This window comes from Culex quinquefasciatus, chromosome 1 (genome assembly GCF_015732765.1).
Source record: "Culex quinquefasciatus strain JHB chromosome 1, VPISU_Cqui_1.0_pri_paternal, whole genome shotgun sequence".
Lineage (NCBI taxonomy): Eukaryota > Metazoa > Arthropoda > Insecta > Diptera > Culicidae > Culex > Culex quinquefasciatus.
The window spans coordinates 84,649,604-84,721,692 of record NC_051861.1 but is presented as its reverse complement, the minus strand read 5'-3'; the positions used below and the strand labels follow the sequence as shown (position 1 = coordinate 84,721,692).

The window sequence follows — 72,089 nt, the reverse complement described above, 5'->3', positions numbered from 1 at the left end:
TGGATTAACCATCCGTAACCAGCCCGGACATGAACCCAGCAGTGTGTCTGTAGTGTCCGTTTTGGCATAAAAGAAGAGCGAAAAAATAATAACATTTTCCACAGACAAAGTCCGAAAACTCCTCCCGGTAATTTATGATAGTTGGTCCTAATGTTCGCTACGAGTTTTTTTTTCTCCTGCTTATTCTCTGAGATTTGATTCGTTTTTTATTGACTGACCAGCAGCCGCCGAATCTTCATCGAAATTCAATTACAGGTCCCCCTCCAATGACCGAAAAAATCGTCAAATATTATTTTCCATGAATGTCGTCCCAGCGCAATAATAAGGAAATTTTCCTCCCACTCTGATTAAATTATTGTCAGCACTTGGTCGTGGACCAGAAGCAGTGCAGTCCAAGTGAAGTAGTTTGGGTTTTGCTGGTTATTTTATTGAGACCACCGGAATTAATTTACCATGTGGCACACACACAACTTTTTTTCCGGGATCGTGACAAAGAGACACGGTGTGTCCAACGTCGCTCCGGAAGGGTCCACTTGAAAAGGGATGATCTGTGTGGTTGGTAACGTTAGGGTGGTTTTTGGGTCTCTTTTGACTTGAATGATAGAAATCTGTCCAGTTCTCTTGTGTCGAGTTTTTTTTTAGCATGTAGCATTTAATTTTGGCTCAACTTTAAATTTTCAATCGAAGTGATTTTGTTTTCAAAATTAAAATATTAAGCAAAAAAAAAACAAAACAAAAGAATAATTACAAATTATAAACATTTCAAAATAGAGACTTTTATATTTCATTTACAGCAAATGCCTTATACTAGATCTTCATTCTTGTTACTGTTCCTTAATTTTAAAATCTGCAATTAACATATCCAGAGTTTTTTTTAAAAGGACCAATAAACTATTGTCTTTCATATGTTTATAGGACCTAATAAAAAAAACTCTAGATATTTATGGTTAATTTTGAACTTCAAAGCCCTACCAGATTTTGTCTATAAAGCTAAAATAATTGATATTTTCGTGTAGGTTTGCTGTATTTAGCCTTTCTTTCTAAAGAAAGGTATAGGTTTTACTTTATGGCTGGACGTCATTTCCATCTTCGTAAATATTACGATGCAGCATGAATTTTTATCGGAAAAATCGCCAAAAACTCACACTGCATCGATTTTCGACGCTTCGTCGACAAGTTGTCAAGTTGAGCTTCGAATACTGGCGCGAGAATGCTGGCACATATATTTTGTGGCCCGAGATATACTCGTTTTGTAGTAGCTTGTCTACCGATGTTTCCTACAACATGTAAGACATCGTAGCTTCTCGGTTTTTTTTACCTGTCCATTTTTGCATAACTGTCCATATTTATGCAAAAACTAGTGTGACATAGGACATTCATTCGGCTACAATTAATTTTTTTTCCGTGTGCTCCTTTAATCGCCTAAAAGTAGGCTTAATTTATTCGTGATTTCGTAAGTTTGAGTTCATTGAATTCCAATAGGAGCTTTCCAAGCTTTTCATCGTTTATATATTTTTCAAAGTTTTCAATGCTCGCTACGTCATGGCGCGCGCCAATAGAGGAAAAAAGCAAATCGCGACAAAATTTTGAGGCTCGGAATTTTGACAAGTATGATTTTTATAAAGTATTCGCCTCCTTTTCTCTCCCACAAAAAAACTGAGGACAAAGTAGCTGTCAAACAAGGCCAAACTGTTAAAGTCAATCACAAAATGAACTTTGAGTGATTTAAGTTCATTTCTGACGTCACGATTTTATCCTCTATGGCTTCTACCTAAGGTACTCGCGATTGAGTGTGTAGTGGTGCGGTTGTAAAATAAGCTATCTCTGACTCTCTCACTTGCGTAGAAGCTGAATGGCATGCTTCCCTGCACCGTGCAGCACACGCGGTTCACTTGTACCTCGGTTTTGCTTTGCGCCTGCTTTGTTCGGTTTCCACCATCTCGCCCGGAGAGAACCGACGAGCCGACGCGTGTCTTGGTGCGCTGGTACGATGAATCAAACTACCAACACACAAATGGGCTTGTACCGAAGCTAGAAAACCAAAACCACCGTATGCGTTGTCACTGGCGCATGGGATGCTTGCTATGCTCGCTTTTTCCTTAAAAGCTTGTTTGATTAAGAATATGTACGATTATGTATTGAACCTTGCACTGTAACTTGGATTTAGCCCGCACTTTTTTCTCGCACTTTTGACGACAAGAGTTCAATGAGCTAGGCAACCATGTTTTGTTTATTTAAATTTCCAGTCGCAGTTTCCACCAAAAAGAACTTTTAGCAATTTAAAAGTGCGATTGACAGGTGAAAACGGGCGAGCAACATCGGCTCGCTTTGATCGTTTTTGAGGAAAATTTAAGCAGTTTGACAAGTCGCAATAGTGCGAAGTCCAAGTTAGTGGGAAGTGCGCAATATATTCTTTTGGTGATAATTGCGTTTTTAATTTCTTTTGGAAACATATCATTTATAATACTTTGCTTTTATCATAAGGCTATCTTTTGTGCTGACGTTATAAATAAATAAAGTTGATGTTATGAATTGAAAGAAGTTCTACCATTGTTATATTCTTTAGTTAAAAAGGCTCTATCTCACCCCAGGTGGGATTAAATCGGGGTTTTTTTTATGATTATAGGAGACAAATTTGTGCTTTGTCTTCTTGATCTTTGCGATTTGGGATGTTGAGTTTTATTTTACAGGTTAGATTTGATGTTGAACAATACTTTTAAAAAAATTGAACCCTTTGAAATTTTTAGTCTAGTAAAATATTGTTAGAAATAATTAAAATATTGAAGTAAAGACCGTTTTTCAAAAATAGAGTATCCTATTCGCAATATTACGAACCTCTCAAACTTGAAAGTGCGGAAAAATCGACAAACACTTTGCTGGCGACACATGTTCCACTCTATCAACACACACCCACAAACAGAGGTGCTGGGTTTTGTTGGGTAGAATATGCGGGTGGTGTCGTTCACAAAGGATCAATTTTAACCCCTCCCCCCCCCTCTAAGGAATTTCTGTGTGGGTCCGAGAAAACGTTTGGAGCTGTTCTGGTGCTGTTTTTCTCGGAAAACAATAATATTGCCATTGATTTTAGATTATGATTAAGTGGTGGACCGTGTTCCAGAGACGAGTGCTGCATTGTCATATTTTATTTTACTTATTTTTTTTTGTGGGATTTTCCTGTGGAGAGCTTTGCAGATGTTTATAAAGTGCCGGTGAAGGTTAATCTACGGCAAGGACACACTTGAGTTTTGTTTGCTTTTGGTTGGTGATATTATGAGTGTATGTTTGGATAATAAAAGAGGAGATGTTTGCTGCTGGTGGGAAAGCTTCTTCTACAGCCTCTACTTGATTGGGATCCAGTTTGATAAATATTTGGGAATTTCTTGAATTAATTTTTGTTTAGTTTTTGAAATACATTTCTGAATTTTTTCAAGTTTTAAGCATAAGTCACATTTTTACTTAATAAAAATAAGATTTTTTTTTGATCAAATAATTGTATGAGTTCAAAATCATGAAATAAAATCGAAACACGTGTTTCTACAAATCAAACAGTTCCGGGAACCACAACCCCACCCCCTTGATTAACTGAAGTGGCCATCCAAGTGGACCCCGAATTGCAACCACTAGCTGGCACCTTCCTGAGGTTTGCGGTTTGTTTGATCAGCACTTTAGTCCGTCCTGTGTCAAGCAAAAATAAAAATCACCTTTGCATATTAATACTCTCTTTGTCATCACCGTCATGAATAATGACCATAATCTGGAGGCATGTCCTTATGCTCAAATGCAACAATGTCAACAAACACAGTTCTATTCAACAGTAGGAAGTTGATAGTTTGATCTGGACTGATTGGTTTGGTTGCCGTTTTTAACATTTTTATTTTCCTTTTATTAGAAAAATATTGATTGAGACGTGTCTAACAAAAAAAAAACAACATTGCATTGTTTGTGAAATTTCATGAAAACAAGTAAAACAGTGAAATTTGTTGAAATGTTGCCTTACCTGAACAAATTTAATTTATTTATAACAAGTGGGTATACAAGATTCTTGAATTTTACTTAGATGGGAGTAGTAAATTTCTTTCAACTATTAATAGTTTTATTTATTTGACATCAGCTCTCTTTACTTGAGAGAAATTTGTAAGATTTTCGTTAGATTGAACTGTGTCAAACCAGCAAAGTTCCACTGTAGTCATTTCGTGGCTGACCAATAATTGCTGATTAATGAGCCCGGTCCTAGATTTAGCATTCCACCCACGTGTACTCAAAACACACCCAAGCACGTGTTGTTTGTTTTCCCCTTAAAGTGATGAATGTCTTCCCAGCTCCCCAAAGTCCACTTTGTTCGATAAGGTGGCGAAATTTAATAAACGTTTTACTTCATTTTCCCCGAAATCTATATATGAATTATTGATGTGTGTGTGCGCGCGCGGACTGGACTCCCGGGACCGGCAATAGATCTTCGAACGGGACATTTTCCCGGGACAGCTTGATAATCCTTCCCCCGGTAAGACAGTCAACAGTGTATCGAAAGCGATTACCGAGCTATTAGAGCCAAACTGGACCGGACAATCGCCGAAAATAAAGAAATAGATCACCTTTTTTTTGCGGATGTCTTTGAGCATTCGAGAAAAAGGGAATTTATAGTCCTTTTGCTGGGTGATATATTTTTCCGCCGGGAATTCACCCTTAAGCATGCCGCAAAGGACACTGGCTGCATTTGCGGAGATGGACCTAAATATGTTTTATTCATTTGTACCTTTTTATGTGACTTTGATAAACCGCACCCTCGCTTTGACCAGCCAAAATTATGACAGATTTATTGCTTTTGATTGTCGCTGATTTATGGAAGGGATTTTTCTTTCAAAAATGCGAAATACTTTAAACTTCTAAAACGTGATTCCGCGCTATCTTTCTGCTTGAATCTATTTCGAATACTGCGCGTAAATCTAGCTTTTTTTTATTGGGAAAGCAAATTTGCTCAAATCAAGCGTAATAAATCTGTCCTTTTGTCACAACTGAATTGCAAAACCCTTTCGTCAAAATCACTCTCAAATAAGATAACGTACAAAAATTTAATTCAGAAAGCAATTTTGATCAAGAGTTTAAGCCTCGCCAAAAACGGGCTTGCATATCCTGACGACCCAGACAAAGAAGCCACCCGGTCTGTAATGGCACAGTTGGTGTGCTCCAAGGACGCTTTTTATGAGCCCTCGTTTCGAGCTTTTGCCTTGACTGCTGCGCCGGGATGCTATTTAGTGTAACGGAGTCGGGAGGGTGAATTGTAGATTGTGGGAGTCTCTTGTATTATTTTTTTTACAAAATGATTATTGTTTTTTTTCTGTCTTGTTTTGATCCCTGAGTAATTGAGAATAAAAACTTATTTGGTCGGGTCAGGAATAAAAATATTTGAACATTTTGAAAAATTCTTCATACATACAATACATAAAAAAATTACAGTTAAGGATTTAATAGGATTTAATAGGAATAGGATAGGATAAAAAAACCAAAATACTTCAGAATTAAGAAAAAAAATCAAAAAAACTTAATTTTAAGAATTTCAAGAATTTTAAGAATTATAAGAATTATAAGAATAATACGAATCATACGAATTGTAAGAATTTTAAGAATTTTATGAATTTTATGAATTTTAAGAATTTTAAGAATTATAAGAATTATAAGAATAATACGAATCATACGAATTTCAAGAATTTTAAGAATTTTAAGAATTTTAAGAATTTTAAGAATTTTAAGAATTTTAAGAATTTTAAGAATTTTAAGAATTTTAAGAATTTTAAGAATTTTAAGAATTTTAAGAATTTTAAGAATTTAAAAAATTTTAAGAATTTTAAGAATTTTAAGTATTTTAAAATTTTAAAATTTTAAAATTTTAAGAATTTTAAGAATTTTAAAATTTTAAGAATTTTAAAATTTTAAGAATTTAAAATTTAAAGAATTTAAAGAATTTTAAGAATTTTAAGAATTTTAAGAATTTTAAAATTTTAAAATTTTAAGAATTTTAAGAATTTTAAAATTTAAAGAATTTTAAAATTTTAAGAATTTTAAAATTTTAAAATTTTAAGAATTTTAAAATTTTAAGAATTTTAAAATTTTAAAATTTTAAGAATTTTAAAATTTTAAGTATTTTAAGAATTTTAAAATTTTAAAATTTTAAGAATTTTAAGAATTTTATGAATTTTAAAATTTTAAAATTTTAAGGATTTTAAAATTTTAAGAATTTTAAAATTTTAAGAATTTTAAGAATTTTAGAATTTTAAGAATTTTAAGAATTTTAAGAATTTTAAGAATTTTAAGAATTTTAAGAATTTTAAAATTTTAAAATTTTAAGAATTTTAAAATTTTAAGAATTTTAAGAATTTTAAAATTTTAAAATTTTAAGAATTTTAAGAATTTTAAGAATTTTAAGAATTTTAAAATTTTAAAATTTTAAAATTTTAAAATTTTAAAATTTTAAATTTTAAGAATTTTGAGAATTTTAAGAATTTTAAAATTTTAAAATTTTAAAATTTTAAGAATTTTAAAATTTTAAAATTATAAAATTTGAAGAATTTTAAAATTTTAAAATTTTAAAATTTTAAGAATTTTAAGAATTTTAAAATTTTAAGAATTTTAAAATTTTAAAATTTTAAGAATTTTAAGAATTTTAAAATTTTAAAATTTTAAAATTTTAAGAATTTTAAGAATTTTAAGAATTTTAAGAATTTTAAGAATTTTAAGAATTTTAAGAATTTTAAGAATTTTAAGAATTTTATGAATTTTAAGAATTTTAAGAATTTTAAGAATTTTAAGAATTTTAAGAATTTTAAGAATTTTAAGAATTTTAAGAATTTTAAGAATTTTAAAATTTTAAAATTATAAAATTTTAAGAATTTTAAGAATTTTAAGAATTTTAAGAATTTTAAGAATTTTAAGAATTTTAAGAATTTTAAGAATTTTAAGAATTTTAAGAATTTTAAGAATTTTAAGAATTTTAAGAATTTTAAGTATTTTTGAAATACCTTGTTGAAATATTCACATGATTTTATGTTTTTTTGTTCAAGTGTTGTCAAACAACCCCACTTATTCAAGGTTGCGAGGTGGGCGAGACTGACTGCTGTGGTGCATATGCTGATAAGGACGTGCTGTAGCTTTTGCGAGGAGAAAAGCGACCCAAAAAAGTTAACTGGAGAGCTTTTATGCTTCACCCTGAATTGGATGCATTTTGTTGATGTTTTCTCAGGGTTGGTGGGGGGAGGATTGTGGGCGGGCATGCTATGAATAATGAATGCCATATTTACATAATTTCTATGGGAGGAAACGCAACTGAACGAGATGAGAAAGGAATTATGATTTTTGTTGAGTGGAAATTAACTGTATTGATGTATTGAAGTAATTATAAATATCACAAACATTCTAAAATTGTTGGAATTATACTCTATGACATCCCCTAGTCAAAAAATTACATTGAATGTCTGAAGTTCCTCTGCCACAACCACAATTGACCCTCGTCGAAGCGTGAAATTTTTCCTTAACTTTTGTCCGTTCGATGTCATCGATCCCTGTTAAAGGAACACTCTACTTGAACAGCAAAACTGTACCTTTTCCGAAGGGGAACACCCGGCCCAAAATTATATAGAGCAAGTCGGTCCCTGTTCAGGAAAGAGGGTAGTCCCTCATCTCATCGAACACCCCGAAGTGATAATGATATGTAGATTAATAAATATAAATTTTGTTTTATCTACTGCGACTAATCGGAAAATTGTAATTTATTGATTTCCAGGCTGCGTTTGATCCTGCATTTCGGTATTGATTGACGCCGGACGCCGGATTGATGGGTAGCAGATTTTTGACGCGGTTTGATATGTTAATTTGGCCACGGTCCTTCGTGAGGGGTGCGCGCCGTTGTCCCGGCGACCTGCCCGACGTTTATGGTAACAGATGGTCCGCAATCCTAATTCGTAACGTTTTCGACAGTTTCACGTGCATAAATATGAAATTTCGGGCGAGTAATTTGTATTAATTGCAGCTCAAAAGTGCACACATGTCCTTCTCCAAACTTCCGCTGTCATCGTGAATAATTGGCCGGTGACTCGCGAAAATTTGGCGTCAACTTAAGTCACACACACGAAATTAACCTCACTTTTCCAGTGGATTTTGGGTCTGGCCAAACAAGTGTCGCATGACTGGACGGATCCCGGAGTATGGTCTGGTGGATTAAGTCGTGCCCAGGGAGGACATAAATCACCCCCCGGGAAGATGATTATTCATGATCGCACGCAGGTTGTGTCACATGTAGTGGGAAGTCTACTTTTGGGCGCATTTTTTGTCGGCGTTTCCTCTCTCTCCCTAAAGTTAGATAAGGATTTGAGGGAGGGCGAATAAATCATACAGGCAGGATTGTCACGGTCAGCGCAGTGAGTCAGGATGATGGTGGTTGTCCAAATCCGGCCAAATAATCCATTTATAATCGACGCTCAAATTTACATCTGAATGTGTTTGTGAGCGGTGAGTAGGTGGATTTCCGCAAAAAGGAGCATTATTGGAAGTATTATCTGTCAGGATAAGTGATTTATCGGAGCAAGTAGGGTGAGTTTTGGGGTTAGCCAATTTGTTTATTTGGATATTTTTGATAATTTTATTTTGCTATTTTCGGTAGGGTAAGAATAAACACAAATTAACATAACAATACAACTCACCAAGAAAGGATAAGTGCGAAAAGTACTTAAAAACTCGAGTTTTGCATCGAAATGCAAAAAACTTTTTTTTGCAAAAGCGAACTTTTTGTTAAGAAATTTCAGTGAAGCGTTTGTTTCTACGTTGAAATTTTTTGAAATTAAATTTGTCTTTATTGAACTTTCTTATAACAATTACATTTCAATTACATTCTAAGTGGTATGGCTAAATGCTCTTCATCTTTGTTATATTTTTCGTTTTATTATTAACTGTTCAAATTCATTTATTTACTTCAAATTGTTTGACATTTTTGCATTGAATCGAATACATTTGGGTAAAAAAGAAAAAAAAACACTCACTTTAACAACTAATCCTAACTTAAAACTAAAAAAAGTAAATTCATTGAAATATTTAAAATCATTAGAACGAGTAAACTACGAACTGTATTTTAAGATAAATCCTCCAAGCGTTCTTACTTGTTCCTGGCGAGTTTTGCAACCACGCAGTGTTGTTGACATCTCGATGAAAATGTTCAGAAGTTCTTGTGGTGAAAACAGGTCACTACTGCCTTCATCCGTTGATGCTGGTTGGTTTTCCCTCGGTTGCTGACTGAAGCCTGGAGGAGTTGTATGTTCTGCAACTCTTTGCCGCTGATTCAACGGCAATGGCTGCAGATTTGGAACCACTCGAGTAGATCCTGCTCCTGGTGACGCCAAAGCAGGAAAAACCACGTCCGTGTATGCTGGTGGTGTTTTGCGACGATTTGGTTGGTGCCTCGTCGTCGCTTGCTGCCGAATTGTTACAAACTCAGCTCGTTTTGTGCAGCTTCGATTCTTGGTAGAATGGTCGCCGCCGCAATTGAAGCATTTCGCTTCGATGTTCTCGTTGATTGTTTCGCAAGCTTGAGTTTTGTGCCCGCCTCCGCAGGTTGCACAACGACTCTTGATGAAACAGTTCCTTCCACCATGTCCAAACTGCAATCAATTTGAACATTGTGTCACGTCACGGTGCACTGGACGATAACGTTCCCAAGTCACGATGATGTTGAAAATTGCCCGAACTGCTTTTAGCTCAGACGGCGTTGTCGATCCTTTCTCGAGATGAACCAGGTACAGTTGATCACGATACTTGATGTCCTTGTTGTGTCTCGTCATCTTGAAGACTTCGATCACGTTCAACTTAAGAGTTTTGAGCTCTTCTTTCAGCACACTCACATCCATGTCGTACAGGCCTCGGAGGACCTGTTTCATGGGTCGTTTGGCTGGATCGTCATGACTATTCAATTTTTGTGTTGTTCAAGAAATCCCGAACGTAGTTGTAATCCTTTCTGGTAGGTAGCAGAATTTTGAGTCCATCAGCACACAGGCGAATGGGAGCTCGTAAAGCACCAGATTTGATAAACCCGGTCAGCCACTTTCGCACCGAGTCCGATGACGATGTTTTCACAAAAATGGGTGGCAACTTTTCCCGTAGTTCAAATTCTTCCTTCTCGCTCACGTCCACAGGGAGGGTAGCGAACTGGTTTCCAGACGGATTTTGAGCGTGCTTGCTCAAACTGCCTGTCTTTGAAGGTAGCGTTTCGGCATTCTATAACTTTTTCAAATCTGCCGATCCTGCTGGTGAGGACCGCCTCTTTTTCTTGCCGTGAGGCATTTTTCGCACTTTTTTTGGTGTGTGAGGGACGCACGTCTGACTCGCTTCTCTGCTAATCGCAGACTTTTGTTTCTACGTTGGTTGCATGCGTATGGTCAACTCGAAAACCAAAACAGTGTCGAAAATTATTACTTTTTGATGCATGTGCTGAAAACTTGAACTTTTCCTTTTTTTTTGTTGTTTGCAACTCGTTTCAGGAAAAATTACGTAGTTCCTCAACGGAATTGCGAATAGTAGTTTATGCAACAAGTTGCAAAAAAAGGATTTTTTCAGCACGAGTCGTACATTTATCCAACGAGGTTCGCCGAGTATAGTATAACTTTTCCTAACAAGTGTTGAAAAGTTCAACTTTTCAGCATCCATTTCAGTGGTGAAAATTAGAACTTTTAAGAGCGAGTCCACGAACAGGGCATACCCCTTTGTATGGGACGTCGTTTGGACCTAACCAATCTGCCGGAAATTTTCAGGGGTTGTTTGTACATATAAAACAAGCATCTGGCCAAAATATGAGCACTCTAGGTCAACGGGAAGTGGGGCAAATCGGGACACAAAGTTTAAAGGTTCAAAAACGTCAAAAATCTTAAAAAGGCTGAAACTTTGGCAAGACTTAACTTAATTTCTAAAATCAAAATGCATCCGAAAGAGATTAAAAAATTCAACAAAATGCAGGGAGAAGCATCCCAATTGGTTAAATCTAAAGGGAGTTATTGGCATTTTAGTGAAAAAATAGCATAATTTTCGAACGCAAATAAAAAAGTGTTCCATCCAGATATCAACTCGGTTCGACCTGCAGCTTGTAAGGGACATCTGGGACTACCATCTGACACTGAGAACGCTTTGAGTAAGGCAGTTTAACATATTAAATAGACACTTTTACTTTTAGTAAACTTTTTAGTTGTAAATTTTTGCTCGGGAGACCCCTTAGATCAAATTTTCTGGTGAAAATTTTATCATATTCGTGTTCCTGAGACAATTTCACAGAAGAAACATTCATCAAAATTAAAGATAAAAAAAATTAAGAAGCTGGTTTTTTTTCTGGTGTCATCTAGTATCCTTGGAAACGAACTCGATTTTCAATAAATGTGAATCGAAGATTTTTTCCAACTTTCATTTTTAAAAGGGTTAAAATGGATGAAAATAAACATTTTTATGCATGTTTCTATTGTGAAATTGTCTCAGGAACACGAATATGATAAATTTTTTACCAGTAAATGGGATCTTAGGGGTCCCCCAAGCAAAAATTTACAACTAAAAAATTCACCAAAAGTAAAAGTGTCTGTTTAATATGTTAAACTGCCTTACCCAAAGCGTTCTCAGTCTCAGATGGTAGTTCCAGATGTCCTCTACAAGCTGCAGGTCGAACCGAGTTGATACCTAGATGGAACTTTTTTTTATTTGAGTTTGAAAATTATGCTATTTTTTCACTAAAATGCCAATAACTCCCTTTAGATTTAACCAATTGGGATGCTTCTCCCTGCATTTTGTTGCATTTTGTAAGCTCTGAGTTTTGCCAAAGTTACAGCCTTTTTAAGATTTTTGACGTTTTTGAACCTTCAAACTTTGTGTCCCGATTTGCCCCACTTCCCGTTGACCTAGAGTGCTCATATTTTGGCCAAATGCTAGTTTTACATGTACAAACAACCCCTGAAAATTTCCGGCAGATTGAAGAGGTCGATGCGAGATGGGTTTGCTTTGCTCGTGGACTCGCTCTTAAGCATTTGTTTTGAGAAGGGTTACTATTCGATTCTGTGATTTTGTAAAGAAAAGTAGGCTGTTTCGTCGTTCAAGAATGGCAGGAAAAGGAAGTAGTTTCACGACGGAATTGAAAAAAATATATTTCAAAACGGGCTCGTGCATAAATCTCGTGACCTGAAAAAATCGGATAACTAGATGGAAATACCAAATCCTTAACCTGCTAAATATGAGATTTTTCTCTAGTTTATTAAAATACTTAAAAACAAACTTATACTCTGCCTAACTTAATAAATAAATGAAGTTCTGTAAATTCAATGTTTAAAATGTCAAACTACGATTGTGCATGTCATACCCAAACTCCAACCAACCATGATAATGATTTTATAGTGCCTGCCAAATTACCACAACCATTTGCCAGTAATTACTATAAATTAATTGACTGAGCCTGATGTGTCACACCATCATGCGATGCATTTCCAGTGCTGCCATCCCGGAGGGCACTTGTGTCTAATCACCTAAACCACAGTTATGGACGCGCCATCACCATGTGTTCAGTGAGTGAGTGATCATTACCATCACTTTTCCCTACTCCCCACCCACCCAAGAATTTCCCTTCTGAAATCTCTTGAAACGCCTAAACGGTCCAGGAAGTGCACAATTAAACATTAAATTTTATGTGTCAACATGACGGGCTCTTTCACTCTCGCACACACACAAACATAACGATAAATTTCAATTACCCAAATTCCTGCTCCCCAACCCTTTCAAAATTCAAACTGATTTATGCTAATTACTGCCATCGTTCGGCCGGAACGTGCGCGCATCCTGGAAGAGTCCTTTTTCGAAAATGTGAACTCTTTGTCCTTTGCACGCGTGCAGCGATTCAATTTCCAGTCGTTTCTTTAAAAAAAAAGACCGGAACTGGACACTGACCAGTTGTTGATTTTTCATTTGCAGTGCCACGTGACACGGGAAAATCTGGTGACAATTGACGCTAAAACGGGCACTAAAAAACGCACGAAATTCCCTCGAGAATCTGGCTCTATTTTGCAATGTTGAACTAAATTGACCAACGGTCAGTATGCAAATAAAGGGTGATTAGTGGAAGAAATCGGAGCCTGAAAAGTAAACATCATTAATTGTGATTGATAATAAGGAAGGATGTGGGCAATTTCCGGGAGAGACCGAGGAAAAAATTCGGATTTCCCACAACAGTCCTAATATGTCCTAATTTTCAAAAAATCTCCAAAAAGTCATATTTACAAAAAGTAATGACGTCAACGACTCGCCCTGCAAAACCACACGTGTGACTTGTGTCATCTGGCAAAATAGTGCTCCCCAAAAACTAAAAGGTAAAACAGACACCCACCAACCTTCAAGCAACCTCTTTCTCGCTACACACCTCTCCACACGCATGACTTGGCGCAAGAATTTTGAACGCCTCACCGAAAGTGCCAATAAAACCGATTACATTATTGACGCTGCCGTTAAAGTGGACAATTATTGCCGGCCTAAACCACGTGTAATTTGTGGCCAGATGTCAGCATGGGTTGTTTTTTTTGGAAGCATCTCAATTAGGTTTGGAAAAAGTGCGTTTTTCCATTTGGTCTGCTTTTTTTCGAGGGAGGGGTGCGTTATCGGAAAATGTTGTGGTCATCCAATGGTAGAATGACGCATGAAAATTTAATGGAAAAACTTATTCATAAGCAAAAGTCTAGTTTGGGATAGGGGTACTAATTATGTCGCTGAGTTTGAAAAACCAGGCATAATCAAGTTGTTTGTTGTCACGATTTAGATGATCGCAGCAATAAAAGAGATAAGTTAACAATTCCCGGATCAAAAATGAAAATATTTTAATTAGAATAACAGCAAGCGGAGGGGTGCTTTTGGAAAAATGTTGATTAAGTAATTAACAGACATGCACAATTTACCCAAGTCCATAAATAATTCTAAGCCAAGGCCGCAAAAAAATCTAACTGGCTGAATTTGAATCTGAATCAAAACTTACTACAAATGTTCACAAATTTTGGTACGCCCTTTCGAAAAATGATGTTTGCGGTATCAAGCAATGTTTGAGATATTTTCAAGTAAATTTTTCAATACGGTTTGGTGAATAATCAAGATACAATAACTTATTTTGCAGATCATGGCAGAGTTTTGGAGTTCCTTTTTTTCTTGTTGCATTATAATCCATTTTGGAACAATTAATTCTTTAACTATAGTAAAGCAAAAATCGCGATATTCACGATTTCATAGTACGATTTTCATGATTTCCGGAACATTTTTTTCCGTGTAAGGCACTAACAAGAGTAAGATTTTTTTTCAAAAAAAAAAAAAAAAAACAGATTATTTGCTCTACAGCATTGCCTTGGCGTTCTCGATTACGAGATTCCTACTCGAAACTAGGTGTCCGAAGGCTTGATTGTTGAGGCAATTGCAAACCTCTTTTTACACCTTAGCTTCCATCCACCCCGGGATTCGAACTGACGGCCATTGGATTGTGAGTCCAACTGCCTACCAGCGACTCCACCGAGGCAGGACCAGGGAGACGACTCCTACACCTGGACTGAGCTAACGACCTAACCCTCTTGGTTATACCGGGACCAACATTTACTTCCCTGTCCGACGGAAAGCGTGATCAGACAAATCTCGTCTCAAAATTTTCCCTTCTGGGATCAAACCCGGGACGACTGGGTAAGAGGCAACCACGCTTACCCCTACACCACGGTCCCGGCAAGTTTTTTTTTCAATGAAATCAAATTATTCGCTCTACAGCATTGCCTTGGCAGTCTCGATTGCGAGATTCCTACTCGAAACTAGGTGTCCGAAGGCTTGATTGTTGAGGCAATTGCAAACCTCTTTTTACACCTTAGCTTCCATCCACCCCGGGATTCGAACTGACGACCTTTGGATTGTTAGTCCAACTGCCTACCAGCGACTCCACCGAGACAGGACCCAGGGAGACGACTCCTACACCTGGACTGAGCTAACGACCTAACCTTTTTAGGTTAGTCCGGGACTAACATTTACTTCCCTGTCCGACGGAAGGCGTGATCAGACAAATCTCGTCTCAAAATTTTCCCTTCTGGGATCAAACCCGGGACGACTGGGTAAGAGGCAACCACGCTTACCCCTACACCACGGTCCCGGCAAGTTTTTTTTAAACTTCCTAAAATTGCACAGGAAAAAGGATAGAAAGAGTGAAAGCTTATAACTAAATCTCAGTTTTTTATCCTTTGTAGATGTTCTTGATCATCTGTTCTACAAGGGGCAGAAATTGCTCCACCTTGTTACTAAAATCTAAAATCTTTGTTTCTAATTACCGTAAACCATTCCTTGGTTTTCAATTTGTTTGTGAAATATTTTCCAACTGGTATGGTTTGTCTCAAGATTATTATTTTTAAAAGACGTACTGAAGTTGACCACACAATGTCCATGCACTTCGTTTGAAAAAATAATATTTCAGCAGTGTTTAAAAAAATAGTTGCGTTGAAAATTCTTGTTTTGAATTCCGGGCGACATTGATAGGATAGGATTTAAGGTGTTCAAATTTTATTTTTACGTTGGATGTACCACCACTAAAGATGCTTATATAGATTGTAAGAAAAAAATCAATATAGATATTTAGTTAGCTAAATTGCTAAGCATTCTAACAAAACATATTATAATTTCAGGAAAAATTGTTAAAATGACATAATTTTGCCTGGAATTTGTTAAAACTAGTTTTGTTTATAAAATTATCGTTTTATATTGCACTCCCTAGTAGGGCCGAAGATAATTTTTAACTAATTTTCAATATTTTAAGCACTTTTTCATAACCTTTTGAACAAAACAATGAAATCTGAAGTTTTTTGAACAATTTTGACTATTTGTTTCATCAGTTATTTGTTTTTGAGCAGAAAAATAGTCATTTGATAAAAAAAGTTATTTTTGCCTGTTTTGGAAAACCGTTATTATTATACCAAATTTAACAGATATTTGATGTTTTGATGCATGGTGTAGGTCTAATGAAAGATATAATGAATAAAATATGGATTTTGCTCACTATTTATCATAAACAAATATGTTTTGTTAACAAATTTGGCTTTAAACAACAACAAAAATCTAACAGACATTTATTTCCATATTAATTTCATAAATGGTTGACCGAAACTAAACAATAAATTTGTTTACAGTTGCTGATAAAACCGATAAAACCACACATGTTTATTAAAACAATAGTGTTGTTATTGGTTTATTATTATAAAATATCTTTGCAAACTGCAATTATGATGCTAAAGTTGAGTACAATTAATCATAGTTTTGTTTATTTATAAATTCTTACGGCTTCAGCATTTTTGGTACTTTTGAAATGAAAACAGCTAAATTTATACTCATAATTGAAAAAAAAAATGCGTTTAGGTTGATAACAATAAGCATTTATTGTATGTTTAAGAGAAACTTATGCTACACAGGTTCATTCCATGGCTGATTTCAGATGTCGAACTCAAAACACTTATTTTGGTGAAAAGGACAATTCGATGTTAGTCAACATTGTTTTAAATGATGCTGAACATGCCAAATAAAAGATTTGTAGACAAAACATGCTTGAAATTGTGATTTTATTGAATTTTTCATCAAAAACCCTTCAGAGGGTCCACTATAGAAAAGGGGTCCACTAATGGATAACGTACCCTATTGCCCAAGTAATACCAAAATTTGGTATTTCTATGATATTTACCCTTGCTCGGGATTCACTCGCCTATAAAAGATATCATAATTATATATGTTAGTTGTTATGTAAATTTATGTAATCATGTTTTATTTTATGTTCTGAAAGTATTACGAGACCAAGAATACCAAACAAATTTGGGTGTTGCCTAAATCCATTTTGCCATTCCACCAGTATTTGCAAAAAAAAAAGTCAATGTAGTTATGTCACAGACATAACCGGAATGGCGAAGGGCTACGTAAAGTTTTGATATGTAGACATCACTGCTGTTAAAAGTTTAAATTAACTACGTTTAACTTAACGGATACGTTAAACGTTAACCTAAACGTGAACGCGAACGGAGCCTACGTTGATCTTAACTTTAACGTGAACGGAGCACGTTGATTAACGTGTTAATCCTCGACTTTGAGGGCCTGTATCTTCCAAACGGTTACATCTAGCGGGTTACTTCCAGTTGCATTTTACGGGCATTAACTGTGACTATGAGTTCCCGGTGAGGTAATTTGTCCAAAGTGGCCACCGGTTCAGGCAACCCGGAACATCCGTCAAGCATGTTTTTTTAAAGCTTTTGTCATTCAATTGCCATTTGAGCCAATGTTATGAAACGTTGTTTGTAGTACATAGGTATACTGACAACATTGGGTCAGTTCAGGGTATCCGTGGCCACTCCGGAACCGATTCCATGGTACCACGCAAATGGTTCCGATGATTGTCATATTCAGAAGTCGACCTTATCAAACTTCGTAAAATTGAAATCATTAATCATCCTTTATTATGCCGGTGTTCTTTGACGCGATCGGACCACTCCGGAACCGGTTACCGGTTGCACCGGAGGAAGTGTACTGAGTATGTAAAAAGTCCTTTCATGTGGCATATCAAAATTAATGAAATTGAAAATTATGACCACTTAGATGAGTGTCGATGCCAGCTGAATTGTACAGGTTTGACACTCTCGCCGGTTACCATGGAAACACAATCAGATAGCCAGTAGTTGCTGTTAATTCTTCATAAGGCGTCGGCACTATGACATTCAGTGATCGATTCCGGAAGGATCAACTCTGATGCCGTCAGTTTGACCTTTCAATTTTATGAATTTTGATATGCCACATGAAAGGACTTTTTATATATTCAGTACACTTTCTCCGGTGCAACCGGTAACCGGTTCCGGAGTGGTCCGATCGGGTCAAAGAACACCGGCATAATAAAGGATGATTAATGATTTTAATTTTACGAAGTTTGATAAGGTCGACTTTTGAATATCATAATCATCGGAACCATTTGCGAGGTACCATGGAATCGGTTCCGGAGTGGCCACAGATACCCTGAACTGACCCAATGTAGTCAGTATACCTATGTACTACAAACAACGTTTCATAACAAAATTCGTATCGTTTACGAATTCCGTTTCAGATGCAACAACTGGTTCCGTTGACGTACCGGTTGCTGCGTTTGAAACGGAATTCATAAACGATTCAAATTGAATTTCGAGTGAGTTGACCGGGAAGACCCGTATCAAACAAAAATTTGGTTTACAGGCCCAGTGAAAAAATATAAAATCAAAATTTACTAATTCCTCGTCCTGATGCAAACAATGATCGAGCTTGAACTGTCCGACTCTCTGCTAAATATGTTGGCAGAAATAGGTCCCCAAAACCAAAGCTAAAAACTCAATTCGCCACCTACATTCGAGTAGGCGAACTTTGGTGCAAGGTTACGTTTACGTTTTTGCGCGATAAGTGCAAAGGGGAGTGAAAACTATTTTAAGATTTTTTGAAAGCAAATTGATTTTTTGGAATAAAATAAAGTTAACAGGAGGTAAGAAATAAAAAGTTCTATCGATTGACCTTTTGATTTTTTTTGCTTAGTTGCCTTTTTCATAGAAAATTCTGAGATTCGGATTGAAAACGCGAGAATGAGGTTAGATAGCTAATTTTGAAAATCATTCCAATTAACATTTTTCAAGCAGAGCGTTGCTTTTATGGTAGAAGTGACTTTAAAAATATTTATTAACTTCAATAATCTTCATTCTCAATTGATTAATTAGGTTTTGGTTGATAAAAACTTTTCCTTATTTTGAATCAGATAGTGAACAGGTTAAATCGGACATCACTAGAATATTTTCGTTTATAACAATTAAGCTACTTATTTCTTGCCTGAAAATTGTATAATTTGCTATCAATGTCGATTTTATGATGAAATAAAACAATTTCAAATTTCAAACCCATTTACCCGCTGTAGGTTATAATAAAAACATCACCCCAAGTTTCAGCGCCCTCTAGTGGGGGGTAATTTTGACGTTTGATTGCCTATATGGGGCGGCTGTCCAAAAAATCAGCAAGAAGTCACATGCCAATGAAAATATTGCTAGAAAGAGATAGCAAATCTGAAGGAAAAAAATTTCGCGGCCATGTGAACATACTTTGAATGTGTTGGTAAATGTCTGACTAGAAAGTCTTATTCAAAAACCAACACAAAAGAGAGAAAGGAAAGAGAAGAACAAAAAACAAGTTTTTGCTAAAAGAATCATTGGTAGCAAAATGGTGGCGGGGGAGGGGGAGTGGAATTGGAGGCAAGAGCAGCCTCGGAAAGCTGTGCTGTCCGTCGCCTCCGAAGACCAAAATTTGTTCCTGAAAGGCATCTCGCCGTCTCGTCCGGGTGGGACGAGGGACGGGGAGTGAGGGCAACTCCGAGGAATTGGGAGTCCTCATCCCCTTCCTCAGAAGATCTAAATGGTCCGGCCATCGAGAGGCAACTGGCTGACGACGAGAAGGCGATGCGCGCTTCTTTTGTAGCTCTGGTCCCTCTCTCTTCTGCTGCTCTGGTCTCCTCCTGCTGCTGTTCTGGTCTCTCTGCTCTGCTACTGCTGGTCTGGCCGGTCCGACGTCTGAGACGTGAATGCTGGTCTGAAAACTGGCGCACTTTCATTTATATTTTTTCGACCCGATACTTCCCCTCCTTTTACGCGACCGGTAGCGGTGCTCGGGTGATTTTCCCCTCAAAATAGGTACTTGACCTTCCCGTCCGTTTTTGTTTCTCTACATTTTGAAAACATTTAGAATCATTGAATTGTTCCAATAGTAAAATTATTGTGCGTTTGAAATCTTACAAGTTATTTCTGGGCCTGCAGCCCGGGTTTTCTGGAATGGCACCCCAGTACCTTCGAGTAAGACGTAAGTCCTACGTCAAAATCTACCCCATATCAATGTCACCCCGGCTATCAACGTCACCCCGGTTTACGATATCGATTAATACATATGGTTAAGTCAAGAAATATTTCCTTTTATACTGTTTTATGCTACATTCAATCGTCAACCAAATGGAAACATCAATCGAAATGCCTCGCGGCATTTGGTGCAGATTTACATTCCAAAAATTCCTTAAAGCGATTAAAGTTGGACCAGGTCAGTTTTCAACCCCATTTTGCATCGGCATGCCGTGTGCTGTGTCAAGGGTCGTTTTTTTTCCTTCTTCTACTGCTTGATTCCCCCCTTCGCACTTTGCCTCACAACATCCTGTGTGACACATAAATCCCACCCGGGCTAAATTGCAATAAATTACAGCCGATCAACGGCAGCTTGCATTTCCTTCTTATTTTTCTTGATTTTTCCCACTCTCCTCCTCTCTCAAAGAAGGTCCTTCCCACTCTAGTAAATGTCTTCAAGACTCACTCCAGAAGGGACTCGATATTTGCATTTGCACACATTGCACAATAAGAAGCGGAGGGTGCACGCACACACACCAGTAAGCCAAAAGCAAACAAAACTGCACTCTTTAAGATTCCGGTGCATTTGATTTGCCCCTTTCCCGTCTTTTTCCCCTTCTCGATGCACTGATTAAGGCCAAGCGGAAAGTGCAATCTATTGTATCCTGTGTTCGGTTTGGTCAAGGGGGGGCATGGCAGGACTTGCGGTGGAAGGGTGATCCTTATTTTTTTTTTCTTTCGTGAAGAATGCAAACTGAATGGATTAAGGTGACGAAGGAAACTGTAATGAGGCATTGGGATGAGAGTGGTTCTTCATATAAATTTAAAATAATTGCAGAATTAGGTATATTATTTTTATGGGTCCAATAAACCAAATTATATTTTAAATGGTTTCATTCGATCCATCTTAGGTTCCCAACATTCCCTAGCGAAATATAAAGAGATTTGAAGTACTTTAAACTTAAGATGAAATATATTGTATTGTACTACAATATAATCACCATTTCTTGAAATTCCAGGTCAAACGTGCGCTTTCCTGATACGGTCGTAAATGTCAAAATTCTTGAATGCATAAATTGCTTATTTCCTTTCCAAACATAGATGAGCACTTCAATAAAAGTAAATTGTGGTGACAGTTTTTTAACAAAAGATACTAACTAAATACAGGTAGAATAGTATGGATCTATTCTGAGCATGCTAAAGAAGTGTTAAAAAATACTTTTAGAAGCATACTTAAAACCTAAAATATTACTAGGGAATGTCTAGGAAGCGGTTTTAAAAATAGTTCAGTTAAGCAAATAAATAGTTAGTTCAAAGCTTGAATAAAATTAATTTAAAAAAAAATCATAAAAATATCAATTCTTCTTTTCACCCAAACCAAGTTTGTAGCATGATTCATATTATTTTTAAATATGCTAAGAAGCTTGCTTTTTTAATATTTTGCCCTTTTGAAATGTTAGGCTTGATTAACAAAATTTCAAAAATATTGTTTTCGATAAGATCGGAAAATTTCACGTATGTTTCATGTTTTAACATTGTAAATCGGACCATTAGTTGCTGAGATATCGACATTAGAAAATAGTGGGCTGTTAGGGTGAGACTTAGAAAACGTCAATTTTCCTGTTTTTAAACACTTGCATGGCAATATCTCAGCAACTAAGGGTCGTATCAATAAAGTTCAAAAAAGCAAATTATAGAGAATTTTCTCAGCTTTTCAACAATATTTTTTTCAAAAGTGAGCAAACATGTGCACTAATTTAAAAAATGAAAAACTGCGACTTTTTTTCAAAAAAGTCACCTAAAAATGGATTTAACTTGAAAACTGTGCACTTTATCAAAATTTTACTTCAGTACTTTTTGATTGCAAATTTGATTTTACATCGAAAAATGAAGTTGAAAATTTTTTGTGGTATGCCCAAAAAAGCCATTTTGCATCATTAGATTCTCTATATAATTTTCCATACAAATTTGGCAGCTGTCTATACAAAAGTGATGTATGAAAATTCAAAAATCTGTATCTTTTGAAGGATTTTTTTGATCGATTTGGTGTCTTCGGCAAAGTTGTAGGTATGGATATGGACTACACTGAAAAAAATAATACAAGGTAAAAAAAAATTGGGGATTTTTTATTTAACTTTTTGTCACTAAAACTTGATTTGCAAAAAAACACTATTTTTATTTTTTTTTTATTTTTGATATGATTTAGAGGACATCAAATGCCAACTTTTCAGAAATTTCCAAGTTGTGCAAAAAATCTTTGACCGAGTTATGATTTTTTTTAATCAATACTGACTTTTTCAAAAAATTGAAATATAGGTCGTAAAAATTTTTTAACTTCATTTTTCGATGTAAAATTAAATTTGCATCAAAAAGTTCTTCAGTGAAATTTTGATAAAGTGCACCGTTTTCAAGTTAAATTCGTTTTTAGGTGACTTTTTTGAAAATAATCACAGTTTTTCATTTTTTTAAATTAGTGCACATGTTTGCTCACTTTTGAAAAAAATATTTTGGAAAGCTGAGAAAATTCTCTATATTTTGCTTTTTTGAACTTTGTTGATACGACCCTTAGTTGCTGAGATATTGCCATGCAAGTGTTTAAAAACAGGAAAATTGATGTTTTCCAAGTCTCACCCAAACAACCCACCATTTTCTAATGTCGATATCTCAGCAACTAATAGTCCGATTTACAATGTTAAAATATGAAACATTCGTGAAATTTTCCGATCTTTTCGAAAAAAATACTTTCAAAAAATTTCAAATCAAGACTAACATTTTAAAAGGGCCAAACATTCAATATTCGCCTTTTTGAAATGTTTGTCTTGGTTTAAAAAATTTTAAAATATTTTTTTCGAAGAGAAGGTTCCAAAAAAGTTTCAGTCGGATTAAAAAATACATAAAAAAATGGAGTGACCGAAATCTGAGAGAACTGCTCACATATAAAAAAATAAATAAAATGAAAATAGCGTTTTTTTTTTTTGCAAATCAAGTTTTAGTGACAAAAAGTTAAATAAAAAATCACCATTTTTTTTTACCTTGTTTTATTTTTTTTAGTGTAGTCCATATCCATATGTTGGGGGAGTTTTGAGGTCGCCTCTTTTGAGCGGAGATTAAAACACCTGATGTTGATGGTCTCGCTAAAAGCTAAACAAATTGTTTAATTTCATTCTTTGTTTTAACAACTTGTTAGTACTTACATATTTAGTTTCCTCACTTAACCTTTCTCCCAACAACAATCTTCCCTTTCGCGAGCAAGAATCAACTGTAAGTATTTCAATAATTTTAAACTAACTAAACCTACTTTTTTCAACTCACTTTACTTACAATTCTTTCCTTTCCAAATGCGCGGCAAATTAGTAGAAGCCATCACCTACCGCACATTTCACAGTTTGTTTTGATTCTTCTTTCCCGCGTACACCGACTTAACAGTCGATATTGACGATTTCTTCCCGATGCCTAACCTATGTTTCGAATGTGAACATTTGGTAGTGTTCCCGAATATTACCCACTCGATGAGTACTTTTGCTTTCCCTCATCGGCGCGATCTGTACCAACATTCCCCGACCCGTAAGACAGGTTCGGCGAACTCGAATCTTTCTTACCGCAACCTCCTACTATCCGCCGATGTCTGACATTGCTGGCGCCGTCTGCGCAACTGGACCTAACGATCTCCAACGGTCTTTGACCGGAAAGCCACCTGCCGCCTCTTTCAGCCATCGACGCCTCACTCGGAGCACCATCCACCACGACGAAACGAAACTCGTTCAGATCGTGCTTCTCGATCCTCGACAGCTGCATGCCACGGTCTTTGTCGCTCCGCTCTGTCGGATAGTTTTCTTTCTCCATCATCTGCAGCAACCGATTGCCAACGATTGCGTAGCTCGCTACCGAACTGTAACCTGTAGCAGTCCACTCCGGTTCCGGCTGGGCACGCACGTGCTCGTGCACCTTTAGCTTACGGCACTGCACCGGATACGCTTTGTGTGCTCGAAACCTCGTCCTGGTCCAACGTCATCAGCGCCATCTCCGTGGAGTGCGCCCTGCAGAAACTCGCAACTTCTGCTTCGCACGTTGGTCGCGGTTGCGTTCGGCTCCACCAAATTGAGACACAAATTTTATTGATTGTTTCAACGCCATACGACCGCGCCTTCCTCCGATCGCTTCGACTAGCTTCTGGCGAGCGAGATCCCAAACAATTGTTGAGGTACTGCATCACCACTCCGTGTATGACCAGCGTGTCAGGCTGACCAAACTGGCACGCTGCTCCACGCATCATACACCACGGCTTCATCCGCAACAAACTCCTTCGGCGAACATCCGGTTGTGTAAACAGCTTCTCCTCCTCAGGATTCAGCCGGACCACCAACCTCTCTGCACCTGAATCTCTACACCTGGGACTGGTGTCGATAAGCGTGCTGACGAGCTGTGGCTGACCAAAAATCTTGAACAGCTCACTTGGCATCACTTTCCCGTTGACATGCTTCCACGATCCTTCCTCCGACGTCCTGGAATGGTCCAGCAGGGGTTCTTCTCGGGTTTCTGTCAATCCATCGCTATGGGACGGCTGATATGGCGGCCTTGGTGGGCGTGGCTCATCGTGATCACCAGCTTGCTGTTCTGGAGTTGACCTCTGTAGCTGCTGATCGCTTTGTTTCTGCACTACAGGATCTCGAAGCTCCCAGATTTGCTGTCCTTCTGATCTCGACGACCATGCAACGTCCACATCCTCCTTCTGTCTGTCCATTCTTGCATACGACCTCGCTGGAACCAAACCATGATTCTGCAGTGGCGTGTCCAGACAAACCTCATCGTTCGCAAATGACATCACGGAGATATTGTTCGGTAAATTCTGTATCTCAGGGGTTTGAGCGTTTGCAGGAGTTGCAAGACAGAGTTTGCTGACTGATCTTGTTTGTACAGTCGTTTCCACAACGCGAACTTCAAACGAGAGCTCCACAGTTGCGCTATCCGAAGAAAAACCTTCCAACGTACGATCGGCACCGGATTTGCCAGCTGTGCTATCCACACTAGCGCCTGATCCAAATGTCGCCACGCCAAGATTCCCCTGATCAACGTTTGTTGTCTCCGCTTGTTTCGCCATTGTACTCCCGACCTCGTACCGTCGTACCTGGTCACGCAACTCAACCTTCTTGCTCTCCTCTTCCTGCTCCTCTCCAGCCTTGATACTGTTTCCGGTTGCAACTTTGTCCCGCAATCGCAGGCTGGCCAAGCGCATCTCCCAATCCATCTGCAACTTTTTGCAATCATTTTGATAATCTTGCTCAATCCGTGCCTGCATTTCGTTCAGCTCCTGCCGCTTCTTCAGCAAAGCTTCATGCACAGCCAGTTTCTGCTGACGTAGTCTGGCGAGACGTCTGCCGGATCCTGTACTTGACGAGGTACGTACCGCCGTACCGTCAAGCAACATTTCAGGCCGATGTTGTCCGTTCGAGCCAGTTAGATTGTGTTTTGGTAGCGCTCTTCTGCAATCCCCGTCGTAGTTCAACCCCGACCAGTAGAGGAGGGCTCAAACTTTCCTTCCGGATCTCGTGCAACGTCGCTCCGGCTCGGGGCACTCGATGGAATAAATATCTTTTAGATTTGTTGGGGGAGTTTTGAGGTCGCCTCTTTTGAGCGGAGATTAAAACACCTGATGTTGATGGTCTCGCTAAAAGCTAAACAAATTGTTTAATTTCATTCTTTGTTTTAACAACTTGTTAGTACTTACATATTTAGTTTCCTCACTTAACCTTTCTCCCAACAACAATCTTCCCTTTCGCGAGCAAGAATCAACTGTAAGTATTTCAATAATTTTAAACTAACTAAACCTACTTTTTCAACTCACTTTACTTACAATTCTTTCCTTTCCAAATGCGCGGCAAATTAGTAGAAGCCATCACCTACCGCACATTTCACAGTTTGTTTTGATTCTTCTTTCCCGCGTACACCGACTTAACAGTCGATATTGACGATTTCTTCCCGATGCCTAACCTATGTTTCGAATGTGAACATTTGGTAGTGTTCCCGAATATTACCCACTCGATGAGTACTTTTGCTTTCCCTCATCGGCGCGATCTGTACCAACACCATACCTACAACTTTGCCGAAGACACCAAATCGATAAAAAAATACTTCTTAAAGATACAGATTTTTGAATTGTCATACATCATTTTCGTATGGACAGCTGCCAAATTTGTATGGAAAATTATATGGATAAACTAATGATTCAAAATGGCATTATTAATTTCATTCGGATTAAAAAATACTAAAGTTAAAATTTAAGAAAATATACCGATTTCGTAGAGACTTGCTCAAATGGTAAAATATCTTGAAATCATTCCAATTCATGTCTGTGGAATTCCAAAATCTGATATATCAAGGGCTTGGAAATACCAAAAAGTGATACCAATTTCAATTGTGTTGGATGTGAATTAAATGTTTATGTTTGGACATGAATCATACTTTGTTGTTGATGTTTTTTAGAACGTTGTTTCTTTATAATGAAATAAGCTAATATAACATTTCATGATGCAGTATTAAGTTCCAAATCACCATCCTTAATCAGAGGACCACCTCACTTTCCCATCCCTCATCTTGGACGCACAAATGCACCTTAAGTTCCGTTGGTGACAAAGACTATTTTCTCAGAGTTTGAAAGAAAAAAAAACGAAGGGTGATTGCAAATGCGTATACGCAGATCCGTTACAGCACAATTAATGTCCTATTTACCCATTTGAAACACGCAGAACATGCACTTTTCGTCCGGCCCACTTCGCTGCGAGGTGTTAAAATGATTTGCATATCTCAACATTTTCCCGATCGACCCGGGTTGCAGCTGCGATTAAGACCAACTCCTCATCTTAAGGAGTAGGGTCACATACGTACACACACACACCACATTTCCTGTGCCACTTTTAGTGCACATCTCCTTGTGGCATCGCAGCATGACTTCTTCCTTTCCTGCGTAGAAAATTGATTGTGCAACTCAGAGGAGAGGTTCGGAGCTGCGGGAAAACAAAGAAAAATCGTCCCTTTTCTTAAACGTGGTAGGCGCTGCCAAAGCCTGCGAGTATTGTTCTTAAGGTGCAGGGTATAAACACCTGATCTTTTAAAATTTTGAATAAAATTGAAAATTTTCATGTTTTATTGAACATCAACATTGAACTTTACAGAAATCAGAAAAAAAAATTTGGAATAAGTAATTTTCAAAAATGAAAAAAGAGTTCGAACCGCAACCATGCCAAAAGACGCACACTTTTCGCACAATTCCAGGGTGCGTGCACTTTCGATGCAATTTATGCAAATGAGACCTAGGACAATCTAGGGGGCATTAACCTGCGCGTAAAAGTACCGTGGTCCAGCTCGGTGGAATGGGATCACCACCATTGTTATCCCTAACTTCTTGAGCCGTACCTATACAGGAAGAAAAACGGACCCCACTTTTGCAGTGCAATATTTGCTAAAGTGCCGAGATTTAATTGAATGTTGCGCTCAAAATGCATCTCTTCCCTGCTGATGCACGCTGTCATCCTGCTTTTCTCCTCCCCTCGGACTTTGCATTGTTCTCAAGAACACCCCTTTCGCAAAAGTGTCGTAAAATTTGCATTATGCGTTTTTTTTGCAGAGAAGCGGTTCGATTGGGCTGTTTAGGGTGAAAAATTGCACTCACGTCAGATATTGGTTTCTGCGAGTGACATTTATTTACTCGCCCTCCGTTTCTTATGAAAAGAATAGTTTGCCTAACCCCCTAACCAGAAATAAGGTGAGTTACTTTGCACAATGGAATGGAATGAAATTAACAGAAGGGAGGTTGAAAATGTCGTTGGTCACGGTTGCACCTGAACACCTGGTTTGACGAGGTTCCCTTATTTCGGTGTAGCGAAAAGGAGATTTTGAGAAAATTCGTGGTAAGAAAATAAAAAAAAAAACACCTTAAAAAAAGATTTAAGAAGAAATGGAGAATTTCAATGCTTATTAAATAATTTCAGACAAAAGTTAAACCATAAATAATTTAAGTTAAGTTAAGAAAGAAAACTTTCAATACATTTTAAGGATTAAATATGGCCTTTAAAAACCTGATTTAATCCACCTGATAGAGCACTTTTTACAAAATTAAGAAGTAATTCCGACAAATTTGTTTTGCAGTGAGCTACATTATAAGTTGCAACATGTCGAAAGTAAGGCTGATGTAGATATTTTTCAAAGTTTTTGTCCCCCCCTCTTCATAATCAGTTGGCAAAATCAGGGGGCAACATTTTTTCTAAACTTTTGAATATCAATGGAAATTTAAGTACAATCAGCTGAAATCAATTCTACTATGCGTTTGGAATCATTTCTAAGCATTCTCGGGTTTATTCAAAAATCATTTTGTTTTGAGTGAATTGTCGATGTACGTTTTGGAATTTCATTCGCATTTTTTTCACCATTTTTTAAACTCATGATTGTAAATCATCTGTACGACCTTTAAATGCATTTTCTGACAAAGCTTTCATTCAATGTTGAAATTCTTACTTTTTATTATTTTTTTGCCGTGACAATCTGACACTTTTCTTTTGTAACAAAGGCAAGCATATTTCAAACGTAAGCTTTAATTTTTAATTTTTCAAATAACATTTCAAAAAACTATTGATGCGTTTTATATTGCTTTCTTTGGTATACAAAAATACTCATATTGTGTTAATTTTCGTTCCCAAATTAATAACTTTCCAAAACAACCAGTTTTCATAAAATTAAAAAATAAATGATTTCCAATTTCATCCAGGAACCAATAATATACTTTTTTTTAATTCCTCTGTGAAACTGTCATAATTTCCTTTCCTTCGGAAGAGATGAAACGGTCTACTTTTCAGTGCTAAAAAGCAGGAAAAAGCATGTGTTTCCATCGGACCCTGATGTTGGCGTATCATCTTCTAAACGTAATTTTCATCTCAAACAGCGCCGGTATAAGTGTCCAGTATAGATCTCAGGTGACGGAAGACTAATCAACCCTTCAGCCCTGTCCATCAACTTCACTCGACAAAAAAAAGAAAAAAAATACAAAATTATGGCGGTAGACCCACAGGCCTCAACTGCAGGGAGTTCCGGATGACCTTGGATCTCCCAATGTATCAGCAAAGTAGCCTGCCATACCACTGAAGCTATTCGCATATGCTCCGGAGTCGAAATCTTTCGACCTCTTGCTTGTTACGGCGGTAGACCCACGGACCTAAACTTCAGGAAGTTCTTGATGACCTAGGATATCTCAGGTTCGAACACGGTTGCTGCGTTTGAAACGGAATTCGTATACGATGCTAGTTAGATTCCGTTTCAGATTTCTTGATTTGACTGGGTACCGTGCATCATCAATTTATGTTGCGAGGCATTTTTTGGAAGTGTTGGCAAAAATGATGAAAATTGGCTAGAAATCGGCTTTAGTGGTACCTTAAGCGTTGAAACTCTGAAAGTTTTTGATACACTTTCACCAATTAAAAATTACACAAAAATTGGCTCATTCTTGGAAAAGTGACTCAATAGGAGAGAATGACCAAGAAGGTTTAAGTTGTCAGAAATAAGTGAATTAACAACAACAACGACTCAAAACAGTTTGACAGTCAAAAGTAGAGGTGGGCAAAAAAAAAGTGAAGGAACCGTGGCTCACTTAAAAAAAGAACCGCGGTTCTTTTTGAAAATTTGGTCTTTTGAATTAAAAATTCAATTTCAAATATTTCAATGCTCATAAAAATTTATCCCAAAAGTAAATGATTTTCTAAACAAATACAAATTACAGCATACTAATTTGAGCATTACCGGAAATACAAATTTGAGCATTGCAAATTGCATATTTTTTTAAAATATTGCCGAAAATCTACTGAATAGTTCAGAGATTTTTGAAAAAAAAAAAATAAACCCTTTTTTTATAAAATTATTTTTATTAGTTCCTTTTCGGAGCTAATTACAGAGGATCTTGTGTGTAAATATTAGTGGGAGGAGAGCTGATTAAATAAACCCTTTGTCTGATCAAACTTAAGCGTTTATAGATTAAATCAGAATGTAGAAAAGAGTTCACAGAATATTTTCTCTGAATAAAATATCAGCATGAGTTCAATTCTTGCGGAAATAAATGCAATTTTAAAATCAAAAACAATTTTTCCAGCATCTTAGATTTAAGTTTGGATGCCATTCAATAACTCGAATGTTTAGGTTCGAGTAGAAATCTGGACAATGCGACCACCAAGAGCTATGGTTATCAAGAGCATCTTCTCGTTTTCAGTTTTAATTTGTTTTATCAAATAATTCATAAAAGTCCGATGTGAAATCTATCTATATATATCTTTTTCTATCTATATATGAGCAATTCTTTGAGATTTCGATCATTCGATTTTTTTTTGTATTTTTTAATCCGGCTGAAACTTTTTTGGTGCCTTTGGTATGCTCAAAGAAGCCATTTTGCATCATTAGTTCGTTCATATAATTTTCCATACAAATTTGTCCATAAGGAACTCCGAACTACTCGTCACAGTATCATGATGCAAACAATAATCGAGCTGTAGCTGTCACAGCCCTGCGAAATATGTTGGCTGGCATATCGGGCTATGTGATAATTCAAAAATCTATATCTTTTGAAGGATTTTTTTTGATCGATTTGGTGTCTTCGGCAAAGTTGTAGGTATGGATATGGACTACATTGAAAACAAATGATGTACGGTAAAAATAAATTTGCTGATTTTTACTTTCACTTTTTGTCACTAATACTTGATTTGCAAAAAACACTATTTTTTATTTATATGTTTTAGAGGACATCAAACGCCAACTTTTCAGCTTTTCAAAAATTGTTTTTCAAAGGTTGGCAAACATGGGCACTTATTTAAAAAAATAAAAACTGCGACTATTTTCAAAAAAGTCACCTAAAAATGGGTATAACTTGTAAACGGTGCACTTTATCAAAAAATCACTACAGCACTTTTGAAAAAATTTTGCGACAAATATTTCGAAAAAATCTGTATTGATTCAAAAAATCATAACTCAGTCAAAGATTTTTTGCCCATTCTGGAAATTTCTGAAAAATTGGCATTTGATGTCTTCTAAGACATATCAAAAAATAAAAAAAATAAAAATAGTGTTTTTTGCAAATCAAGTTTTTGTGACATAAAGTAAAATTAAAAATCACCAATTTTTTTATTTTTTTTAAATTTTTTTTAATAATAATAATAATAACGTACTCGGAAAAAATAATAACAACTCTGTTCATTAGGGAAGTAATTGCGGTAAGTAATGAATGATGAAATATACGTTATTATTATTATTATTATTATTATTATTAAAAAAAATATTTTTACCGTGTATCATTTGTTTTCAGTGCAGTCCATATCCATAACTACAACTTTGCCGAAGACACCAAATCGACCAAAAAATTTCTTCAAAAATACAGATTTTTGAATTTTCATATATCATTTTTGTATGGACAGCTGCCAAATTTTTATGGAAAATTATATGAACGAACTAATGATGCAAAATGACTTCTTTGGGCATACCGAAGGTACCAAAAAAGTTTCAGCCGGATTGATAAATACAAAAATTAAAATTAAAGAAAAAATACCGATTCCGTAGATATACAAAAAAAATCGTCCGTTCCGTTCATATATAAAAACAATTCGCCGGTTTTGTTCGAACGCGAATCAGTTGAACAAGTAACGTTGGATCGAGGCGCTTTTTGTTATGTTAGGTTTTGGTTCGTGTAAGCCAAAGGAAGGTTTATATGCTCAAAAACTGCCACTTTGGCCACGATTGGACCGATTCCAGAGCAGATTGTATAGGAAAATTTACGTAAACTCACATTTTGATCACAGGAGGCTGATTTAGAAAATATAATTGATTTAACTGTGAAAATTTATTTACCTACCTTTACTTTATGTTCATTTTATATCATGGCTTTCTTTGGTAATGAATCGACTTATTTTTAAAACACAGATTATATTTCATGTTTGTTTAAATCATTGATATTTTTAATTGGAATTTAATAAAACATTTGAATCTACTCGTAAAATTAGATTTTAATTTATGATTGAAACACTGAATTAAGTATACGAAAGGATAAGAAAAAGAAAAAGAAACAAAACTAAACCTAACTGTGAAAAGAGTATTTACTAGTTTGGAAACATTCTCTCTATCGATACGATACGCAGCATAGAGCGGACGCTGATTTTCCTTCCACCTTACACATCTAAATGCAACTGAGATCATCTTCCTTGGCATCGAACGGAAGTGGCTGATTTGCTTATTGCGTGTTCCCGACGGGGAGAAGACACGCAAAAAAGTCTGTCTTTTCTCGCAAACTAAGTGAGTACGAAACTGAGCTAATAATTGGGGAAATCATTGATTGTAATAATGTTATAACTAAAATGTAAAAATTATGAAATAATAAGTAGTTATTAAAACTGATTCTAATTTTCGCTTCCTAATATCGACAATGCGCTATTAGTGTCTTACCAATATTATCTAAAATTACTCTTCAAATGCTTATAGAAGCCTAAGCTGCACTGGCGCTTACAATTAAAGTTTCTTATGCTAACTAAATGCCTAGTCCGAATAATCTTAAACTTTTAATAGTTTAATTGGTTCATCACAGGAAATCTCCGCGATCGGGACTTGGGGCTGCGCGCACCGCAGAAATGGGCTGCTTGGCAACACTGCAATCGAAAGGAAGAAAAAGTACAATTATAATTATGCTTGAAGTACAGTTTTTTCAGTGCAGATCTTACCGTGAAATATTTCGTCCTGCGCAGCTCCCAGCAGCTGATCCGTCGATTCGTTAGCTTTGATGATGTTTTTTTTCGCTTATTTTTTTTTTCGTTGAAGTGGTTTAGTTCGTTTTTTTCGATTTTTATTTAGTTTTGTTTTGTTTTATGGTTGGAACTCCTAGCTGCCCGGATTGCCGACGGGCCAACCCCGCTGGGGACGACGATGTCAGTATAGCAGCTGGAACAGATAGTAGATTTTGTTGCAGAACACGCAGGACGTGTGGGCGGGACTGAGGGCACCTGAAAAGGGTAGGGAGAAGAAGATAAAAAGGTAAATAATGGTAAGCAAATTAAGCTGTATGAAAACAAATTAATTAATAGATGCCTGAAAATACTTTTTTTGTGCAGAAACCTTCGGGCTAACCCGAATTTCGGCAGTTTGGTGCCTCGGGACCTCGCGATTTGCGATTACCTCAAAAAATGGTTAGTTTTCATAGAAACTTGGCTTTAATTCTAATCGACGATTTTTTGAAAACTGATCCAAATTTTTAATTGAATATGCAGAATTTCTTGAACTTTTGCTATATGTTGGTTTTTAACAGAATTTTATATCAAAGTTCACACCTGCAAAATGCATGCAAATTAAGCCATTGATGCAATAAATATTAAAGTTTATAAAAGATTTTTTTCAGTAAAAAAAATATTAAAAAATTCAACCCTAACCTAAAGTTTTTGTCTATTTTGATAAATGGTCCCAAAATTAAAAATTCGCAAGAAGTCCAAAAGCGGACATATGCTGTTGAAATCAATATTGCTCTGAATTCCCTGAAATTGTGGCGTATGACTTCACTATAGGTTCGAATTTATTATTTTATGTATTTTTTTTTAACATAAACTTATTTTCAAAAATCATAATTTTATTTAAAATTAAGAAAAAAACATCTTCTGAGCAACAATGTGTGATGGTGCAAAATCTGGTTTGAGATATATGAATTTTCGTGTTTTAGAACCTGAATAAAAAAAAAATGAGTTTGCAACCGAAAAGTACATGACATTTTTTATTTGATAAAATGTACCGTTACAAGTTCTAGCAACTGTTAGGTATATATTTTCAATTTCTTTTCATTTTTTGCAAAAAATATTTTTGAAACGCTAAGAAATTTTCCTACAATTTTCTCTCTAGAACTTTGAAAATCGGCAATAAGTTTTTTTGCATGCCATTTTAAAAATACTTCTTGAAACAAAAGCACCCCTTAAAAAATATTTTTGAAACGCTGAATGAATATCTAAATTTTTTTCTATGGAACTTTCAAAATTGGTTTCTGAAATACAGTCTCAGAGAATTCGAATCGATGAAGATTATTTTTTAACGAGTCACCTAATTAGCCTGTAATTTTCAAATGACAATATCATGGAAACTATTTTTCCAACTTACAATGTTAAATATTTAAACCTTTGTGAAATTTTCTGATATTTTCAGAAAAAAATATTTAAAAAGAAATATAATTTGGTCTTAAAATGAAATTGTTAAAATTTACTATTTGTATACCTTTTCAAAAATAAAGCTTGACTTATACTAATTTTATTTTTTTTTAAATTTTTGATATTTTCAAAAAACAATGTAAATTTGGTTTATTGGACCTTTTCAAAAAAACTCCAGAATTAAACTTGATTTTGCACTATTATGCACTACGGCTAATATTTTTTTTAATCCCCTAAAAATATAAAAAAAAATAAAATTTTAAGAATAGCTTATTTTTTATTGTTAACTTTAAATAATAAAATGTTTAAATAAATAATCGGAAACACTTTTTTCGTGTACCTATTTTCTCCGAAAAGACCTAATCATAACCTACAACTTTGCTGAAGACACCAAGTATATCAGAAACTCACATCTCATACATTTACATAGTTTTATACATTTACATAACCATTTTTTATGACCAGCCTCCAAAATTGTATGGAAACTTCAATGGAAACACTAATCATGCAAAATGACTTCTTTTGACATCGTCCAAAATAAAGAAAAGGCGATTTGCGAAATCGTAGAACTTTTCTTTTACAACAGACAATCCGTATCAGTGCCTACAAACTACTGTCTTATAAAAAATGCTCGATTTTTGTTGTTTGTTTTTAAATTAGAAACTTGCTGCTTTATCAACGTGATAATATGTTTCCGAAACAGTGTATAATTATTAACGTAAGATTTTTTTTCAGTGGGTCCAAAAAGCATTGTTGGCACAAAACTTGCCAACTTAACTGGTATAATTTTAAACTATTAGTAATTTTTATAATTTGAACGTATTTTAAATTTCTTGTTCCAATCTCACTACTGTGGAACAACTCTTTGCCTGATTTCTAATGATTGCAATAGCTTCTGACAATATTTACTCAAAAACACGAGAAATGAAAATAATTAACCCTCAATAATTGCACAACCCCAATCCTCCCACTTTCACAGCCTTCTTCGATCTGCCACATCACTTGACCCCAAACACACACCTCTTTTCAATAGTGCAACATTTTCACCACATTTCATCACTTCATCTTCACCAATCGTGTGGTCAGCACATTGCCAGAAAATAAATAAAACAAAAAATAAAAAACAAAACAAGCACCCTTACCTTCCATCGTACACCGGTACAACACCTGGTGCAGGACGACTCGCATCAATTGCCGGTTGTTGACGACGTCTGCCGGCAGCGGCGAGCTTCCGTGCAACGCACAGTTGTTGTTGTTGTTTTCATCAACACCAGTTGCGGCCTGCTGTGCTACTGGTTGTTGACTTCCAGTAGCTGGCGGTGCAGTAGCAGCATGCTGTGATTGCTGCGACTGCAACTGGTAGCCGTATCCATACGAATCGTAGTAGACCTTGGGGTCCTCCTCTTCCTCGCAGTAAAACGCGATCGCCATGTTGGCTGATGGGCGTCTGTCAGTCTTTTAAAAAGTGTTTTTAACCGTCTATCTCGCAACTTATCTCACAACAATGCATTCACATCGGGAAAACGGCTCGGATGAAAGCGTCTTTTGTTAGCCCACGAAAACAACACGCAACGCACGTCAAGCGTTCTGTGCACAATGTTGTTGACCTGCGAAAAAGTTCTTCTGAAGCACACGCGAGAAACCTGTTCCTTCCTGGTGTACACCACGCCACCACAAACCCACTTCGCGGCAGGACAGGCTGACTGGCACCACAACAAGCTACGGGGCACGTGAAAGTCTTGGAGCCGTAATTACATCGAAGAAGCGCTCCGACCTACGTGTGGGACGAACTCGAACACAGAAGAAGAAGAGCACACGTAACAAAACTAACTGATGCACGCGCCACAAAGAACCCGTCAGAACATCCACACCGCTTGACTGCCGAACTTGAACTAAAGTCCTGCTGCATCGAAATTGCCTCACACTCCGGCTCTTCCAAAACACGAAACCCAGCCGAAACGACCCGAACGCACCAACACCACCGAACAACCCGTCACAGTATTGGTTGCGACTGCGTGACGTTGCAACGAGTTCGCGCGACATCGCAGCATGCTGCGACTGCGTCGCGCAACTTTCCACGCAACGTCACCAGGTTTTGTATTACCCCCACCACTTTTTGGTGGCGCGACGTGCAACAGTCGCGCGCAACGTGATGTTCCCGTTGTAACACGTGACGAATAGTAGGCCGTGTTGCGAAGAACCAGGAAGCAACGCCGAGACACCACGTGACGACGGGAATAGAACAGAAAACTGGGAGGTTCCTAGATAGAGGGAACGATGACGACGACGACGACACGTGTGCAGAGCAAGTCACGTCGCGGTGTGGATCGGATGTCGGTGGTGTGAGATGGTTGGTGGAAAAGAGGGAGTGTCTTCGGGGTTTCGTTTTTTTTGGTGGTGGTGGCGGATGAGTAATCCTGCGGGTTGGCAGGGTTGGGGGATCCTTGAGGGATATGAATTCTTGGGGTTGGTGAAGGGAAAGAGGGCAAGAATTTTGTCTTTTAGTGATGATTCAGCGGACCGGTGGACCGCCATTTCGATTGGTTCATTACAGTTTTAATAGCAGTGTATTCTTTCATTTCAACCCAAAAATACAGTATTTTAAGAAATCAACAATAATTTAATTTAAAAAAAAATTGAACAAATCGATGCCCGTGTGCTCTCTTGTACTACCTAGATAAGAATCCCAGCAAGCTTAGTACACAAAATATATACAAAAAAATTGCCATGAAAAATTCAAAACATCAAATTAATGGACAGCGAATGACCGCGTAGGTTAAATCTGCCAGAAATAAAGAATTAAAAACAACTTTAAAATAAATAGCCCTAAATTCCAGAAAACGCCTTGAGTTTTTTTTTGTAAAACGTGTGTTTTACAAAAGATAATTGTAAAATTCAAAAAAATCACCAAAAATTAAGTAAAATGTTTCACAAAAGAAATTGCAAAAACCAAATTTTTCAAAAAATCATAACCCTGTGCCATTTTAACCATTTTTAGCTTTCTTGGACTAGCCTAATAGTTGAAAAGGTTGTATGAAAACTTAAACAGCTGTTTTGGAGCTTCGGAACCAAATAGCCTTTATTTGAAAATATTTTTTCGAATTACTCGGAAAAATCTTTCCTCTTTGTTTGAAAAAAGGCATCCCCACAACAACGTAACTCAAATTTGCTTGACACATTATTGCAGCCATCATTAATTTTTTTTTAATCAAGCAAATTGAAATTCAGGTACAATATGATTTTATCAAATTTTCTTTTTTATTTTACAGTTTTCTGGGTGCTCACACATGTTGATACTTTTTAACCAAAAAATATTTTAATTTAGAGATGGATTTGATGCTAATTTTTTCGTAAAATCGCGATAACTCGTGATGTTTATGAGCAAACCCTTTATGTCTATATGTCAAATTTTTGTAATTGTCTGCTCTACAACTTTGTAGAACATTGTTATACTCTAAAAAATAACCCTGCAATGTTAGAAAAAACACGAAATTTTAAAATGAAAAATTTTGTTCTAAATGAAAAAATGACCCTTCGGGTCAATAAAGATTCGAAAAGTACATTGAATTTCCCATAAAATGACATGTTCCAAAACTTTTTACAGTCGAGTAACGGAAAATGGGAGAATTTTTAAAACTTTTTTAGTGTTTTTTTCGATGAAAAATACGTTTTTTCGGAATTCTGAGTCCGCCATCGAATCGGGCGTCTAATTTTACATAAAAGTTTTTTTGACACCAGATTTCTATCTCATCACCGTTTCAGGCTGCAAATTATTGAAAAACACCTCTTTTTTCGCATGTTCAACAATGGAAGGGGTCGTACCGCCCCTCCGTCACGAGATATCAAAAAACGGACCTCGGATTCGTGATCAGGGAAAAAAGTTACCTCTTAGGACAAAGTTTCACGCAAATCGAAGAGGGGTCGGGGCAACTGCTGTGTGAGTTGGCGGAGAATTACCCATATGGATTTCATTTGATGTACATATTTTTTTTTGATATTAATAAAACAATATATCGAAAATTTAAAAGCAAAAAATTGTTATAACTTGATAAATTAAAAATTACAAAACCGAAATTATTGCAATTTTCAAGTTTCAATCATTTTTCAAATGTTCAAGCAACAACAGAATAATAACTTAACGTTACCCATTTTATTTTGATATACTTTGGTCGTTGCAAATAAACTTTGAAGAAACTATAGAGGAGAAAAGCTCGGAACTTAACCTCAAAGGCAAACAACCGAATGAACTTTTTTGACAGGTGTCAGTTCCGGGACTTAGCAATTAAAATTATTATTTTGTTCCGGTTGTTCCGTTTCGCATGGACACAAACACGACCAGGAACACGGGGCAAGGACACGGCCACGGGAATGGCCAGGAACAGACACCTACACGGCCAGGGACACGAAAATGGCCAGAAGCACGGGCACGAACACGGGCAGGAGTCCGGACAAGGACACGGCCTAGAGCACGGCCACGGGAACGACCAGGAACAGGCAACTACGTGGTCAGGTGCACGTACACGAACACGGCCAGAAGCACGGACAAGCACACGGGCACTAATACGGAAAAAAACTCGGGTTATGACGTTTTGCGTAATCGGAAGCAAATTCAAATTCAAAAAAATGCTAAGTCCCGATTTGACACCTATCAAACCACTCAAATAGCACTCACAAAATGAATACTGAGTTCTTTGAGTTCATTTGCTACGTCACGGTTTTCTTGCCTATAGGACAAATATGATATTCGAAGGTGGAAAAAATCGGAAAATCTTTTATGAAAACACAATTTTCTACAGTTCATTCCCCAAAAGTTAGATTCTCATTGGAAATTTAATGCTTTACGAATTTGTAAAGATCCAATCGATTATTTATTGCAATACAAAAATGAGCTAAATTTATTCATCAATATTATAAATCGGACAAAATTTAGAATTTTATGAGATATAATCATATATAAGGCTACCAACTGTACGGATTTTTTCCTTACCGTACGGATTTTCGACTCTCTCCGCGGATTTTGAACAGGCCGGAATTTGTGTACGGAATTTTTCGCATAATACGGATTTGTACGGAATTTTGACAATTTTTTAAAATTGATTTGCTTTTTTGATCTGGTCGAAGCTTTTTTTAATTTTATTTATCTGTCAATTTGTTTTAAAGGGATAATTTGGATTGTTTTCCGGGTTTTCCTCGGTTCACAGTTGATTATCAATTATTGTTCTTTTTAAATTCCTTACAAAACATATTTATCCGATAAAAGATCCAAAGGTTTTCTATAGCCACATTTCAATTACAAATCTAGAGTTTTTTTAAAGGTCCTATAAGCTTTTGTGTTTCACATGTTTATAGGACCGTTAAAAAAAAAAATTGTCGAAATGTTTTCATGAGAACGATATTTATTATTTTTATAAGGAAACATGACATTTCGAAAACTTTTAAACGTTTGACAAAAAAATGGGAGAACATGAAGATTTGGTTCAGCAAGTCGCGGTTTATTTTGTGAATATTTTTAAAAGTGCAAGTCATAAGCAAAGTGAAATTTGTAAAATGTAAAATCGAGACAGTTTTATATTTTTAATTGGGTCCTAAAATTAAGCCTCAATATGTGATATTATTGTTCACAATGCTTATTTTTCTGAGTACAATGACCCTTTTAACGACCTCAAAGGATTTAAAATGGTTTTTTAGTTCAATTTTTAAAAATTAACTTCGCGGCCCTTCTTGACAGAAAAGGTTCTACTTGACAGCTCGTTCCAAGGGAACCATAGTTGATCCATCGAAAAAATGTTGTCTTGCAAAAATTTTTTTTGCATTAAAATGAAAAAAAAGTGATCAGAAATGGTTTTTAATTGTGTTTTTTTGCTGTACATAAAAATTTACATACAGCTTTAGTACCCAATTTCAAATTTATAATAGTAGTTTATGCAACAAGTTGCAAAAAGAGGATTTTTTCAGCACGAGTCGTACATTTATCCAACGAGGTTCACCGAGTTGGATAAATACGAAGAGTGCTGAAAAAATCAAGTTTTGCAACGAGTTCCATACAACATTTTTGCAATTCCAAAAACACACACTGAGTGAAATTTTATGTCAAATTTTCATGTATTTTGTCAATAAATCGTTTAAATCAAAAAAAATGTTGAAAAGTGTTACTTTTCGAAACAAGTGCTGAAAAGTTCAACTTTTCAGCACCCATTTGAGTGTGAGAGTGTGAGAACTTTTCAGCATTTATTTTGAAAAGTGTTGCTATTCGATTCTGTTATTTTTGGTACAGAAAAGTAGGCTATTTCTTCGTTCAAGAATGACAGGAAAAGTAAGTAGTTTCACGACGGAATTGCAAAAAAATTATTCCTTGACAGTTTTTGTGATACCATGGTGTCATATCGGTAAAGTGTACGGAATTTTGCTCAGCAAGAGTTGGTAGCCTTAATCATATATTAATGAAAAGTCGCTGCAAAAAAAAACGATCTTTACTCACCATCATTTGTTCATTTTTTAAATCGAAGTAAAACTTGATTTGTTTTAAAAAGCTGGTAACTGTCTATAATAAAAATAGTTTTGATACATTCCAAATAACAGAGCAAAACATATTATTGCCGCTCTCAATTGAATGCTGAAGAGTTTAACAAATAAGTAGTACTTTTCGAAAGACAACTTAAAGTGGGGATTCAAATGTTTCATTGACTAATTTTACTCAAAAGTATATTTTTCTCGATTTTTCAGCACTCTTCGTTTCGTTCTATTATTTATGCTTTAAAAAATTATGTTTTGTTTTCATTCATTTTTGAATATTTTAATTTTAATTGTGGAAAATACCTAGTAAAAAAAAAGTAAAAATAATGAAAAAAAAATTTAGTTTAGCAACGTTTCAAACAGCATTTTTTTAAATTCCGAAAAACACCCTTAGAATGGAATTGTAAGTCAAAAAGAGAATGTCTACTTATTCAGTCAAAACACCTTTAAAATAATAAAAAAACGAAAAATATTCCTTTTCAAAACATGTGCTAAAAAGCAGAACTTTTCATCATTTGTTTTCAAATGTGTTTCTATTCGATTCTGCAATTTTTCGTAAAGAAAAGAAGGTTGTTCGTCGTTTTTTCTTCGTTCGAGAATAACAGGAAAAGTAAGCAGGAAAAGGAAAAAAAAACATCACAAAATATACAAAGACTAACCAAACTGAAAAAAATGTTCTCCTAAACATAAATATGGTTCAATTTCAATTAAATTCAATGATTCATAAGAATTGAGCAACATGATTACTCTCAAAAATATTTTCTCAACTCAAAAAAAAAAAAAAACATCCATCACTATCATTCATTGAAATCTACTTCAAAGCACGCTGCCATCTTTGCTCGATTCACCCGGTGACAATAATAAAGTACAGTCAAGTGACGCACACACATGCTCGAATTCCGTCGATTTCAATCTTCACTCAACCTTTCGGCCTGTGACACTTTCTCGTTGGGAATCTCCTCTCTCTCCCTCTCGAAACCAGTAAACCATCCGAACATAACTTTCCGAGTGATAAACGACAATTTGCATGTTAATTAGCACACGCCAAAAACCGCGCGCTGCCTTGCCGCTGCTGCTGAAAATAAAAACAAAACAAAAATTCGAAAATAATAACAAAACAAGCGCGCACACGTTTTAAACTTGTTGCACCATATGTTGCTGTTTCGGGTAAGAAGTCTTTAACCTTCTTCATCAACAGGAATTGCACTCACTCTTGCTGAAATGAAAGGGGGAGACCGAACTCTATTTTTAGCGCCAATAATCGGGTGGTCACCCTTGAAAAGTTTACGAAATGTTGCTTTGTCTTCACTTTGCGAAATTTTCATGAAAAATTTTACTGTGAAGGTGTCAACCTAAAGGCGAAAAAAAAGAAGGTACGAGTAGGCATTTCACATTTCTCGATGTCGTAATAATGTTTTGTTTTTCCACTCCAACATTTCCTCAAGTATTTACAGTCGCGCGCGCACGAGCTTGGCGTACAAATTCTTCCTTTTTTCCGCGCTCAATTTCACCCGGGGTTAGGGCCGTGTTGATGTTGTCGTTCTGGTTGAAGTTGTTTGCCCGCGCGCGGGGATGTACACACATATGGTGGTGGTGCACAATCCGTTGCAACTACGGTGCAGCGAAACAACAACAAGACCACGACGATTTTGGCCTCCTGCAGAGATTCGACCGAAAGTGATGGGAAAGGGGGCACACCGAACCGACCAAACAAACCAGAATCGGAAGGCGTACGGTGCACGCAGAGTGTTTGTGTTTGGTATTGTGGTGCAGGGTAAGGGAGAGCGGCCAGTAGTGGTCACTGCTGAACTGCAACACTGTTGAGCTGAACTACTGCTGAACTGTATCACTGTTGAACTGCATCACTGTTGAACTGTCTCACTGTTGAACTGGGTCACTGTTGAACTGCCTCACTGTTGTACTGTATCACTGCTGAACTGTATCACTGCTGAACTGCATCACTGCTGAACTGCCTCACTGCTGAACTGGGTCACTGTTGAACTGCTTCACTGCTATACTGTCTTACTGCTATACTGTCTTACTGCTGTACTGTCTTACTGCTGTACTGTCTTACTGCTGTACTGTCTTACTGCTGTACTAACTCGCCTCACTGCTGAACTGTACAATTGCTGAACTGTAAAACTGTTAAACTACCTCACTGCTAACCTGCATCACTGCTGAACTGTATCACTGCTGAACTGCATCACTACTGAACTGCCTCACTGCTGAACTGTATCACTGCTGACCTGCATCACTGCTAAACTGCATCACTGCTTAACTGCATCAATGCTGAACTGCACCACTGTTGAACTGCATTACTGCTGAACTGCATCACTGTTGAACTGCCTCACTGCATCAATGCTGAACTGCACCACTGTTGAACTGCATTACTGCTTAACTGTATCACTGCCTAACTGTATCACTGCTGAACTGTCTCACTGCTGAACTGCATCACTAATGATCTGCCTCACTGCTGTACTGTACCACTGCGGAACTTCATCACTGTTGTACTGCCTTACTGCTGAACAGCTTCACTGATGAACTGCATCACTGTTGAACTGCCTCACTGCTGAACTGCACCACTGTTGAACTGCCTCACTGTTGAACTGTACTACTGCTGAACTGTATCACTACTGAACTACATCACTGTTGAACTGCATCACTGCTAAACTGACTCACTACTGAACTGCCTCACTGTTGTACTGTTTTGCTGCTGACGTCTCTTACTAAAATCCTCAAAAAACTTATTCCAAGCCTTAACTTTTGAAGTCCGTATTCGAAACGACTGGCCAGCTTCCCCTACTGCCGCTTCGAGTGCACATATCGGTTTCAACGACACCGCGCACTGCTTGTCCCACATGTATCGGCTTCTGACTTACGCGAGCGCGTGTGTTCCGGACGCTTCTTTGGCATGTTCTTGCGCTTCTTTTTCCCCCTGACGGTGAAGCAGTTGTAATGAATTTGTTGGCCCGCCGTTTCAGTGTCACTTGTTTTGGGGGCATTCTTGATAATTGACCTCAGATTTGAATCTGTTTTTTTTTTTCGGGAAACTTTTTCAACCTCGGTTGATCTCCATGACAAGGTGTCACACATTTTTCAAGAATTTTCAGCAGTTCAAGTGTTCCACTTGGTCACCGCTGCTGCGTCTTCACAAACTACCATAATTACAGCTTCCCCAACTATACCATGCTGGGGGCTTGTACCGCGTGTTCCTCTAGGAGGCATCAAGGCATGTGTCAAGTGAAATGTGTTTGATGTTTCCGAGAAGATTCTGGCGGTGGCGGCGGCATCGCGGTCGGTGGTGGTGGTGGTTCTGGTGGTAAATCAAAAGCAACACACCCCACCAAACTACCGAGAAAGTGCCTTCTTTGAGAACGAGGGTTTCGAGGTAGCAGGTTATGACAAATGTGGCAAGTGTGTGAATTATGTTGTGGGGAGCAAACTTGAAGAAGGCAGTGCGTGATTATGAGTTTGGAGAAATTTTCGGGTTTATTACTTCGCATTGGAGTGAGGCGGGTTTAAAGATTTTTGGGAATGGAATGGGACATTTCTTCATGTGAACTTGATGAACTTTTCGGTTGGTGATATATGGCTGTTGCACTGTTGTAAAGCATTGTTAAACGTGTATTCTCACTTCTGTTCACTTGTTGCATAACGCAAACACCACAAAGAACTGTTCCACTTAGAGATTATACAAATATTAGTCACTGCTCAAGAAAAGTGTACCATTTCATCTTTTTCAATGTTGTAGGTATCATTTCTAAGAAACTCTTAACGTTTGAGAATGCAACATTGTAAAAAATCGAAAGGCTAAAAAATGTCCATCAATTTCTCTTTTTGATTTTCTTTTTTGGACTGCTGGCTGTTGAGATATTGCTTTTTGAAAATTAAATATTGCACGGTGTGTTTTCTAGGGAAAAAAATAGTCACGCTACTTTCAAAAGTTTCCTTGAGGAAATTTTCAAAACTTTTGTTTAAAATTCCTTTATTATTCATTGCAAATTTTATAATAACAGTTCAACACATAAAACAGACAAGAAATAACTTTGTAGATGGTAACAAATTGCTGCTCATTTAAAAAATTTAGTTTTAACTGAGTTTTTGAATACGTGAGATTTATTCAGAAAATAAAGTCATTAAAACGTACTCAAACATGATTATAATAAGAATAATAAATTTAACGTGTTGTGTACAAGTATCAACTGTGTGCCCTGATTTTGCTGATGCAATCGAAATTTTTCCAGGTTAAAGATTGTTAAGGGGTAATTCTCTACCAACTCACATGAAATCGTTAAAAGTTGCCCCGAGCCCGCTTCGATTTGCGTGAAACTTTGTCCTAAGGGTTAACTTTTATCCCTGATCGCGAATCCGAGGTTCGTTTTTGATATCTCGTGCCGGAGGGGCGGTACGGTACCTTTCATTTTTGAGCATGCGAAAAAAGAGGGATTTTCAAAAGTTTGCAGCCTGAAACGGTGATGAGATAGAAATTTGGTGTCAAATAGACTTTTATGTGAAACGTATTCTTCATCGATAAAAATACTTAAAAAGTTTTAAAAATCTGTCATTTTCCGTTACTCATCTGTTAAAAAAATTGAAACATTCCATTTTAAGGTAATAATGTACTTTTCGAATCTACATCAGCCCAGAAGGGTCAAATTTTCATTTAGAACAACTCGTGATGACTACAAGCAAACCCCTGATGTTTATATAAATCAAAATTTGTGGTATTGTCTGCTCTACAACTTTGTAAAACATTGTTACACTTTAAAAAATAACCCTGCAAAGCTACAAAAAAAAAACAAAATTTTTAAATAAACATTTTTGCTTTTAAAAAAAATGACCTTCTCGGGTAAATGTAGATTTGAAAAGAAAAGATCCAATAATTTTCCCAATTGAGTATCGAAAAATGGCAAAGTTTTTTAAACTTTTAAGTATTTTTCTCGATGAAATTTGCGTTATTTTGGAATTTTGAGTATGCCATAAAATCAGGCGTCCAATTTTACGTAAATGATGGTTAATTTTTATCTTTTTAATATTAAGCTTTTTTATTTAAACATGTTCGGAAGTGTAATATATGAAATATCAAAATGACTAACATAGGACTTTAATTAAGCAAAAAATATCTATATTTCGTATCAATTTAGCAATCATAATGACCATTTTAATGATGTAAGCCTCAAACTTAATTTACATCACTTCCACCGTGATATTCGTACTCATGAAAGTTGACATTTGAATCTGACTGATTATCATCTAATTCAGGCAGACAAAATTTGATAAAATTTAGAAGAATAAGGCTGTTGCAAATATTTTACAAAGTTTTTATCCCTTCTCCATATTTTTTTAAATTTTAGTGTATTTTCGATGCACAGTTCCGCAATGAGTTTCATTCTTTTTTTTTGTTAAATCTTGATTTTTTTTGAATAATTGATTACAATTCTGTACGGGTGCATTTTCCAACTATTTTTTCATTGAAATGTTTCAGAATTTCAGTTCTAGCTTGTAATTACAATTTTTATAAATGTTTTTTTTTCCTCCCCCGACCATGCCCAGAATCGAGGGACAAAAACTTTTTCTGATATTTGCAACGGCCTTGTTTTAGAAAATTATTTTGCAACGACTTTTCATCTATTGCATTTTATCTAAAGATAAAATTACGCGGTTACATATTTTTTCAGATTTCATGTCACCATTTTCAAAATATAAAAAAAAATCAATGGTTACACAAGTATATTAAAAAAAACCATTTTATTAAATACCTAAAACAATAAAATCAACAAAACTAATGAAACCTGAAATCAAAATAACGTAATTTCTTTTCTTAATAAACTTTTAAATAAACTTCCTAATGTTTTGCACATTTGGCCCGCAGGTTCATTTGAGCTTCAAATTGTGTAGTGACTGTTTTTGAAAAACAATTGATTTTATTTTTTGTTTAAGGGGTTACATACATGTAGAAATTTAGAAATTTTCATATTACTGGAAATTATTTATATCTACTTATTAAAATATGATATTTAATCACCCCTGAAATTTTCATGAAGATATTTCGTGACTAAACTGAGTAAGAGACGGTTTAAGCTCAAAATTTTGCCATGCGCGAGTTGAATTACGGGTGCCATGATAACTGGACATTGGGTGGACCAAATTGGCTTACATTTGGGCTGAAATTTGGATGAAGACTCGCAAGAATTTTAAATTAAACATTTTGAAAATCGGCCTTCGTCATGCACACGAGACCGCACAGCACAGTGTTACCTTATAAGTCCTCTTTTTATCTTTATCTATTGTGCCAATCACATGTTTACTAGATATTTGCACAACTTTCCAATGCTATAAATTGAAACTATTTAGAAATTTACAGCATTTTTCATTCAAATAATTGTATTATGTCTCTCATTTTAAGCGAGCTAAACAAACTTATTTTTGACGTTTTCAAATGTTTGGCATGGAGAAAATTTCACAATAATTTTCCTACTCCATATTGAATGGAAACAAAACACAGAACACTGAAACAAGAAAAAAATATTTCAACAGAACAAAGAAAGTCATAGAAATGCTACAGAAACAAAAATACATTTTTCGCAAAATAATGGAAAAACAGAAACAAGACAAAAAAAGGAAGAATATTAAATTCTCCAAAACATCTTTGAGTTCAGACTCTGTATCATAATAGTAGTTTATGCAACAAGTTGCAAAAAGAGGATTTTTTCAGCACGAGTCGTACATTTATCCAACGAGGTTCACCGAGTTAGATAAATACGAAGAGTGCTGAAAAAATCAAGTTTTGCAACGAGTTCCATACAACATTTTTTGCAATTCCAAAAAACACACACTGAGTGAAATTTTATGTCAAATTTCATGTATTTTGTCAATAAATCGATTAAATTAAAAAAAATGTTGAAAAGTGTTACTTTTCGAAACAAGTGCTGAAAAGTTCAACTTTTCAGCACCCATTTGAGTGCTGAAAAGTAGAACTTTTCAGCATTTATTTTGAAAAGTGTTGCTATTCGATTCTGTTATTTTTGGTACAGAAAAGTAGGCTATTTCGTCGTTCAAGAATGACAGGAAAAGTAAGTAGTTTCACGACGGAATTGCAAAAAACATTTTTCTAGATCTACTCTACTTATGTTCGTAAGATTGGAAAAAATAAAACAAAAATATCTCTAAAACAAGAACAAATTATTCTGAAAGGAAAACTCTTACAGAAATATTTTAGAATAAGCAGGAAATCAAAAATCAGCGCATGTTAAAGCTTTTCTCATGAAACATTTTTAAAGAACTTCTGATGTTTAAAAGAATGTAAAAAGATCACTAAAATCTTAAAATAACAAAATTATTTGAGGAAATAAAAAAACACAGAAATAATATAGAAACAAGATTAATTTTTTTTATTCTTTATTGAAGAGTTTTTCAAACAAATTCATTTGAAAAAAAATAGAAAATTTATCAAATTAGTTTTGAATTTAGACTCTTTCTCATAATTTTGTTTAGGAACTGTTTGATAGAATGGAAAAACTCACAAAAATATCACTGGAACAAAAATAAATTATCCGAGAGACTCATAGAAATGCTACCAAAACAAGTATAAACTATTTCGAAATAATGGGAAAACACGCGGCAGTGCGTGGCCGAATGGTTACGCTGTCCGCTTTGTAAGCGGATGATTCTGGGTTCGATTCCTATCTGCTGCAACCTTCCATCGGATGAGGAAGTAAAATGTCGGTCCCGGCCTTGGTTGTTAGGCCGTTAAGTCATTCCAGGTGTAGGAGTTGTCTCCATGCCATAAGTACAAACAACACACCAAACCAAGCCTACTCCGGTGGAATCGCTGACGGCGGTTGGACTCGCAATCCAAAGGTCGTCAGTTCAAACACTGGGGTGGAAGGTTCCTTGGAGTAAAAAGAGGTTTGGGTGTTCTCCCCATTCAAGCCTTCGGACTCCTAGGTTCGAGCAGAAACTTGCAATAGAGACCACAAAAGACCCGGGGGTCGTTAATGTGGATGGTTTGATTTTTTTTTGGGAAAACACGCAGAAGCGAGAAAAAATATTAAATTCTTAAAAAAACCGCTTTGGTTCAGACTTTGTGTAGTTAATTTGCAATGTTTTTAAAAGTTTAGTTCTATAGGTATGAGAATGAAATTCTATAACTGTTTGCTAGTCATGTACGACAATGGCACATATCATTAGTTGTAGATCCAATTTGATGAAAATGTATCTATAGAACTGTACCTTTTATAAAGGTATAACTGATGGGCTTCACCTATAACCGAACAAGCCGTTCAAACAAATCCTCCACTAATAAATCAATATTTATTCAGCTACTGGCACAAATGATCAAACTAGATAATAAAACTGCAAGATACCAGTTATCAGTTTGTCGTTCCCGAAAAAAAGAAACCCCAAAAGCAAACCTCAGCTCGGGCTCGTATTGACCCAAAACGCAAACAAAACCCCGGGGCCAAGAAAGAGGTCCGAGCAAATAAAAGTAAAAAGAACTACGCAGAAAACCGGCGACCGCCAACTCAAGACCAGTAGCCCAAAGCCCAATCCGTATCTGACCAGATCATCAACCCGTGGTGAGTGGGTACACCCCGATGCGAGGAGACCCCGTTTATGAGCCTCCGACCAAGAAGAAGTCGTCCAGTTAGGGAGAAAGAAAGAAAAAAAAAACGTAATTTATATCTCGGGTTCGTTTTTCGTTATCTTCATCTCCGCGTCAAGTTCGGAGTCTCTCGAGACGCAAAAAAGCCCCGAAAAGAAACGTAACCGAAATCATCAACCAGGACTGGGAGGAGGCCCATCTAGAGACCTATTCAGGCCTTTAAAAATTATTATTCTTATGTTAACGATCAATATACTTAATTTAATTCGTCTTTATGATCCACACGAAACACTTGAGGCTTTTGGGGATTATTACCCTGGGATGACGACGACTCCGATCGTGTGTGTGTGTCGTTTTGGGACGAATTGCTCACGCAACATTTATTTTTTAAGAAAATGAGTTTCTGAAATGAAAAGTGTTATCTGCGTGGAGACACCAGCAGCGCTACTGTTTAAAAGGTTTGCGTGTGACGCTATTTCCGAGAGGGTTATTAAAGCTTAATTATGGGTTGACAGCAACTTCAGGTGGCTAAACATCTCTGGTTGGCGTTTGGGGCGATGGGAAAAAAAGTGTTTACAAGCCTGGGTTATCCGGGTTGTCACTTTCAAGAAGTGGTACAGTTTAAGAAAATTCTTGTCCATAAACTTCTATCAATCTTTGAAAATCCAAACAAATCACAATCATAAATCAACCCTCGAAATTTATTTTCTTCTTTTAATTGAATCCACCTGGTTCAATGATTGTACCACCAGCGCTATATAAATGAGCTCCCTTGGCAACAATCTTACGTCCAGCGCAAAAGATGTACCGATCTGTCAAGTTTCAACGCCCCTCAATCCATCATAAAGCCATCCCGTTTCAACCACTGTGCATCGAGTGGTAAATTAGGCAAATTTTCACGCCTCACAGCCAATCAATTTGGGGAAGAATACAAGCGCGGTAAACCGTTCGCGCGTAATTTGAGTGGTTGAAAAATTTGTGAAATTAATTTCCAAAAATCCCGTGCCACGCAGAAATGATTTTCGGGTCGTTATTTTTAAACCGCCCTCCTTTCCTCACGTGGTGGTGGTAATCAGCGTTCCGGTGGTGTGAACACCCTTCTTGACTAATGTTCTTCAAGGGGAAAGATCCTCTCCGAGGAGGACTTGTGGCCACGTCACACGTGTACCGAGCGGTACCACATGGTACAGTGGTACGTACAAATCTGATGTTTGTTGTTTCTGGAAGCGCGCGCACACACGCATACGGCTCACTTGTAACGTATGTTCTACAACAACAAACCGAAACGGCATCATCGGGGATCCACGGAAGAAACTAGAGCCGATTTACAAACAGTAATAATAATAATCGAGGACGCCTTTCGGTGATGGACACCGGGGCTGGGAATGCTCGAAAAGAAATTTGACCTTAAAGCAATTTTCTGAGACTTTTAAAATGACTTTTTATGGTTTATAATTGGGATAAAACTTAGTGGGTACTTTGCATATGACACACAAAGAAAACAAAGAAAAATCAATTTGGAGTTCTGCAAATTTAAAAAATTGAATTTGGAAAGCATCGAAAATAAATCAAATCAATTATTTTGACTTTAGACTGCAGCAAATTAAAAAAAAATGTTTTCCCTGTACAAAATCGGCCAGAAAAATCAGGGTGCAGGCTAATTTTTTTTATTTCATCTGCACTTTAAGTACAATCAGCTTTAAACTATTCAAAATGCTTATCCCTGCGTTTTTTTTATATTTTTTAGCATGTTCAAGTTCATTTAAGAATATTTCCAATTTTAGCAATATTTTTTCGGAAAGCTCGTCCAATTTCCCATATGTTTGTCTTTGACCACTTTTAAAAATAACTCGTTTTTTTTTATGATTAAAGCTAGAGGGTGACGACTCTCGAGATTTTCAATTTCCCGGGAATTATTTCTTCATTTCAATATTTTACCTCAATCTACAAATACAAAATTGTTTCTTGAGCCTTTTTGGGACTCGAAATTGCAGTTTGAAATGTTTACGAATCTTTATTCGCACTGAGTGATTTTTCAAAAGTTGCACAAACTTGTTGTTGAACTTGTTATTAGACTTTTTCAAAGTAAAATATAACTAATATATAATTGTCCATTTATGCAATATGGCATTTTTGCAATATAATAAATAACGACACAAAGTAAAAAATTTAAGTTGATTTTTTCCTTCTTAAGATCAACTGTAAATGTTCACAATTAGCGGACACTAACTTTACAAATAATGCCTGATTTTTATTCCCAAAATATAATTTAAAATGCAAAACACAAAATTACTTATTGGCATCAAAAAAGGAAATTACCTCAATACAGCTAAATTGACTTACTTAGAATTAAAAAAAAAAGATTATGAGTTTTGCTATGTTTGAGAAAGGATATGGAAATCAAACTTATCTTGAAAAGGGTTTCCTTCTTAAAAATAATAAATATATCATTCCTGGTGTGTAACTGCTAAGAATGTTTCTAGGTAAATTTTGTGGCCCACATTTTTTGGTTACTATTAATTATAGTTATTGGAATCTTTAAAAGTTAAAATTTACACTTTTAGAATAAGAAGATTAGAGAAGCATTGGTTTATTCAAATTTGAAAATCGAACATTGAAAATCCAATGTTCTAAACAATTTCGAATTTTTCAAACGTTTTTTCTGATTAAATTTTTAATTTCGGGTCGATATTTGTAAGTATAAAATTTCCCGGGAGTCTCGACCAAATTTCCCGGGAATCGAGAGGTCCAAAAATGGCTGATTTCCCGGGAATTTTTTCCCGGGAATTCCCGCTCGTCACCTTCTAATTAAAGCTAATTTACTATCCAGGTTACTACCATGCACTGAAATACACTGAAAAAAAAATCTGTTTTCAGTTATGAGCAATGTGATTTACTTTTATCTGTAAGCCCATACTTCCAATTGAAATGTGGTCAAAGACAAAGAAATTGGACGAGTTTTCCGGTAAAAATATTCACGAGACTGAAAAATCAAGTCTGTCATAAAAAAGTTGTCAAAAACAAAAATATTTAAAACACTTACGCCCTTCTCAAATGTATGAATTATATCGAGTGACACTGGCTCCATATACACTAAAATTGCGAGTTTTTCACCGATGTGAAACAGGTCGTATCGAGGTGCTCAGATTTGGATGAAACTTTCAGGGTTTGTTTTTCTATACATGAGATGAACTCATGCCAAATATGAGCCCTCTACGACAAAGGGGAGTGGGGTAAAACGGGCACTGATGTTTGAGGTCCAAAACATATGAAAAATCTTAAAATTGCTCGCATTTCCGTAAAACTTCATCAATTCCAACTCTCGTAGATGCATTCGAAAGATATTTTGAAGCCCTTCAAAATGTGCTATAGACATCCAGGATTGGTTTGACTTTTTCTCATAACTGTTGCAAATTACTGTTAAAAATGGATTTTTTTAAAACCTTAATAACTTTTGGCAACAGCCTCCAACACCCATACTCTCATAGGTCAAAAGTTAGGGGATTTCATGGACTATAAGCCTACGGTATTAACTTTTTGGCCAATCGCAGTTTTTCTCATAGTTTTACTATTTTTCTAGAACAAACATTTTACAACGTTAGTTTTTGTCCTGTAGGCCTCCATAGCGGCACTTTTTGGACTCAATTTTGACATATTCGGAATCCTCAGAAAATTTTACATTAGATTGAGGTGTTGGAATTTTGAATTTGATTGGAAAAAATGCCATTTAGAATTAATTAAAATATTATTTAGCATTTTGTCGGATTAGGGGTAAAATAAGTTTTCGCCTACTTGGTACAGCTTTTGACGTATTGATCATAGGGTAAATAAGAACTATTTCTTTTTTCAAAAATGTTTTATTTAATTATTTTTTAAATCAAAATTACAAATCCAATACTTCTAACTTACGTGAAATTGCCCGAGGATTCCGAATATGTCAAAATTGAGACCAAAAAGTGCCGCTATGGAGGCGAAAAAAACGAAACTATTGGCACTACGCCCCCCGGGGCATGGCCTTCCTCTAACGTGGGATTTCTGCTCCAGCGCCTCTGACGAGACAGGAGAAACCGGGACCGACGTTTTACTTCACCATCCGATAGAAGCTCAGTGGATAAGGCGGGAATCGAACCCGCGTCTCATAGCATCATCGGGATCGGCAGCCGAAGCCGCTACCCCTGCGCCACGAGACCCACCCACGCTATGGAGGCCTACAGGGCAAAAACTAACGTTGTAAAATGTTTGTTCTAGATAAATCGTAAAACTATGAGAAAAACTGCGATTGGCCAAAAAGTTAATGCCGTAGGCTTATAGTCCATGCAATTTCCTAACTTTTGACCTATGGGAGTATGGGTGTTGGAGGCTGTTGCCAAAAGTTATTAAGGTTTTAAAAAAATCAATTTTTAGCAGTAATTTGCAAAAGCTATGAGAAAAAGTCAAACCAATCCTGGATGTCTATAGCACATTTTGAAGAGCTTCAAAATGCCTTTCGATTGCATCTAAGAGAGTTGGAATTGATGATGTTTTACGGAAATGCGAGCAATTTTAAGATTTTTCATGTGTTTTGGAACTCAAACATCAATGCCTGTTTTACCCCACTTCCCTTTGTCGTAGAGGGCTCATATTTGGCATGAGTTCATCTCATGTGTAGACGAATAAACGCTGAAAGTTTCATCCAAATCGAAGCACCTCGATACAACCTGTTACACATTGGTGAAAAGCTCGCTCTTAAGCGTAGGATGACATGACAACAAAGTTTCATTGAAATCGCAGAGCTAATTTGATTAGGTATCAATATGTATTATAGGCAAAACACTTTTTTAAGTTTTTTTACATTTTTTTTAAATATGATCTTTTTGAATAATTGGCAACACGACCAAATGAATTTTATACTAACTTGTGCAATAGCTCAAAAGATGTCGTTTTTGTCATTCTAAACATTTTCAAATATGTGATTTTCCAATTCGTTTTTTTGTGTGAAAAGTTGAAATAAAAAAAAAGTATTTTTTCAAGTGTCACTTTTTTCTGAAATGTCCTTAGCAGTTATTACAATAGAATGAGAGGATTTTTTTTTTTCGAAAAAAAAAAACAAATATTTTTATGATGAGCAGCAGTATCTTTTTCCGGGTTTGGAAAATAAAAAAAAAAAAACAAGCATTTAAGCAGTCAAGAGCACACGATTTGGTTTAAGGGGATAAACATTCAAAAGTTGCAAAATCGATATTTAAAATTTGTTTTTTGTCAAATTGCAAAACAATTAATTTCGTTTGCGAACTTTCTTCTCCCGCGAAATAGAGAGAGGATCAGTTATCTCAGATTTCGGTCATTCGATTTTTTTTTGTATTTTTTAATCCGACTGAAACTTTTTTGGTGCCTTCGGTATGCCCAAAGAAGCCATTTTGCATCATTAGTTTGTCCATATAATTTTCCATACAAATTTGGCAGCTGGCCATACAAAAATGATTTATGAAAATTCAAAAATCTGTATCTTTTGAAGGAATTTTTTGATCGATTTGGTGTCTTCGGCAAATTTCTAGTTATGCATACGGACTGCACTGGAAAAAATGATACACGGTAAAAAATGGTGATTTTTTATTTAACTTTTTGTCACTAAAACTTGATTTTTTTTATTTTTTGATATGTTTAAGAGGATATAAAATGCCAACTTTTCAGAAATTTCCAGGTTGTGCAAAAAATATTTGAGTGAGTTATGAATTTTTGAATCAATACAGATTTTTTAAAAAATCGAAAAATCGTTCGCAAATTTTTTTCAACTTCATTTTTTGATGTAAAATCAAATTTGCAATCAAGACTAACATTTTAAACAGGCATAATATTGAATGTTTGGCCCTTTTGAAATGTAAATCTTGGTTTAAAAGCTAAGAAAATATTTTTTTCGAAAAGATCGGAAAATTTCACGAATGTTTCATATTTTAACATTGAAAATCGGACAATTAGTTGCTGAGATATCGACATTAGAAAATTGTGTGTTGTTTGGGTGAGACTTAGAAAAAAACAATTCTCAACAATGTTCAAAAAAGCTAAATATAGAGAATTTTCTCAGCTTTTCAAAAATATTTTTTCCAAAAGTGGGCAAACATGTGTACTTATTTAAAAAAAAAGTCACCTAAAAATGGATTTAACTTGAAAACAGTGCACTTTTTCAAAATTTCACTACAGTACTTTTTGATTGCAAATTTGATTTTACATCGAAAAATGAAGTAGAAAATTTTTTTCGACCAATATTTCGATTTTTTGCAAAAATTAGTATTGATTCTAAAATTCATAACTCGCTCAAAGATTTTTTGCACAACCTGGAAATTTCTGAAAAGTTAGCATTTGATGTCCTCTAAAACATATCAAAAAATAAAAAAATAAAAATTAGTGTTTTTTTGCAAATCAAGTTTTAGTGACACCAAACATTTTTACCGTGTATCATTTTTTTCCAGTGTAGTCCGTATCCATACCTACAACTTTGCCGAAGACACCAAATCGATCAAAAATTTCTTCAAAGGATACAGATTTTTGAATTTTCATAAATCATTTTTGAATGGCCAGCTGTCAAATTTGTATGGAAAATTATATGGACAAACTAATGATGCAAAATGGCTTCTTTGGGCATACCGAAGGCACCAAAAAGTCGGATTAAAAAATACAAAAATTAAAATTGAAGAAAAAAGACCGATTTTGTTGAGAATTGCTCAGAGGAGGCAAATCGCGCAAAAGAAAATTGCTCCCAAAATTCTTCAAGAAAATCAATCTGCTGATGATTTTTCCCAGCACCACTTAAAATAATTTATTTCACTTTGTTTACACACATTGCCCATCTTCAAACTGTGACAGGTCATTTTTCGACGTGTGACGTTACACTTGCAAGTGTAGTAGTAAAAAAGATGTTTTGCCGAATTATCAAGATGATGATCTTTTTTAGATTCCTTTTACCGATCTTTCATGCACAGGGAGGAGAGCCACGCTCCCATTGGATTTTTTTTGATGAACATTTGTACACTCTTAAAAGAAAACATGAAGGTTACAAGAATACGTGATTTTAAAATGAAAAAAAATTCTGGACTGTAACAAATTTCCCACAAAATACTATATCTTTCGATTTTTCACAGTTGAGTAACGAAAAATGGCAACGATTTAATTTTATTTTCTACTTTTTACTCTAAAACATGTTTTTTTAATGTTGAGTACGCCATCAAATCGAGCGTACATTTTTTTACAAAAAAATCTCTTTGACACCAAGTTTATATCTCTTCACGATTTCGAGCTAAACATCACTGAGACGTGTGTTAGTCAAAATGCTGAAAATGAAGGGGGTCGTTCTGCCCTACCGTCACGAAATATCAAAATATGAAACCTCGGGCTCGTGATCAAGAAGTAAAATTACCCATAAGAGCAAAATCTCACGGATATCGAAGAGGGGTTGGGGCAACTGCTGTGTGAGTTGGCGGAGAATGATCCATGGATGATGCAAAATGATTTTTTTGGTCATAAAAATCCGATGGTTTGACACCAACTGTTGTCAAACGAACGGGGTCACTTTTTAGTTTGACACCTCTTTTACGCGGAGTTCACACACACTGCCAAACGTTTGTTTTGATAGTGTGCGTGAGCGCCGTGTAAAAAGTTTGACCGTTGTAGTTTGACTTTGACCGGTCTTTCGTCATCTATACGATTCTTATGCAGTGACCGTTGCGATATCGCGAAAGAAATTAGTAAAATTGTTCGCGATGACTTTTTCAATGATGGTTGCTTATTAGGGTTCAGATGAACAAAGTACACACATTTTAATATTTAAATTAATTGTTAGTTTTTGAATCCAGGATTAGTAAACAGTTAGCTAACATACTATTGCATTTCAACAGTGATTCTGTTTCAAGGTGGTAGAGTTCTACAACAGTGCTGTTCAGCAGTACAATTCAATAATGGCACAGTTCAGCAGTAGTACCGTTCAATAGTATTACATTTATTCAACGATGTAGTTCAACAGTGGGACAGTTCAATAACGTTCTTAGTTACTCAGCGACATAGCTAGTAGACATAAACCAAAACGGAACATCCCTAAGCCACCAAAAAATCCTCCCACACAAACATCTGTCAGTCTGTCCATCAATTCATCCAGGTCTGTCTTCCAAGTCACGCCACAACCCCCGCCACCCAAGTTTATCAACATTTTTAGGTTGGAGTTCGTGTTCGTCCGCCACGTGTCCTCGCGATGCTCGCGCCCGTCACGTGACACGGCGGAAAATCCTGGCTCAAGTTTGTCGTTACTGTACCGCTTTTCTTTGTCACTACTATTAATTTCCCATTTAGAGGGACACAAGAGTATCGATTGAGTGGTGAAAATTGCCGGTGGGAGGAGGGAGGGACGTTATGCTCGTGTTGATTTTTTTTTCACTTGTGACAATGAATTGTGGAACAACAACACAATCGACGTTTACAATGGCATTCATGGTATCATGCAATTTGCATGTTAATTTAATAAAAACACCGGATTAGTGATGTTCGGCTGAACGGTGGACAATGACGAGTGTGTGGTTGTTTCCGATTGGATTGGTTTAGGGACATAATTCCTAGCTTTTTCTGCGTGTGATTATGTTTGGAACAGGAATAACAATTTATTTTATAAAAATGCTGTACATGATGGAGTTGTGGAATAGCCTGTGGGACATGTTGTCATAATAGTTTGCATTTCTTTCTGACCTAATCATAAAATGACAGTAACCTTACCTCCCATTTACCATGTGACTTAAATGTGGGTTTAACTAATCAATTTTAAACTATGAAACATAATCGCTTTCTTCTTTGCTTTCGTTCACATCGATTACGGACTTCAAACTTAAATACTTCGAGGCATTTTAGAAGTTAAATTCTGAAGAGGTAAGTAACAAGTGCAGTTTATGAGTTATGAGTTTATAAGCAGTGCAGATCAACAGAGTTACAGTTCAACAGTGGTACAGTCAAACAGTGATGTAGATCTACAGTGATACAATTCAACAAAAATGCAGTTTCGCAGCGGTTCGGCCACTCTCCTCCGATTTCCCATGCCACTCCGATGCGGGTTAAACGTATCAAATTTCCCAACTGGTCCCCGTGAAACATTAAATCGCGTGTTAAAAGTCGTCTTTGTTATGAAAAGTTTACACGCTCCGATGATGGATTTGGTAAGTGAGAAACCGGATTTAATCCTTTCGTCCGAAACTCTCGCACTGGAAGCCCCTAACCTCTTTTCAAAAAAACTTTAAATTCCCACATCGGAAGACCCATCCTCACCGGAAAGCGGATTACACAACAACCCGATGACAGTGAGAGTACACGGAACTCTTCCCGGGTCCGCCACGTGACAGCCCACATTGTTTGTTTGCATAATTTAAAGGCTCTCGCGACGACGTCTGGTGGCCTCTTTGCCATGGGTATCAATCATTTCGACGGACTCCGGCGGCACGCGTCCGTTAGCTGGCCATTAAAAAAACGAACGCGGCTTTAAAGAGCGTTCTTTTAACGCACTTTCATAGCGAGCAGAAAAGAGGTTTGCTTTAATTGTTGTGAAAAGTTGATTAAAATTTTCCGAAAACATCCCGTCGAAAAGAGAGCCCACTTTGAACTACGGTTGGTGATTAATGGGTGTCGGTGGCCAGCGGTCGGCAATTACCGATCTTAATAGAGCCTTTCTTTATTCTTGTTGATTGCTACTTTAGACTGCTATGGTCGTGGTGCCAGACTGGACTTGTGTCGGCATGGCGTCTAATTGGCAGCGTCGGACGGCGCGCGGTCCCCTGAAAGTGATGCGATGTGTCGTTAAAAAAAGAACCTGGATTGAAGAGGTGAAGATTGAGGGTACCTACATTAATTCGGCTGAATGGCATCGGAGTGAGGTGGCCGCACGTTGCACCTGGTTGCCATTTGAGGATGGAAGTTATTAGTTGAAGATGATGAGGTAGTGTTGTTAGCCGATGGGAAATTACTTGGAGTGAAAAAAAAAATCATTCAACTAAAATAATTTGCATTTTCATGTTCGATATACGTTAAAACTCGATTATCCAAAGGCCTTGAAAAAAAATTCACTTCAGACAATCGAATCACGAAAAAAAAAATCCATTGTCTAATCTTTACTGTTGAGCTTAAGTATGACCCCTAAACTGATCAAAAACACTTTAAAATTTGACTAAAGCAGCGATTCCACGTTAAAAATTTGGCTTAAATTTGGCATGGGAGTTCCTTGGACAAAATAATAAGACCCGTATTTTTTTGTTTGGCGCTTAGGGTGCTCCTACCCGAAATAGGGTGGTCCAAAAAATGACGTTTTAGTCGATTTTCGCAAAAAGCATTTTTTTCAAAAAATCATATCTCCGGAACGGCTCAACCAATTTAAGAGCGCCACGTTTCAAAAGAATGGTTATTAGTTGTTAATTTCAGGAAAAATATGTTGAGGTTCGAAAAAACTAGCTGAATATTTGAAAAGGTCCTACAAAATTTAATTAACGTACTTTATGGATGCCGCCTTTCCTAAATTCCAGAGAAAAAATCATTTTGGTTAAAAAAAATGTTTGAAAACTATTTTATTTAAAAAAAATAAGGGGTTACATACATGTAAATCGTCAGAGGTTGGTATGAGCACACACTTACATTTTTTGTAAATCTGTTTTCAGGGCATTAAAATATACATTTTCAACTTTTAACAAAACAAATTTGAAGACATTTGGTTCTATCTTTGCTGAGATATAGCTATTTGAAATAAGCAGTTTCCCAAAAATGGTGCCACGATATCTCAATACTGCTTCGACCAAATGGGCTCAAAATTTTGATGAAGACTCGCTAACCCGGTTCCGTGTGCATGACGAAGGCCGATTTTCAAAAAGTTTATTTTAAAAAAAGTTAAAAATATTTTTTAGTTTTTCATATTAAAAATCGTCAGTTTTTAATTTTTGTATTTTTTTTAAACAAAATTTAAAAATCAGGCTTCGTCATACACACGAGATATGTCTTGAGAATCTTCATCCCAAATTTCAGCTAATTCGGTCTATCTCATCTCGAGATATCGTGGCACCCGTAAATCAACTCTGTGTTTAGAGAAAAACGCTCAAAAAGTTTGACAGTCCGCTTTGCGCATGGCAAAATTTCAAACTTAAATCGTCTGTTACTCACTTAAATCATGAAATATCTTCATGAAGCTTTCAAGAGTGATTGGAAATCGTCTTTTTAGTGGAATTTAAAATCATGCCGTATTATGACATTTTAAGATTTTCTACATGTATGTAACCCCTTAAAGAGACAGCTGTACGTTAGATTCAGTAAGATTAAACAAACTACCCAATACTAAGTTGATTATTTCTGTTGAAATTTATGTTAGCGTGCTTAACCTTATTTACCACAAAGAGGGAAAAGGTAAAATGTTTCCACGTGGTTTATGGATGTCACCTAGAAAAGTAACAGAAAATTAGGGTTATTTGTACACAACAAAACTGAAAAATTTAAATGAAATTGTCCAGTCATTGTTTCATTGTAATGTATTGAAATTAACCGGTAATTGTCTGACATGCCTAAGGAATTATTTTTTATTTGAAACAATAAAAATTGTTTTTTTTCAATCCCTCTCAGATGTATTTTGAATTTTGAAATCTTACACCCAGAACTGGACATCGGCATACGAGAGGATAAAGAGCACGATTCGGTAGTAAAATGGTACTGTATGCGGACTGAGAGGATAAATCCCGAAATTACCGAGAGTACTTTACTCATGAGTTCATCTTCAAAAAAAGTTCATCCATAAAAAAAGTACCGGTACCGAGACTCGAACTCAAGACCTTCGGCATATTGAACCGTGCCTTTGCCGTATGGGCCATCGTGGTTCGGTGACAAAGTGGCGGTCATGTGACCATATAAGCCACTCAATAGTATGAACTGTTCCAATGAACGAATGAACACGCGAGAGGACTATACTCTCGCAAAATAGCACTTTACTCACGTTTCTTTTCGTGAGGACTATCCCCTCGTTCTTTAACTGTGGGTGTATTTAATTTTGCCTAAGTTACAGCCTTTTAAAGATTTTTGACGTATTTGAACCTTCCCGTTGACCTAGGAGTGCTCATATTTGGCCTAGATGCTAGTTTTATATGTAAAAACAACCTTTGGTTGGTAAATTATGCAAACAAGCAAACGATGCGAGATGGATAGTTTTTGCTCAAAATGTTTGAGATTTGGCAAATATTTGTTAAAATAAAGCCCGGATAAAAAAATAAAAGATAGCTAATAGAAAAAGCAGAAATCTCCAGAAAAAAATCAGGCCGACGAGAAATATTAACTATTTGCTAGTGAAAGTTATGTCAATAGTTTTCAATATATTGTAATTTGTAAACTGAGGGCTTAGTGAAAGATATTCGATTTTTTTTTTCTTCAAGATGGTCACTGTTTGAAAAATTGTGAAAAGTATTTTTTATAACTTTTAACATGGTACATTTGAAAAATACCAAACAAATTAGTGTGGGTTTTTTCCATATGCTGAAAGTCACATTTAATTAAGTTTAAAAAATAAAATCACTAATTAAACGTGCCCATATTTAATCATCATTTATTTTTTTCGAGTCTTTAAAAACTGCCAATAAATTTGTCTTAGACACATTAATTTTCTATATCATTCCTGAGATACCGATATTGTTAAAGTGTTGGACTGTTGGACAGTCTGTTTTTTTTTAATTCAAACATCTTAAAAATTTATGTTTCGATTTTTTGTGCTAAAAAATAATCATTCTAGATTATTTCAGTATTCTGAAAAATTAAATTCGCGGTTAAGATTCGAAAAAAATAAACACATACCTATTTGTGCAGATTTGGATTTTTTTGTTCTTCTTCACTTCACTTTTAAATATTTGTTACGGTAATGGAGAGCTGCCAACATTGTATGATTGAACCTGTGACACAAAATGTCTAAACCGAAGACCGAAATATCGGGCAATAAAACGTTAATAAGGTTTATGTTAACAAAGAATTAAATTTACTACCGAAACTTCGTTGAAGTTTGCCGCGATAGTTTTTAGTTAACCGAACATTGAGCAGTTGAAAAATCGGTATAATTTTAGCGGATTCAGTTGTACAATATTAGTTTGTATAGATTTGGGAATTCTATTTTGAACTGATTCAATATAATTAAAAATGATAATTCAATGTATACATTTTGAAACATTCTCAATTTTACCGGCTTTGAGCCCTTCCAATCAATCTGAACTTTAAATGCTCCCTGTACCTCTACCTTCAATATGTGAAGAACCTCATAAGGTACCTGTTACTGTATTGTTGTATACTTTCCTCCTCAAATTAACCGAAAAACAAACCCACCCATAATATCAATGTAGGAAGCGGCGGTCGGCGAAACCCGAGCCGAGAACACATCCGACGGCAATCCAATAACCATTATCAAACTTGTACGAGCATGCACAGAATCCCTCGCCAGAAGAAAACCTCTGCAGCAGAGGAGAGTTGAAAATAAAAATAATGACGGTGTACAAAATAAAACAAAAGGGCCAAACAGTTGAGCGGAGAGTGATACCCGAATGAGGCATAATTGAGGCGGATATTTTAAAATCTCCACGTGCTGTTCGAGGTTCAGTCGGTCCGATTAAAGTCGTTTTCAGGTTTTTATTTTTTGATGATAACTTTAATTCAACCTCTCTGTTCTAAACAGTCCCAGCCGTGTTCTGCCAATCCAATTATACGCTCCGTTGCCCCCCTGGTTGGCAGGGTTCGAACCCCGGACCGGAAGATCACCAGCTCTCTTCATTAATAAAGATTAATTTCCGACATCTTAACCTCACTTTTTCCTAATTTTGGTCGCCGCGCCGACGAACTTCACCGTCGGTGACATTTATTTACTTGACATCGTTTGCCACTCTACTTCTTCTACCCCTCGTGGCACGTTAAGTTAAGGGGGCATTCTAGTTTGCCGTGTTCGGTTTTTGGTAATTGAAATGATTTATTCGGCGACCCCGAAATATAAATGTTTGCGTTAAATCAATTACCAAGCTTGTGTTTGTAAGGTTGTGTGAACTCAAGTAGAAGTAGTTGGTACGAAAAAAAGGAGGGAAACACAAAAGTGTTTGTATGACTTATTACATTTCACCTTTGAAAGTACCCGGGGGTGACGACGGTGGCCGGGAAATGGAACAAATGGTTTCGATCTTTGGCTGGATGGCTGGCTGGTGAAGGTTAATGACGTTTCCGGGATTTTCACGGGGCTTTTCCTGCTGCGGGGACAATTTGATTAATTGTTGTGGTGCACCGGGTGGAGAAACAGTAGTACGGTGGAAAGGTGGGCTAACGAGTATATGGGAACAAGGCTAAAGGAATAAAAGTTTTTAATTAATTTATGCAGATAGAAGTCGAAAATGCGATTTTGAGCTAGCAAGTCACTGGAAGTTAATTAATAAGGATTAATGAAACGATTCTTTGGCTTGATACACATACTTGGTAAGAATACCCTTATGTTGGTTTTGTCTCTTAGCACGCTTTAAATTGATTTTTAAATTTCAATTCATTTGTTTTTCATTATTTTTCATAACCAGTCATGGTATAACTTTCAAAACAAAACATTCCAGAATGTATGGACAACTCTTTTTTTCAATTAGAAAAGGGTTAATTTTTGTAAATAATCAAATGGTTCCACTGTCATTTGGAAATTGAATTTTTGGGTTTGTTTTTGAAATGCCTATAGGGCTTTTTATTTTCTGATTTATGTAGCGTTTTTAACGAAGAAGCATGTTATGATGAGGACAAATAAAAAAAAAATACACATTTGGTTCACTAAATCTTTTTTACAATTTGGTACATTTTCAAAAACTGAAGTTTTTTTTTTACTTTTCATCGCGATAAGACTTTAAAACTGCACGAAACAAAAACTTTTCATAGAATTTCGAGAACCACCTTCATGTACACACATGTGTGATGTAACACAAAACAAAACAATGGCATTCGACATGGTTTAGGGTCCCATAAATCGAGTTTAAATCTTCTAGTACACTCAAACCCCGATGGTTTGACACCAACTGTTGTCAAACGAACGGGGTCACTTTTTAGTTTGACACCACTTTTACACGGAGTTCGCACACACTACCAAACGTTTGCACCGTGTAGAAAGTGACAGTTCGTCGTTTTTTCAATGATGAACAGTAAAGTGATATTGAAATGCTTTCCAAGGCCTATTCATAAGAAAATTATTTTTGAATCTTTTGCATGATCTGCTTCTTTAAACTAGTGAGAATGGTATAAGGTTTTGACATTTAGGAAATTCATTGTTACAAATATTTTTTAAAGTTTTTGTCCCTCGGCTCTGGCCGGGGTCGAGGGGAGAAGGGCAAAAAAATATGAATATTGAAATAACAAGCCATAGTTTCAGCATTTGCATGTAAAAAGTGTTTCAAAGTGTATTTCACACTAGTTCAGTTGATTTGCAATAATATATTTCTTAAAAATCAAAGATTTGACGAAAGCAAAAATTTTAGCAAAAAAAAACTTAAACATCGAAAATTTTCAAAAATTCAAAGGATTTTTAAATTAACTCAAACATGCTGAAAGTGATTCTAAACGCATGGAAACACATTTTGAATTGATTTCAACTGATTGTACTAAATTTTCCATTAAATTTGTTTTGAAAACATATTTTTTTGTCCCTCGATTTTTCGGGAACTTTGAAGGGGGGGAGACAAAAATTAGAAATAAAATGTGTACAAGTCTTATTGTTTGATTTTAAGGTTTTGAAATCAAAATGAAAGAGAAGCTTATTGTTTTTTCACTGAAATAGGGTATATGACCCTTTTGTATCTAACCTCTTCCGAAAATGATAACATTTTTGATTATTTCCGCTTTTTCAGCCACTTTTTCCAACGCCATTCGAACTTCCTTTAATTTTCCTAGCACATCGATTAGGTCCAAAAATTCCGGCCTCGTTGCTTATCAGATTTGGCTCGCGACACCTTGATGATTTTTTCTGTTTTGCACTGACACCAAGCAATTTCGTCCGGTTTCCGAGCAATGTAACTGTTGTTTATTTAATTCTTTCTTGTTTTCCGTCACTAAACCATTGAAATAACTATTCTATTATCGAAAAAAAAATTCAATTCAAAATATTTTTTCAAATCAGCCGCGTTGGATCAGTTTTTGGAGCTACTTTGCCGTCGGTTCAAGGCTATCACCAACACATGTATAACAAGGTGTTGCCAGTTTTGTATATCAATTTATTTCGATATTTCATTGAAATTGATTAAATTTTTTTAATTTAATATTTTGAATTGAATTTCTTCACTGTAATTATTTGAATGAAGTCCAAGCTTTAAAAAGCAAATGATTAACAGAAACAATGAAAATATGTTTTTTAAACGATAAAAATGCAAATTGATTGCAAAGTATCCCAAAATTTAAACTGATGTTGATTTATTTTTGTCTTAACATCATTATCACCAATATAGCCGCATATATTTTTTAATTTTTGCTTCAAAAAATGCAAACTGGCTACCCTGTTGGAATTGAAGGGGAAACGATTGAAAAACCTAAAGAGTCTAGTTCATTAAATCGTCAGCTGTCACCGTGACATGAGCTGTCAACATCCCTTACTAGTGGTTTTTGAAAAAGTCGTATGAATTAAATTTAAAAAAATCTTGGGTTAGTTTTAAAAAGTTCCTAAGCGCCAGTTGTAAACAAATCAATTTTTCGATTAGTTCTCGATCAATTTACAAATTATAAATAAAAAATGCTTTGAATTATCATCTGCACGTCTTTTAAATGCTCTTTACTGGAAAACAAACAAAATTTGGTTTGGTTCAGAAAAAAAATCAAATAAGTGTCGGAGATCGTGATGGCTTTTACGACGTATTGCAAACTAATCAGAGAATTATACATATGGAAAATATATTATTTGTAAGTTTTAACTGATTTTTGCATATTTATCTATATATAATTTTTAAAAATACAGGTACAGTAGTTGTTCGTTAACTGGGCGTTGTTAAACTGGGCTGCTTTTTAACTGGGCTCTCGATAACTGTGCCGTAGCCCAGTTAAAAAGCAGACAAACGTCAAAAAACCAAAACAAACCAAAATGTCCGAGGGGTTAATGGATGCAAAAATCATATTCAATTAATGAATAAAAAAAAATCAAACATTTGTTAAATTTCAAGTTACATTGAAAGAAAAGTAAGCATTGTAAATACATTTGAGTAACCTTTATTTTATTATTTCAACTAGAAAATATAATGCATCACTAATCTAAGAGCGGATCGAAGTAATCCATGCGCGTGTGCGGTTCGAATTTTTTTTCGCTGTCAATTTGGTTCTTCAATTTTGCATCCAAAAAATGTAATAAATATTTAATTTTGCCCTTTCCTGGCAATATTCGGTGGAAAACTTGGTGGTCAAGGACAAGCGGTTCAGCAGTGGTATCCAGCGGAGCAATTGGAACTCAACCTGGATTTCGAAAAGGGGTTTGGTGTCAAAACGGCCAAATAACGTAGAGCCCGAGCCTGTTGCAGATATCGGAGCTCCATTCCGGATTCCAACGCGAAGAATCATCATAGACAAGATCAAGATCAGTCAAGATTTTCCAGCAGCAGCAAATTCATCCGGTACACTTTCATGGACAACGGAGGAGTCAATCGGCAACGTCGCCAATCCCAGCTGAAAGTTGTCGTTGGCTGTTTTAAGTCGAAGGGAGTTCATCCGGTCGCAAGTTTATCAAATCGGAAAACTCCTGGAACTCAAATGAAGCCGGTCTTGAAGATTACATTATTTGGTGAGCCCGTTCCTTTTCTAAAACAAAAAACTCTCTCGCTAATACACTTACATTCGCTCAAATCACTCAAGACATCCACGCCAACCTTATTATATACGCGGTAGGGTGTTCCCTTAGTCGTTCGCTGTGAGTTGTGGATTGCCTGCTTCTCTAATGAAGGTTCGACTAGGGAGGCATGCTTATTAATTTCTCGTCGCTCCATACCCTCAGTGACGTGATGGGAGCAAGGGCGTCTATGCAAAGTGTCCCTACACCCGCTACAAATTTCCGGCGCTTGGGGAGGGAAGCGGGAAACCATTTTGATCTATGCGCTGGTATTTGTAGCATAAAAAATTCGTGCAAAAAAACTTATGCACGTGGGTGTACAGACTACGGAGTAAAAGATGATCGAATTGTTCACCTAGCGCTCACATGTGTTCCAGGACCAAGTTGCCTGCGGGTATGGGGATCATACATACATACATACATACATCAACTAGAAAATATAATGCATCGGTGGTCCCTTCGTTAATTTTTGTTCAGCCCAGTTAACGAGCAACATTCGGTGACTGGGCTACGTTCTCAGCCCAGTTACCGAACAACTACTGTATAACGTATTTTTTCACAATTGGCAGCGTTGGTTTATAATAAATTACACTTTTAAATTTTACCGTGTCAATCATGTTAGAAACACAATTAAACCAGCTAGAAAAATAAAAATCTTCGAAAAAAAATTAGCATAAGAGGTAAATGCTATGTTAACATTATGAATTTTATGATTATAGACATATAGCCGGGGTGACTTTGATAGGTTTGATATTTTTCCGCAAAATGAAGAGTACAAATTGAATACGTACGGAATGGTATGGAATCATACTGACCGTGGTAGAGAAGTGCCAAAGTACCTCATGAAGAACTTTTCATGAAATTTTGAAAAGTTTAAAAAGTTAGTTAACTATAACTAAGAAAATGTTGATAAATAGAATTATTTTCATCTTCTCAACGTGTCATGATTTTGATCGTAAAACGGAATGCATTTTCGGATTCTTCGGACAATCTTCTTCTAGGAAAAGGTAAAATAAGTTATATAAATATTATTAAATATTATTTGTTTTTGAAACACAATTTACAAAAATCACATAATTTAAAGGCATTTCCAGTAAAACAAATTTCATATAAAATGTGAAAACTTTTGATTCGTTCTTTAAATTCAGTTATACATGTAATATAAATCCATAATTTAATAAACAAAACTAGTTTCAACGAATTTCAGGCAAAGTTCTGAATTTTTAACAATATTACCTAAAATTTATATGTATTAAAGTGTAACAAAATTGACTTTTTGGCGGGCATTCAGGGGTTTGTTCCGGTGGGCATACTGAGCCCAAATCCCAAATATGAGCTTGATTGGACGTAACAGGAGCTGGCGCTCCGACCTTCAATTTTAAATGGGATATAACCCGTAAAAAAGATTTTTTCAAAAATGTCACTTTTTGAGGCATTTTGGCCACCAATCAAATGGCGTCTCGGGCGTCGCGAGGTGCGACGCATATCTTTTTTGCCGGGGACGATTTGTCGAAAAAATGCCAAACTTTGAAGGTCTGTACCGAGGGGTGCTCCAAACTTCAATGTTATATATACCAAAAGATGCGCAAGGATCTGGCCTACACGCCAATGATGTTTTTGGCAAGCGCATTGGTGGCCAAAATGCCTCAAAAAGTGACATTTTTGAAAAAATCTTTTTTTACGGGTTAAATCCCATTTAAAATTGAAGGTCGGAGCGCCAGCTCCTGTTACGTCCAATCAAGCTCATATTTGGGATTTGGGCTCAGTATGCCCACCGGAACAAACCCCTGAATGCCCGCCAAAAAGTCAATATTGTTACACTCTAATATGTATTATGTTAAAAAGCTTATAAACAAGTATTTACATAAATGATTTTCTTAAAAATTATATCAGCAACCTAAGTGATGGCTATCAAAGGCACCCTGGTATTCAAACAAAGATTTTTTTTCAAATATTACATTGTTTTTAAAGTGCAACATGTAGGGGAAATTCTCGTATGTTTGGCAGGTTAAGCACTCGCTCCTAACTCCATCCAATTTGCTGATTTTCACTATTTAAACAACTAATTTTGCAAAACTTTTAATAGAAACTTGCTTGCTCACTTCTCATTGGGCTATTTATCACTCGATTTCAGTTGAAAATGCTTTTAATTAGCTTTAATTGAATGTCAAAGTTCTGACCTGCCAACATTAGAGGCACGCTGGAATTAGATGCTGTTCCCCTAGTTAAACTTTTTGTCAAGCAACTGTAAAGTTTAACATGACAGATGAGAAAGTTTCACACAAATTTACAAGCTATAATCTCCCTTTAAAATTTCTTTTTGTTTAATAATATTTGAACATAAGCTCTGCGTAAAATTTAGAACCTTTTTTCATTGTAACTTGTTATGTATCTGTGTCATTCATTTAATTTTAAGATAAGGTGTTTTTATTGCGAGTAATAACGGGTTGTCTTTTAAGTTCTATAATGCTTGAACAATTAGGTCGTAAGAATATGCAAATTGTAAATAGGACAGAGACCTGCTAAAGATGCGTGAATTTCCATTCAATATGATTAAAACACGTTTTCAAATTCAAATCCATTGTTTCATCAATTATTTAATTTCTGAAATAAATATTTTCCAAATTATAATCGTGGATAGGCCCTTTAGTTTATCAAACCGAGTTTTTGTAAGTGTGCGTGTTGCCGCCGCAATTCGAGTTGTCCAAATTTCAACCAATCAGAGTGTGGGTCCAAAATAGGTTCAGCGATGTCTCCAAAATACATTCAATAAGTCCAAAAAGCATCCAAAAAATGTTTTACTTGAAATGCTTATTACAATGGAATGGTTAAATTATTTTAAATTTTCAATAGTACACTTTGTTAAGCATAAATTAAGGCACAACACAATCCTGAAACGAGCCAAATTAGTTAGACCGTTCCTGAGAATTATGCGAAATAAGTTGACGCTTTGCATAGTAGGTCCAAAATAGGGTCATATACCCTATTTACTGAATGACAAAATAAAAAAAAATCAAAAATATGATATTTTTTTCTCAAAATAATCATCTAGTGTCAACATCTTGATATCCGTGAATTCTATCAATTATTTTAAAAAAATGTAGTATATTTTCAACAATTATTTTCCTATGAGCTAAATACGGTCCAGACTAGATCATCTGAAGACCTTGACAAAATTTCACGTAGGATAATCGATAATCGGTTGTCTTAATTTGACTTAGATGGGGTTGCAAATCTTTAATTTGATGTAAAAAGTATAAAAATAAAAAAAGAGAATTATTTTTTTCGTCATTCGATTATCCGAAGTGCCATACAAACCTTCGGATAATCGAACTTCGGATAATCAAAACTTTGGGTAATCGAGGTATTATTTTGGGGTCCTCAATAACGTATAAAATTATGGTTTAGGGTAATTTTATGATTAAGTTATTTTTTTCATTCTAAATTTTGGAATATGTATGATAAGAAATTTTCAATATGAAATAAATCGTTGATTTTTTTTCCATTGTTCTGTTACCGTAAACTGGGGTGATATTGATAAAATTTAAATTTAAATTGAAATGTTGTTGAACCAGTAGGCTTGTTTCCGGAGTTAATTGAGAACATGTTCAAGAATCCAGTTTTTCGTATTAGTTTTTTTTACAATAGGGCTTTATAAAAAGTTACGTTTCCTCCGTACCATTTGTCATTTGTCACCAAAGGAAGGAATTTTGTAAAAATATGGAAAGCGACGCAAAGTATCTTTGAACCAAAAATAAAGGCAGTGATGGAAGTCGTCACCTTTGTGAACCAATGAGTGTAAATAGATTTGCTCATTTGAATGCATTTCAAATGATACAGTGAAATACAAACATTATTTTTTGTAAATACTGAAAACTTGATACTGCAAATTTACCCTAAATATTGTGAAGGTTATAATGGTTTCCAAATTAAGCTCCAAAAAACTTTCTTCCACTTTTATTTGAATGTCCATGGATCGATATTGCAAATCCTGTTTCGGAGTATCGTGAATCCATTAGTTTTTTTTTCAATAACTACTGATAAAACATGAAACCTGTACTCGATTCACCTACATAACGCCGAGGCATACGGTTCGCCTTCCAAGGGGCCTGTAACACTTCTCATTATCGCGCGCATTTCCCTCCTTTTTTATAATGCGCTACTTTCCTCAGGGTCTTATTATGTTACTCTAAAACCCACTTTTAAAAACCTCCAACGCCCAGTCAGCTTGCACAATCTGGCCAACGTCTGCTCGTCCAGTCCGGTTGACCACTTGCTGAGCGACCCCATGAAAAAAACTCCCTCTTCTGTGTCTCTTTCTATACAGCATAATAATAATAAGAGGTCCGGGAAGACTACGTTGGGATGAAGCAACGCAATGGCTCATTGAATTTAGGAAAAGAAGGAACCTGTTGCAACGTGATTTGTTGTGTTTTCGATTGTTCCCTGGGTTATCTCCGCTGTATGGCTTTGGGCCCTTCCTCACGGAAAGTTGGGCGTAAAAAGCGTTTTGGAGTCCACGACCGGAGGAGAAAAAAGCGCGCCTAAAAAGCGATAAGACGGCAGAGAATAAATCTGAAAAAAGGGGAAAGAAGAAGCAACAATCGAAGCAAGCGAACGAAGAAGCGAAAAGTGAAAGAAGAGGTCGAGAACCTTCGTTGGTTCTCGGTTGGGACTCGTGCTTATCGCGCGCGTCTCATTTCCTACGACGCAAAAACTGCAACCTACAACAACACTTTGCAACCTTAGGAGGCCATGCCGGAGGTGGTGGCGGTGACGGCGGCGAGGTCCCGGACAGGTTCGTCCACTTACACACAGATACATAACCACACAGTAGGTCGGTGCCGAACGGTGACCGGTTTCAGCATGATTTGTTTTCGTTGCGTCTCTTTCGCGCGAGCGCGACCTGTCAAAGGGAGCGAGCGGGCAAGCAGTTCGCTTGGGTGTTGCAAGGGACCAGATCGGAGTAGGAAAATGAGCCGAGAGTGAGACAATCAAAAAGTGGCATAAATAAACACAAGTCATGACGC

The 72,089-nt window shown here is 36.1% G+C and overlaps 2 protein-coding genes across 2 annotated transcripts; both read right to left on the bottom strand.

Moving 5' to 3' along the window:
- Positions 1 to 23,264: 23,264 nt before the first annotated feature.
- On the bottom strand, positions 23,265 to 25,758 carry LOC119765617. The gene is made up of 3 exons (XM_038249885.1): positions 25,654 to 25,758; positions 25,409 to 25,600; positions 23,265 to 25,367 (listed from the first exon to the last, which is right to left on the bottom strand). Exon 3 carries the CDS (start codon positions 25,351 to 25,353, stop codon positions 23,881 to 23,883), a length of 1,473 nt encoding a protein of 490 aa, XP_038105813.1. The 5' UTR covers positions 25,354 to 25,367; positions 25,409 to 25,600; positions 25,654 to 25,758; the 3' UTR covers positions 23,265 to 23,880.
- Positions 25,759 to 32,348: 6,590 nt separating this feature from the next.
- LOC119765525 lies at positions 32,349 to 36,004 on the bottom strand. Its single transcript, XM_038249543.1, has 3 exons — positions 35,266 to 36,004; positions 32,663 to 32,941; positions 32,349 to 32,590 (listed from the first exon to the last, which is right to left on the bottom strand). The coding sequence occupies exons 1-2, from the start codon at positions 35,552 to 35,554 to the stop codon at positions 32,868 to 32,870; spliced, it is 363 nt and encodes a 120-aa protein (XP_038105471.1). The 5' UTR covers positions 35,555 to 36,004; the 3' UTR covers positions 32,349 to 32,590; positions 32,663 to 32,867.
- Positions 36,005 to 72,089: the final 36,085 nt, after the last annotated feature.

Excerpts from the sequence above, each read along its gene's own strand:
- LOC119765617 (XM_038249885.1), bottom strand. The coding sequence starts at position 25,353 with ATGTTGCTTGACGGTACGGCGGTACGTACCTCGTCAAGTACAGGATCC.
- LOC119765525 (XM_038249543.1), bottom strand. The coding sequence starts at position 35,554 with ATGGCGATCGCGTTTTACTGCGAGGAAGAGGAGGACCCCAAGGTCTAC. Across the intron at positions 32,942-35,265 it reads GTACCGGTGTACGATGGAAG|GTGCCCTCAGTCCCGCCCAC; the intron begins GTAAGGGTGCTT and ends TACCCTTTTCAG.